The sequence below is a fragment of the Corylus avellana genome, chromosome ca10 (genome assembly GCF_901000735.1).
Source record: "Corylus avellana chromosome ca10, CavTom2PMs-1.0".
NCBI classification, from domain to species: Eukaryota; Viridiplantae; Streptophyta; class Magnoliopsida; order Fagales; family Betulaceae; genus Corylus; species Corylus avellana.
Window position 1 is genome coordinate 14,839,818 of NC_081550.1, and position 72,089 is coordinate 14,911,906.

The following is a 72,089-nucleotide window of genomic DNA, read 5'->3' on the forward strand; positions in this document are numbered from 1 at the left end:
TCATAAAACATATGAATCATTAGATGTAAATCGCAGAATTATTGACCCCACTCATATGTACAATATGCATTTCGGAACAATACATGAGAAACTGACCACCAAACAAGAAAGAGAGAAAAGAAAAAAAAATATCACAAAAATAACACACACAAAAAATGCCTTAGAATACCAAAGATAAATGAAATATACATAAATTCCAGGCATGTCATATGCCCACCTAATCTAGGTGAGTCCATTACCACTCCCCCTCAATGGGTGAATGGTATTAATCTTCTTGACCCAAACTTTCTTCACATCAGGGACAACTGTATGACTCTTATCCAAGACATCTAACCGTGTTACTACGTCTCTCATCATGTTGAATAATTTCTCATAACTATTTCTAGAATGGAAATATTCTCTTTTAGGATCATGGCTGTTAAGTTGAAAACACTTAGGACGAATATGTCCAATCTTACCACAGTTATGACACGTAGGAATAAACCTTTGAGAAGGTTGGTTTCTTAACATATGCACACTTCTCGACTTAGAACTAGACATATAGGAATCAGTTAGAATTCCCTTTCCTTTTCCACCTTTGGAAATATGAGGAGAAATTACCTTCTTTTCAGGCAAGCTATCTTCTTTGTTCACTGGTTTCACAAAAATCTTCTTTGAAGAAGAAGCAGCATTAGCAGACAAAATAGCAGATTTATCAAAACCCAATCCAGTTCTATCAAACGAATGTTTCTGATTATATAGCATTTGACTTAGCTTTTCACTAGAGAATTTTGTTAAATGATTCTTTGATTCATTCAGTTCATTCTCTAAGGATTTCACTTTGGCAATTAGCATTTGATTTTCAGACATCAAAGTATTATGAGTAACAAGAGAATCAGTTAAGGTGACAGAAAGTTGATCATTTTCAAGATTAACCTCTCTGAGTTTCTTCAATTGCTGCTTATTTAGCTTTTTCAGTTTAGTGCATTCCACAAAGAGATTATTATAAGCATCTTGCAGATCATCTTCTTCTTTTGAATCATTATCTGACACACCTTATTTGTCTTGAGAATTAAACTCACTATTCTCATGCTCACTCGCATAACTAACTCCAAATGCTAAGTAATTAACTCCCTATTCAGCATCGTCCTTGTCTGACTCATCACTTTGAGTCACATTAAATGCCTTGCCATTTGACTTTCTCAAGTTAGCACAGTCAACACGAATGTGCCCATGTCCTCCACATTTGTGACACTTGATACCTCTAGGTGACTTTCCTTTCTCAACATTCTCAATTCTAGATTTCTCAGAAAATTGTGAATTGCTTTTTCTAAAATTTCCTTTCTTGGATCTCAAGAATTTCCTAAACTTCTTAGCAAACATAGCAATTTCTTCCTTATTTCCAGAATCCTCATCAGATGAACTACAAGAGTCAACCTTAACATTTTTTGCCTTAAGAGTAATATTCTTGGTGTTCTTGTGTTTAGGAAGAATTAGCTCAAAAGTCTGAAGTGAACCTACAAGTTCTTCTACTCTCATTGTGTCTAGGTCTTTGCTCTGTTGTATGACAGCAATTTGAGGTATAAACCGCTCAGGTAAAGACCTTAAGATTTTCTTCACAACTTTAGCATCATCCATTTTTTTTCCTAAATTGATAGTAGAGTTTCTAATGACACTAAGTTTTGAGTAGAATTCATCAAATGTTTCATCTTCTTGCATTCTAATCTCCTCAAACTGAGAAACCAACATTTGAATTTTTGAAGTTCTAACTACCTTAGTTCCTTCATGTGTGATTTCTAAAGTTTCTCAAGCTTCCTTAGCTATCTCACATCTAGAAATTCTTGAAAATTTCTCATTTGAAACAGATATGTAAATAGCATTTATAGCTTTTTCACTAGCAGTAGCACTATTCTTTCCTCCGTTGTCCATTCAGCTATTGCTTTGTCTGGACTAGTCCATCCAGATTCAACAATATGCCAAACGCTAATGGATTTAAAGTATGCTCTCATACGTATTTTCCAAAGCGTATAATTAGTTCCGTCAAAGACGGGAAGGGAATTAGGAGCAACAGTATGAGACATTTGATATAGAGTCTCGGACCACACTCAGGAAATAATTCCTTCACAGAGTGAACCCGCTCTGATACCAATTGAAAATTCTAAAACGACTTCAAACGACACTTATTCAAAAGTCTAGGTGATTCACAAATATTAAGCGGAATAAGATCTGACCTAACAATTAATAATCAACCAAATACAGATATGTAATGAAAAACAAGAACACAGATATTTGGTTACGAAAAAGAAACCATTTAGAGAACTCTCTAAATGTAAAGCATCTCCGGGGCAACCAAACCTAGGAAATCAATCCACTATAAGAAGAATAAGGAATACAAGAAGAATTACAAAACCTTTGCAATTGACTTTTCCTTGTACACGACAAGCGACCCACTTGACTTCTACCGCAGTAGCCCTTTCCAGAACATCTGGCATAATTCTTCTATAAGATTTCCTTTTATCGGAACTCCGATTGGCTTCACGTATTTAATCTTTTCTCAAATAAAACTAGAACAATATCTCTCTCTAAGCTCTCTGATTTTGCTCTCAAAATATGTACCTATCATAGGCACAATCGTTTGTTTAAGCAAAGAATAAACTAACAAATCAGCAGCCTTGTCCGGACATGGATAAGTTGGTGTCCAGACATGGCTAGTGTTACATATGCGTAACCTAGTGGTATCCGGACATTCAACTCTTGTGTCCGGACAGCCCATATAAAGAGGGCTTGCTGGAAATTGGGTCCGGACCCAGCTTCTGGCGGTCCAGACCTCCTTTTCAAAATGCGGTTTCTGGAAATCAAGTCCGGACCCAGCTTTTGGCGATCTGGACAAGGCCTTCTAGAATCAACTTTCTGGACATACTAGGATGCTTCATTTTCAACAAATTACATGTAAACCGAATGTGTCAAAACATAACCTAACAATATATACTTTTTAGTTATAATCTAGGATACGGTGTCCTTGTGTATTCAGGTATTCATATACTAAAATAAATAAATATATTTATTATTCTTATTTTATTTTATTTTTTTGTCAAGAGTCGTCACTTTCCATGGTGTCTTGGCCATCAGCTGGAGCAAAGTCCCGAATATTCCGTTTAAAAAAAAAAAAAAAAAAAAAAAAAACTAATATATAGATGCGTGAAGAGCATGGGAAAGAAAGGTAGTTGGGAAAGGAGCTTGCCATCTTCCCCTCATCTAACTTCCATAAACAAAGCGCGCAATAGAGTGAACCCTCTACCACTACATATAACGATAGCCATGTTTCGTTATAGTAGGGATTTGAAATGTCAGACGACTTAAGCAAGCATGCGAGATAAGTAAATACTTACGACTGCTTTCCTTAATAACGTGCGATATGTTAGCTGACTTATGATATGAGCATACCTACTTTTTTATAACTTGGTAATTGCCTTAATAATTAATTGATAAGATGTATCGTATCACATGGTACACCAGTGCGTGCAGTATAATGGTCATGGGCTTATTATATATACATGATTCTATGGCCAAATGTATGTGAATATGTTATATGAGTCTTAGATCCAATGGTTGTTTCGTGAACGTCGCAACCATAATTGACGAGTCACTATAAGACGTACATTATTAGTAGCGTGGGCCACCCAAGATTGGACATGATCGGGCTACTAGTATGTGAACGGCACCGGAATTGAATGTTGAATGTTGAATGTTGATGGTAACTCACATTTTTTTGGTATCAGATTCAGAGCTGTAAAACACTAGAGACCTAGGAAGAAGTTGGCCACATACGTACGTAGTCAAATCATGTGACTCTTCTCTACCCTTATGCATTTCTTTAAATATTTAATTTGGCCATTAAAGTTTCAGCCATATGGATCGAATGATATATTGAAGTGTGTGGCCATGACTTCTCCTTTGCCTTCATCAACTCAACTCTGGTCCAAGCAATCCATCCTTCCCAAGACGTCCTCTTATCCCACGGACTCCCCCACTCCAGAATAAGGGTCAACCCTCTCTCAGCCTCCTCAAATCTCCCTTTCCTCAACACCACATGTGCGTCCCCAACAAAAGGCTCGATCAGCTGTGAAGATTGAAGAAGATATATGACGATATTCTCCAAGTGCGTTGTTGGGTTTATAATTAACTACTATGGATATTCCATAGAGGGGTCAAATGAAATTATAAAAAGTCAATAAAACTCTTTTATAATTAATTCAATGAAAAAGTTGTAATTGATGGTAACCTAGAACAAGTCATGAGATGATACATATCCTAAGCCCGTTGGAGTTACTTTTTTTTTTTTTCTTAAGTCCCTCATCAATCTATTATTTCCCTTTTGGGATAGGCCGAATTGCACTATGTCTCTTGTAATATGCGGCTAACACATAGATTGTACCACTTAGCCTCTAAGTTTTGGACTCTAGGTATTAAGCACATCTATTTATGATGTGAGCACTTGGTCAATATGATGTGAGCCCACAATACTCACAATATTCATGGAGGAAAAGACTTGTGTTGTACCAAGAGCAACAAAATCAAAATTTTAGAATTTGCTAACAATAGGGTACTTTTGATTATTTTTGAGAATTGTAATTCATGTTTATCTAGTAATTGTGTTGTTGATTTCTTCCTGATGTGCATGAGTTGCATTATGGGTTTCGAGTTTCCACCACATAAAACACGTAGGCACAGTTTGTTAAACCCCTTCTTCTCCTCTCAATACTATTTACTTTCATCTTTCAAAAAAAAAATCAACATATATAAAAATATTTTCATGACCGAAGTATGCATTTGTGCATGAAGAGATGTTCATCCCATGGGATCACGTAATAAAGAATTACCATTTTCATGTTCACACTTCCATACACGAAAGCTTGCTATTTTCAGCACGTTGGGCCGGCCACTCGATCTACTCACAGGAATGCTTCAAACTTTTCACTAGTTTTGTGATTTGCCTTTGTATTTTCAAGGGCGGCTTTTATTTTTTCTTAAAGTTGTTGAGTTCTTTTTTTTTCTACTTATCAAAAAGTTAAATCCCAACTGCCCATGAATATCAGAATATTTAAAAAATATTTTTCACTTTAAAATTAATAAAAATATAATATTCCTTCAAGTCTAACTAAAAGACTCACTTTCACACTTCCATAACTCTTAAAATCAGCATCTAATCAAATTCTAATTGTCATTTATCCCAAATCTAATATTGTTTTTAAAAAGCGTAAAAGTAAAAGATTGAGAATGAGAGTATGTAGCACTACTTCTTTTATATATATATATATATATATATATATATATAGAGAGAGAGAGAGAGAGAGAGAGAGAGAGGCCATTGTAATACATATTATATACTTCAATATACAAAAATGTAGCCCAATAACATTTTTTTTTTTTTAAGCAAAAAAAAAAGTTTAAATATTAAATATATAATTATACCAACAATTTCTTATCAGTTTAAATTTTTGCTGTAAATAATGATATCAGATCGAAAAGTTCCATCATTCAATATCTTTCATTAGAATTGATCAATATCTTCAATATTAGAATTGATTATTCAGCTTCTGAGATTGATGGTTTAACAAATGTTACCTTTTCATAGTCAAATGATAAGATTCTTACACAAGATAAATCATATATAACGTGTAATACAAAGTCATACATATATTGGTAAATATTGGAGCAAGATGGGGGCCAATTTTGAGGGTGTGTGGTCTGCCTAAGATTTTGGTGAGTCTTGCGAGTTTTCTGCATATATAATGATAATCATAAGATGATAAAGATGGCAAGTGATGTATGACATGATCTGCCATATCAAACACCTGAAAGAAAACTAAGCCATATTATTATTATTTTCAAACTTTTGCTCAAAAGTTACATAGAAATATTGTAGATCAACCCTTCTGGGGTCGGTGGAGTCTGGAGATCGTGGAGTCAAATCATTTCAACACAATAATGTTTTTTTAATGTCTCTTTTCAAATAAAAAAATGTAAACACGCGTTTTTGAACTGGCGTGTATTAATTAATCATGCTAAATCTTTTAGTGAGGTTACAATCTTCTACTTTTGCGACTCAAAATGATAAATTAAGGCGTGTCTATCGAAGAGATGTCTATAATGTCGTGTTCCTTCACTGTTACTTACGGGGTTTTTGTTTTTGTTTTTTTTTTTTTTTTCAATTTTGTTTGTCATGGCTTTTAGGTTGAGGATAAATTTGTTGTCCTGGCCTTCCTGTTAATGATAGAGTAGATCGGTTTGGGAGCTTAACTTTCACGGCAGGATTTTTAGTTTATAGTTGTTTTTTATTTTTGTTTTGTATTTGGACTATCCATGTCCTAGATCTAGTCTGCACAAAGCATATTTGTTTCTTAAATGTGTACATGAGTTAGCTGAAGCTTGAAATTATTTTTATGACTTTGTAACCTTCATACGTTTTGGCCATGATTTTTCAAAGTTGTATGCTCTGTGATGTAAGAGCTTTATGCTTATGAAATTTCATCAATGGAAGTTCCATATTTTTCAAAATAATAATAATAATAATAATAATAATAATGTATTTTATAAAATAAAAAATTTAAAATTAGATGAGTCATTTTTTTTAATCTTATATATATATATATATATATATATATATATATTATTTTAAAAATTCTTGTCTAGGATATGTTTCGTTTGTTTAGGGAAATTCACATTAAATAATAACTTCAATTAGGTCACGGTGAAAATTTGGTTTTTTGCACCATCGAATAGGAAGCAGACACTTAAGTTCGAAACACCAAAAATAATATAATCATTCACATCAAATAATTTCATTTCTCTTATAACAAATTACATAATAGATAAAATACCCTTTGACAAAACCACTGGAGCCACTGTCTTAGTTGGTTTTGGAGGCTTTGATGTTGGGGGCTCAGAGGTGGGTGTAGGGGTGGTGGACGTTAGGTTAGAATGAATGGAAAAATTCATGGTATTAATTTGAAATAAAAATACGGTGTTTTCATCTATATTGTATTTAATATTTTTATCTCATGTGTCAAATTTTTATCGAATGCTGTAAAATGAGGTTTCAGACTACATCTTGATAGAATGGGCTCTGATCAATCCAATAAGGTATACTTAATAAAACAAAGGATATCAATTTTTTGCAAATTAAGTTAGTATGGATTTTTTTGATCCAGTTTTTAAAAGTGTCATGTATTTATTGAACATGTAAGAAGTACATTTTTTTTTTATTAATGCAATTAAAAATAGGTGTGAAAATGACATACTATTAAGAAAAATATGTACTTTTTCACGTGTTAACGAGATAAAAAAGTTTTTCACAACTCAATATATTGAAAATTTATGTCCATAAATCAAATTCTCCGTTTTTAGGCTTTGGGTCAAGTATTACATCATCATCATCACAAGATTTTAAAGCGTTTCACAAGGTCTATGTTCTGAAGAAACGAGAGATAAAGACACTGAAATACGTAAGAAGAAGGGAAACGACACTTGTGTATATAAAAGCAGAATCGTTGGAGAAAATAATTTAAAATTGTGACAAGTGGTGGTCTAAAATACTAATAAGTGTCACTTTAAATATAATATAGAAGCATAAATCTAAACATATTAAAAATCTAAATCAAATAAGATTTCTTTAATATTTCTTATTGAGAAATTTAGAACAAATAAATAAAATTTAGTATCTACAATATCATATATCATCATATATTATATATGATATTTTATTTCACCCTGCTTAATTTACTTTTATAATAGTCTAATTTTAAAGAAATTTAAATCGAAAAAGGTTGGTTATGAAGTAAATTACTTCTGATTTTTAAGAATAATGGAATTGGTTTCTGATCAATTTTTTGTTTTCTTATGATTTATTTTTTGCGAGTAAACCATATATCAATGACGGATGCGTTATTTATAAGCATCAAGAAGAATTTTCACTATAGTAAAGGTATCGAATGGGATTGCGATTAATAAAGCATTATAAGTAGTAGAGATAAAAAAAATAGTAATTCTAGGAGGTCTACTTGTTTTCTACTTATTTCCTACTAAGAATGATGTGACTATTAAAATCAATATTGAGTTTATGATTGATCATTATTGAATTTTGATCAAAGTGTGATTTTAATAGCCATATTATTCTTAGTAGGACAAAAGTAGGCCTTCTATAATTACTTATAAAAAAAGCCAGGGAATCAAGAACCTGGTAGCGGATAGAAACATGATTTGTCAAAATTTGCTGAAGTCTGTAGATCTGAAATTGATTAAGACGGTGACTTTTCATAAATATAAGACATTGTGTATGCCATAAATAATGTTTAAGTTGTGAAGATTCCAAATTATATAAATGAAAAGATAATTTGTTAAAAACAAATTAAATTACTTTTGTCTTTTTTCCAAATTAAAATATGAAAAAAAAAAAAAAAAAAGAAACCAAAAAAAACCAAAAAAAAATCCGTACATTTTTACGTATTACAAGCCAAGTTACATTCAAGGCAAATTTGTACATGAATTGAATTGAATTGAATTAGTCAGGTAGGTGGCTTGGTCGGTTGGGCTAGCGAGCTGTACGTGTTTGGTGATGTCTGAGATCGACTCTGTTGTTTGTTTCTGAATTGGCGTTACCTTAATTAAAATGTTCTTATCTCCTCATTCTCCACAAACAATTAATAGATATGGAGGTTGATTCTCACTCTGACCTTTTGGCTGTTCTACGATCATAAATATTGTCTTGCCGCTTTGTTGGAGTAAAATTGTTGTGTTCTTCGTTTTAGTCAATTTATTGTCAAAAAGTAGTTCATGAATTTCACATTACGTGGGTTCCTTTTGAAATATACCAAAAACTTGGCTTTGAGTGATTTACAAGCTTTTTGTGTTGGATGATGTAAAGAAAAGAAAACCCAAACCCTTCAATTCAATCTGCTTTGTTCAACAAAGAGACGCGTCACCATGGACGTTGTCCAAATGGAACCTGCCCCTTCAAGGGTGTAGAATGATGTAAAGGGAAAGAACAATAAAAGGCCAGCCGGGTCGTCTTCTGAACACTTGTTAAACATTGGTAAAAAGAACATCATGGAAGACTACTTCGTCTTCTTCTCTCTCTATCTCACTATGTAATTCAAACATGTTAGCTGAAATCAAATGGACTCTACGTCAATTGAGCAACAAAGTAAGTAAAATAACATATTGAAAGACTTGAAAGTCAAACCACATTTTCTATATTCATACTAAAGAGAGAGAATCAGAGATGGAGTAAAATAACATATTGAAAGACTTGAAAGTCAAACCACATTTTCTATATTCATACTAAAGAGAGAGAATCAGAGATGGTACTGCTATATAAGAAGCCAAGCGCTCAACCCTCTACCCTCACAACACTTCAAACTTTCGAAATCCCAAAAACAAAATGATGAAGCTGGGAATTACCCATTTCTTGTTATGCAGTTTCTTTCTTCTTCTTGTTCTCAATTCAACATCTCACGAAGTTGGTAAGTAATAAAGGCTAATGCCATGTTTTGCATATAAGCTTTCTATTTATGTGTATTAATTTCTTTTTTCCCATTTTTTTCATCCTTAATTAAAATCTTATTAATGGTGCAGATGATGAGAGAGAATTTGATTATGATGAAAAAAGTGGAAAGGGACCAGCTCAATGGGGAGAGCTTCACCCAGAATGGAGCATGTGTAAAAATGGATCAATGCAATCTCCAATTGATTTGTTGGATGAGAGAGTTGAAGTAGTTTCCCATTTAGGGAGACTTAAGAGGAGTTACAATCCCTCCAATGCAACTATTACCAACAGGGGCCATGACATGATGGTAAGCAAAACGAGAGGGAGATCAAGCTATAAATTAATAAATCTTTCAAAAAAAAAAAAAAAAAGCTAACCTTTCTTTTTTGAATGATTTGTGCAGCTGAAATGGGAAGGTGATGCAGGATATATTGAAATAAATGGAACCCAATATGAACTGAAACAGTGCCACTGGCACTCCCCTTCTGAACACACAATCGATGGCCAGAGGTTTGATATGGAGGCTCACATGCTTCATGAGAGCTCAGATGGAAAGATTGCTGTTGTTGGAATCATTTACAAGCTTGGCCGCCCTGATTCTTTCTTATCATCGGTAAGTATTTTCCGAAACCCGATGTACCAGAGAATTACATCAAACATGTCTCTCTTTTTTTAATTCGCCTTTCTTTGTGTCTCTAATGGGTGTTGTGTTTTTGAATATATAGTTGACGGATCATTTAGCAGCTATTACTAATACTAGCGAAGCAGTGAGTGCAGCAGGCATTGTGAACCCAAAGAATATAAAGATAGGGAGTAGAAAGTATTACAGATATATTGGCTCCCTCACAGTTCCCCCATGTACTCAAAATGTTGTGTGGACTATAGTCAAAAAGGTAATTTAATTTGCTTCCAATCCCTTCAATATTTCAACTAATTAACAATTTTTTTTTTTTTTTTAAAAAAAAGAAACTCAAATTGTAATTAATTTGTATTAATTAACTCATGATGCATCAGGTGAGGACTGTTTCACTTGAACAAATCAGGTTGCTTCGTGTGGCCGTTCATGATGTGAGTATATACTAAACATTCCCATATATATGAAACATGCATGCAGCTTTTTTATTTTTTATTTTTTTTAATTTTTTATTTTTTTTATACACAAAAATACAGCATATATATAATATAGTGTAAAATACTGTATTATATATATTACATGCATGCAATTTATGCTGGCTGATTTTTATTTTTTATTTTTCAGGATTCAAATACTAATGCACGACCACTACAACCAATAAACAGGCGCTCAGTGCATCTTTATAGACCAAGTGAAGGCAAAGAAGATTAAAATCTTATGATTTTACAGCAATCACTCAACAAATATTACATGGTTTTAGAAGTGGGAGAAATATGTTGTGGGTTGAACAATTTAGGCCCTAATTATTACCTATTGTATGTACTTTTCTGTCATAATCTATAATTCCTTTATAGCTAATTAACTTGTAGGGACATGGTGATGGTTTGATAGAGGATACTGTGTCCTTGTGTATTCAGGTATTCATATACTAAAATAAATAAATAAATTTATTTATTATTAAGTTTTTTTGTTATTGTCAAGAGACGTTGCTTTTCACGGTGTCTCGGGCATCTAGTTGGTGCAAAGTTCTGAATATCCCGGTTAAAAAAAAAAAAAAAAAACTAATGTGTAGATGGGGGAAGAGCATGGGAAAGAAAGGTAGTTGGGAAAGGAGCTTGCCATCTACACCTCATCTAACTTCCATGAACAAGGCAATATTAGATTGAATATTAGGGAAAAGTTGGAACAAATTTCCTCTACATGATTAAGAACGGATGAATTGAGCTAGCCATAACAAGCAACAAAAAAATCATATGGTAATTACCTTTTAATTAATGGATAATTCGCCTTAATTACTTCTCTTCAGCTAGCAAGAAAGCAATAAATCTTTGAACTTGAAAAGCTTCTCCTGGGACAACAAAATATGGAATATTAATTATATCTATTTAAAAGGCAAATGAACTGGAACCAACAAAAAGATAAGGCACTTTTACACTACTTTCTTTTTGACATGTCTACCCAAGGGAAAGGGTAGGGGGGATTCAAACTAGTGACCTCCGTTTCATGAAGCGTGGTCCGCAACTGATTGAGTTACCCCTTAGGACACTTTTACACTACTAGGCCAGAGTACAAGTGAACAACGACTACATGCAAAGGGTAATTATGACATTCCACAAAAAATTCAGAGCAACTAATAATAACAATATCAAGCAATACATGAATGTCCTTCGAACAACCTCTCGATATCCATAAAGTCATCACAAAGTGTCTGATATCAGTACTCCAAGAAATTTATTTTATTTTATTTTTTGGATGAATGAATTTGTATTAACATATATAGCAACAAATTTTTTCAAAAATAAAAAATAAAAAATAAAACATATATAGCAACAAAGAATTACAATACCCATTAATAAAATATAGGGTTAATTATCTTTTTTAGTATTTAGATTTTTATTTTTTTTCATCTAGGTTTCAAATCATATTACAGATGGTACTTGATTTATGGGTAAAGACCAATTTAGTACATCTGTCACATTCGCTAGCCCAAACTAATAGGCTGCTACGTGTCATCACATAAACATGCCACATGTCTTAAAAAAATAAAAATAATTTAAAAAAATTAACCTAAAAAAAATTAAAATTAAAAAATTATGAGGTGGCCAGCCACCTCCATTGGCCAAAATGGGGGTGGTCAAACCACCGTATGCAGTCGGTCTGGGGTGGTTCGACCACCTCCATGGCCTCTTTGGGATGGTTTCGGCCACCCCCTTTTAGGCCATTGGGGGTGGTTTGGCCACCCTCAAAGCCCTTAACCACCCCCCATGGCTTTTAGGGGTGGCCCATTGGCCAAAATGAGCTAGCGAGGGCACCTTATAATTTTATTTTAGGTTTAGTTTTTTAATTATTATTTCTTTAGGACATGTAGCATGTTTATATGATGACACATGGCAATTTGTTAGTTTGGGCTGACAAAATGTGACGGAGATACGAAATTGGTCTTAATTTATCCTTAAGTTAGGTATTATTTGTTGAAAAAAAAAATTAGGTACTAAAAAGGTAATTAACCCTAAAAATATATTATGAACTATACACAAATTACTACAAATTTCTACATTCACATCATTCTTTTTAAATTTCCACTCCCCCCTAAGTCTATTTCTCACTCCCCATAAAACTTCTTGAAGCACTTTCTCCTCAACTTTAGGTTGATTCTCATATCTTAGATCATTAATTCAAGCACTTTCTCCTCAACTTTAGGTTGATTCTCATATCTTAGATCATTAATTCATCCGCCTCCTCAAGTGGTACACTATTGCACTCCAAGCCAACTTACAAACATAAGCTTTTAAGCTTTCGAATTTGTTCCTCCATTCTTTTAACCCTCGGCACATAATTTCCTCCCAACCTATAAGAGGATTGATGCAGTGTGATGTAATGAGATTGCAAAGAGAACAAACACAACTCTTCTCAAAACTAAGAATTTAACCAAGAAATTGAGAAAAATAGAAGAAAACTCAACCAACAAGTGATTCTTATTACTAAGCTGATAAAATATCTCAAAGCTACGTTTTAGGTTGTCTACAACAAGTATTTATAAGCAACAAGCTCCTAAACCTGCTAGAAATTTAAAATAACTCGGTTAATATATTTGCTGCAGCTTGTTCAAACGAATTTGCAATAAACTAAATAAAACACAAATTTTGTAACTCATTTGTACGATTCTTTGGACAAGGTGGCGAACGAGCACTTATGTGAATCCCAACACCTCCTTCACAATTTTGTTTGAACAAGATAGCGAGCGATCGCTTGTGCAAGTTCGTGAATCATATATTGAGGGTAAAATGACCAAGAGGCCATTCTCAGCAAAGATATATAGAGCCAATGATTTGCTAGAATTAGTGTATACTGATGTATGTGGTCTCATGAGTATTCTAACATGAGGAAGTTATGAGTAGTTCATCACATTTACTGAAGATTGCTCAAGGAAAGGTTATGTTTACCTAATACATCAAAAATTTGAAGCCTTTGAAAGATTCGAAGAGTTTCGAGCTGGAGTCAAGAAACAATTCGGTAATCATATAAAAGCCCTTTTGGTCTAATCGAGGTGGCGAATACTCCCTTAGGGACTTCAAAGACCATTTATCAAAATCCAATATTATATCTCAGTTGACTGCACCGAGGACTTCCTAGTAGAATGGTGTAGTAGAAAGAAGTAATAAAACACTCTTAGAAATGGTAAGAACTATGATGAGTTATGCTACTCTTCCTTTGTCATTTTAGGGATATATATACTCTAAAAACAACAATGTATTTGCTTAATTTAGTTTCATCTAAGTCTGTTCCGACGATACCCACTAAGTTGTGGTTAGGGCGAAAGCCCAGTATGAGGTACATCCACATTTAGGGTTGCCCTGTACATGTACTAAAGGAAAAGACTGATAAGTTGGAATCCAAAATAGAAGTCTATTTAATTGTTGGATATCCAAAAGGGGCAAGGGGTTATTTGTTTTATAGTACTAAAGATAAGAAAGTGTTTGTTCCCACAAATGCTAAGTTTCTTGAGGAGAACTAATTAAAAAATTTTAAATCAAAGAGTGAGGTGGTTCTAGACGAGATGTTAGAAGAAAGAACATCTTCAAAGGTTGTTGAAGATGAGGTGGATGTATTACCTATGATGAAGCGGTCAATGATGTGGATGCAGACCATTGGGTCAAAGCTATGGAAAGTGAGTTAAAATCCATGTATTCCAACAAATGTTTGGATTCTTGTAAAGGCGCCTAACATCATCAAACTTATTAGTTGTAGATGGGTTTTACAAAAAAAAAAAAAAAAAGGCCTCAATCGCCTGAGAGAACTGAAAGTTGATGTTAAGAAGACACTCAAGCAACTGGATGTATGGAATCTTGGGATTTCAGTGTTAGAAACGATCAACAAATTGGGCTCAAATTCACTTGTGGTCTTTCTTATTTGGGGTTAAGTTGAAGAAGCAAAAGCCGTCAATCTTCTCTTTTGTGACTCCAGCATAGTAGAAACAAGTAGATGGACTCCCTATGTAGATTAGCATTTCTCTACTTGTTTTGCATTGTGTTATTTACTTTTTTGTGTTTCCAAACTTATTAGGAACGTGGTGAAATTAAAGACTGTTGGGTCATGGATCAGCTGAGTTGGGCCTAGTAAACAATCTGCTGGCCCATCCCTAAAGCTCGGTATCAATTTTACTGTTCATTAAAATTATGCTCGGTTAATTTACGCATGCTTAAGCCCAATACACACAATACTCGGTTCTAAGGCTTGGTTTACCGAGCTTTACATCAACTCCCAAGGAGTACTCTCGGAATATTAGATATAACTGCATGACATATCCAGCATCGTCCGACACGTGGATCCTCGGTAAGTCCACAGTACCAGGTGAACAGGTACAACCCGATACCTATAAAAGGGGGGTCCCCTCTCTGATTTTGGTAACTTCTTTTTCCCTCTCCTTAACTGAATATCCCTGATTATTATTATTATTCGAACTTATATTTTTCTTAAACACAGTGACTAATTTAGGCATCAGAGTTACCCCCCGCCGGACAACGCCGGCAGCTTTGATCCTTTTCCTTGTTATTTTGTAGCCCAGTGATTCTAGCAGATACCAAGGTATTTACGGGATCCATCCCACGTCATCATTTAGAAAATTGTCCAAACAGTTTGGCGCTGTCTGTGGGAACTCAATTTTTATCGGTTCTTACTAATCTCAATATTCCGATATGTTGAATACACCCCCGCACCCTGATACACCTCCACACCCCGCCCCAAATGTCCAAACCGATATTCCTGGAACATCACACAATCCAAATCCTCAAACAGCTTTATTGGAAGGTTTTATGAGGTGAATAGCCGAATCTATTAAAGCTATGAAGAAACAAAATGAAGAGATCGTCTCTAGATTACCTCCTAGAGAAGATCTAGTATGAGAAGGAAGGCAAGAAGTGGTGCTCAGGGAGCCACCACCGTTAACCCAACAACAATCAACTCGACAAGACGCTGAAAGTTCAATACATCGAAGTCATCGTACTGCCCGAACCAAGGAAAGCTCTCACCGAAGAAGGTCTGGCAATGATGTACATCTTGATGGCAAATCACACCATAGTGAATCTAGTCACGGCAAATCTCATCATAGTCATTCCCGGTGTAGCCATTCTCATCATGATTGGTCACATCATATAAAATCTATGGAGGTTGTGGTGAATAAAGATGTTGAAGATCTTAAGGAGAAGTACGAGAAGATGGCTTGTTTAATTGAAAATGGTGTAAATCGGTTTGCAACCGAGGATCTTATGCAGCATACTAATCTACCTTTTACTGATCGGGTAATGAGATTTTCTCTTCCTGATAAGTTTAAGAATCCTCGGGTAGACAAATATGATGGAAGTGGAGATCCGTCTGATCATATGGAAAGTTTCCGAGCTCATATCATTCTTCATGATACTCCAGGCGAAATAGCTTGCCGAGCTTTCCCTTTAACTCTGAAAAGGGTTGCTAAAGAATGGTTCGGAAGCTTGAATCCTAAATCTGTCAATAGTTTTGATTCCCTCGAACAACAGTTACTGGGACAATTTCTTGCTGTTCGGAAGAGGAAGAAAAATCCAGCATATTTATTGTCTTTCGTGCAAGGAAAAACTGAATCTTTAAAAGATTTTATGTTACGGTTTAATCAGGAGAAATTGACGGTGGAAAGTCCGAATGAACAAACTATTCTTTCAGCTTTGATGTATGGCATAAAGGCTGATAGGCCATTGATGGCTGAATTAGCTCGGAAACCGACTTTGGGAACTCTTCGGCAATTCACCAACAAAGCTGAAGAATCTATCAATCAAGAAGAAACCGTTTCAGCTCTAATGAAGTCCAAAGCCGAAGGGAGTAAGCCTGTTTCTAATTCAGTTAGAGCAACACCAGGGACTTTTATCGAAAAGAAGAAAAGAGATCATCAAAATTTGATAACTCCGGAAAAGAAGATCGACTTGCCACCCAGGCAAAGTCAGCATCAACAATATGTAGGATGAACACGTCTAAATACAACTGTTTATAAGGTATTCATGGAAGTCAAGAAGGATCCAAGCTTCAGATGGCCAAGAAGGATGAAAGCTCTTCCCCAAAATCGCAGCACTTAGAGGTTTTGTGAATATCATAATGACCATGGGCATTATACCGAGGATTGTATTAGTCTTCGGTTTGAGATTGAAAAATTCCTAAGAAATGGAAAGTTACTAAATTTCTTGGCTGAGGAGAAGGGCAAATGAAAAGATCCTCAGGACGGTCAGGGTCAACGGTCGGGGCAGAACAATGACCGATTGCGCAACCAAAGGCAAAGACATGATGAACCGAGGGTGTCTCAAAACAAACAAGAAAGTCCTTAGAACCAAACCATTGTTGGCAAGATTCGGACAACCTTAGGAGGCTTGGCTGGCTGAGGAGAATCAAGTTCGGCGAGAAAAGCCTACGTTAAGCAAGCGAGAATGGAAGAAATCTTTTTGCTTGAGAAGCCCTCCAAAGTGCAGAAATAGGAACCGAGTGTTTGATAAGCGCCGAATGTTGCACATTTAAGCCCCTTAATTTGCATATGTTAATTCCTTAGCATTGTCATTTGTTTGATTTTGTTTTGTTTTTGTGTTTTCAGGTGTATAATAAAGATACAAGAAAATCATTATTTTTAGGCTCAAAATGCAATTCAAGTACTGTAGTAGTTACTATAGCGGACACTATATCAATTACTGTAGCAATTTACTACAGTGGTTACTATAGCAAGTTACTGTAGCTACAGTGCGCTCGAGTGCACACAGGCGCCAAAGGCAAAACAAACTCCGAAATTGGGAAGGAAAGTTTTTCTAGGTCGCCCAATCCGACTAGGAGACTGAATTACGATTTTTTTAGGATTCTCAGGGCTTCTAGAGTTCTCCTAATCCCTATAAATAGGCCTCTAAGCATTGAGAAAAAAATACACCGCCTCTTAGAGCTAAAATTTCAGTAAATTGTCTGTGGAGCCTAGAAGATCATGAGCAGCTAAACCCAATTGTGGGGTATTGATGTAACCCTTTCCAAGCACGATGGTTTGATTGTATTTAATTTCTAGTTATTTTATTTATGCATATTGATTGTATAACTCTGAGGATTGCTACAATTGATTTATGTTCTTCATATTAAATGCAATTGTTCTTAAATTCCAATTCAATATTAGTAAAATTCTTATCTTGTCTTAAAAATTATGTTATTATTATTGAACTCAAATCATTCTTATTTTCTGTGATCATAAGAATGATGGTTATGCAATGGTTCTTAATCGACATGCAATCAATAGGGGTAAATAGATCATACCTAGGAAAGACGGATCGTACTACACCCTAATTTAGTGTAATTTAGGTAGACGATCCGTGCCAATCGAAGATGAGTTATGCTATTCTATTGATTGTATGAAATTATTTTTCAATCATATGTTTCTTGTCTGAATTATAATATGCATAGAATAAATAGCTAGAATTGAATACAGTTGACCATTGATGTGCGGATCGTGGTGAAGTCAATACCCTACTCTCTCTCTCTTATATTTACTTCCTTTATTTCCGTTTATTTTATGTACTTTAAATTCACACAAACAATTCACTCTCTTTTTATTAAGTTAACTTTGATCTTTTAATTTTGATAATTAAACCCCTGCAGTCCTTGAAGTTCGACACCCTCAATATAGCCCTATCCTACAGGATTTGTACTATTGCGAGTGGTAATTTTTTATTATTGATAGTTTTGGACACAAAAAAACCACATCAGTGTTCTAACATTTTCGAAGAAGGATGCGAAAGAAATTTCAATGCCACATGATGACGCATTGGTGATAACTTTAACAGTGGCTAATCACGCTGTTCACCGAGTTCTGGTGGACAATGGAAGTTCGGCTGATATTTTGTATTGGACAATTGTTCAACAGTTGGGCATTGGTCGAGAGAAGTTGAAGCCCTTCCTATCACTATTGATAAGGTTTGCAGGGGAGCGTGTTCAACCCATCGGAATGATTTCTCTTCCGGTAATAGCAAGAACTGCCCCTAAACAATCCATTATCATGGTGAATTTTTTGGTAATTGACTGACCATCGACGTACAATGTGATCGTCGGTCGTCTAGCTTTGAATCAACTGAAAGTTGAAACTTCTACCTATCATCTGAAGATGAAATTTCCGACAATTGAAGGGGTTGGCGAGGTTAAGGGTGATCAGGTTGTCGCCAGAAGGTGTTATAATACATCTTTGAAAAAATGCCCAGAGTCAGCACTTTTGACTATCGGCAATTTGGGTAATGATAGGAAAATTCAGTTGAAGAAAGAACCAGCCAAGCCATTGGTTGAAATACCGATAGCCGAAGGAAAGGTTGTGAAGATTGGATCTCAGCTCACTTCGGAAGTTAGCGAAGTTCTTGTTCGGTTTCTTCAGGAAAATCTAGAAGTCTTTGCATGGTCTCTTGAGGACATGTCGGGGATTGATCCTAAGGACATTGTTCATCATCTGAACGTCAATCCAGGAGTAAAACCAGTGAAACAAAAGCGAAGAAAGTTTGCTCCTTAGAGAAACATGACAATTGCCGACGAGGTAGACAAATTACTCAAAGCTCAGTTTATCGAAGAAGTACATTATCCCGATTGGTTAGCCAATGTGGTGATGGTTAAGAAGTCTTCTGGGAAATGGAGGATGTGTGTGGACTTCACCGATCTTAACAAGGCTTGCCCGAAGGATAGTTTTTCACTGCCTTATATTAGTTCATTGGTTGACTCAATAGCCGGGTATGAGTTGCTGAGTTTCATGGATGCATTTTCTGGCCACAATCAAATCTTCATGCACCCATCTGATCAGGATAAAGAGGCTCATATTGCTATAAAGTTATGCCTTTCGGTTTAAAAAATGCCGGTGCTACCTATCAAAGGTTGGTAAATAAGATGTTTCAGGAACAAATCAGGAAGAATATAGAGGTTTATGTCGATGATATGCTAGTCAAGAGCAAGCAGCAGGCAAATCATGTGACAGATTTACAAGAGGCGTTCATGAAATTGAAACGATTCAAAATGAAGCTGAATGCTACGAAATGTGCATTTGGAGTTTCATCTGGGAATTTCCTCGGTTATATGGTTTCAAGCCGAGGGATTGAAGCCAATCCAGAATAGATTTAAGCAGTGTTAGACATGCAATCTCCAAAGAATACAAAGCAAGTTCAACAATTGACTGGTAGAATCGCTGCATTGATCAGATTCATCTCTCGGTCCACAGAAAAATGCCTTCCTTTCTTTAAAATTTTGCATAAAGCTTTTGAATGGTCTGAGGAATGTGAACAAGCATTTGGGTAGCTCAAGAAGTATCTGGCCAGTTCACCTCTGCTTAGCCGAACTATCCTTGAAGAATTATTATATTTGTATTTAGCTGTATCTCTAACCGCGGTCAGTGCGGCTTTGATTCGGGAAGAGGAGGGAGTTTAGAAACCAATTTATTTCATTAGCCGAGTGTCACATGGTGCTGAGGAGAGGTATGTACAAATAGAAAAACTTGCTTTTGCATTGGTAATCGCATTTAGAAAGCTTCGACCGTACTTTCAAGCCCGTACCATTAATGTGCTAACCAAGTATCCATTGAAAAAAGTACTTCAGAAAATGGATCTGTCTGGTCGGTTAGTAAATTAGACAATTGAGATTAGTGAATTTGATATTCACTTTATTTCACGTAACGCTATCAAAGGTCAAGCCCTTGCAGACTTCTTAGTAGAATTCACCAACATACAAGAGCTGGAGACGTGGCCAAGAGAAAAAATATGGGTGATTTATGTTGATGGCTCTTCTACAAAAAAGAATGGTGGAGCTGGGATAGTGATGGTCACACCGGATGGGAAGGAGTTGAAAAGTTCTTTGAGATTAGAATTTAAGACTACTAACAATGAGGCAGAGTATGAAGCAGTAATAGCCGGGCTCGGTTTAGCCCGAGAGATGGGGGCAGAATTCGTGGAAGTATGGAGTGATTTTTAGGTGATTGTCAGTCACATTTGTCGTGAATTTGAGGCTAAGGGCCATAAAATGAAGCTATATTTTTCTAAAGTCCAGAATATGCAAAAGGCTTTCAAAAAGTTCTGCATTGTTAAAATTCCGAGGGAAGAGAATGAGAAAGCGGACTTTTTAGCTCGGTTGGGTTCAGCAACAAACGGTGATGCAAGGGAAACTGATCAACCAATACAAATTCTGCAACAACTTACTATCACCAAGGAGGTTATGATTTTGACAGTTGAGGTCATGCCAGCCTGGGTTGAAGAAATCGTTGGTTATTTAGAAAATGGGAGTTCTTCCGAGAGATAAGAGGAAAGTTGTGCAATTAAAATGAAAGGCTGCTTGGTTCACCTTACTCAATGGCATCCTTTTTAAGCGAGCTTCATGTTACCCTTTCTTAAGTGTGCTTCGAAAGAAGAGGGTAATTATATCATTTGAGAGATCCATGAAGGGATCCGTGGTAGTCATTCAAGAGCTCGAATGTTAGCACACAAAGCTGTTAGAGCAGGATTTTTCTGGCCGAGTATGAATCAGGATTCCATGCAAATCATCAAAGCTTGTGACAACTATCAACGTTTTGCAAACATCATCAAGCAACCTCCTGACAAGCTTAGTTCAGTCTCCTCGCCATGGACATTTTCGTAATGGGCAGTGTATATAGTAGGGCCATTACCTTCGGGAAAAGGGGGTGTTCGGTTTATTGTAGTTGTTGTAGATTATTTCACAAAATGGGCAGAAGTGGAGGCTTTGGTAAACATTATAGCAAAAAATATTGAGAAGTTTCTTTGGAAAAATGTTATCTGTCGATATGGAATTCCTCATACCTTCGTTACAGACAATGGCAAACAGTTCGATTGTGATTCCTTTCGAGACTAGTGTGTTGGGCTTCATGTTCGGCAATATTTCTCATCTCTAGGGCATCCTCAAGCAAATGGACAAGTAGAAGCAACAAACAAAACCATATTCAAAATCCTAAAAAAAAAAAGCTCAGTTAGCACAAGGGAAACTGGGCAGAAGATCTTCCCGAGGTTTTATGGGCATACCACACCACTAGAAGAACTCCACTGAGGAAACCCCTTACGCTTTAGCCTACGAAACCGAGGCTGTCATTCCAGCCGAGATTGGGTCGAGAAGTTTTTGTGTAAACACCTTCAACCCCGAACTCAACAGTGAGGGTCTGAAACTACATCTAGATTTGTTACAAGAAAAATAGGATTAGGATCAAATTACTATGGCAGCATACCAGCAGAGGGTAGCTCAGTACTTCAATCAGCGGGTCAAACATTGTAGTTTTCAGGTTGGAGATTTGGTCTTTAAAAAAGTCACTCTTGTAACTAAGGACACAGCTGATGGCAAGCTAGCACCAAACTGGGAAGGACCATACAAAGTGATCAAATCCGGTAGGGCAGGAGCATATCATCTCACAAACCCCAAAGGAAAACAGTTCCAGCGACCATAGAATGCTGAGCATCTTAAGAAGTGTTTTGTGTAGAATTATAAGTCTTAGAGATTCACCTTTTGTTATATCCCTTGTTGTAAAATATAAGTGTTATGAATGAAGAATTCTCTGAGGTTATAATCATACAGAAATCTTAAAATATGCAATAGACCATACTACATTCGGAAATATAGCCGGAGAATTTCCCGAGCATGACTTGGTGAAATATCACTAAGGCGCTTTCCAAGTTAGTCTGTTGAAAGACTTATAAATTATTGTTTCAAGGTTATTTTGCAGGTTAAAGCCTAGTTTGTCAAGCAGAATTCAAAAAACAATCGGGTATATGACCCCCAGATATTTCAAAGAACAACCGGGTATATCACCCCCGGATATTTCAAAGAAGAATCGGGTATGTCACCCCCAGATATTTCAAAAAACAACTGGGTATATCACCCCCGGAGATTTCAAAGAGGTACCAGGAATATCACCCCAGGATATTTCAAAGAAGAATAGGGTATATCACCCCCAGATATGTCAAAGAAGAACCGGATATGTCATCATTGGAGACAAGGAGAAAACCTTGGATAAAAATAAGAATAGGGAGACAACCCTCTAAAACAAGGACAGGGAGAAAACCTTGGGCAAAAACAAGGACAAGGAGAAAACCTTGGGCAAAAACAAGGACAAGGAGAAAACCTTGGGCAAAAACAAGAATAGGGAGACAACCCTCTAAAACAAGGACAAGGAGACAACCTTGGGCAAAAACAATTAACGGGAGACAACTTGGTCAAAAAACAAGAAGAGTCATTCCCAGCAACAAGGAGAAAACCTTGGGTAAAAATAATTAAAGAGAGATAACCCGGTCAAAAAACAAGAAGACTTATTCCTAGCAATAAGGAGAAAACCTTGGGTAAAAACAATTAACGGAAGACAACCTAGTAAAAAACAAGAAATCACCTCAAGGTGAACGTGGAACAAAGGTTAGTCTATTGAAAGACTTATAAATTATTGCTTAAAGGTTATTGTGCAGGTTTGGATTATCTTTATGAATTGGAGAGGGACCCAGGCATGATCCCCGGGTATCTCAAAACTTGGATGCGTTTAACCCCCTGGGCAAAGGATAGAGCTGGGGGGGTGCTCTCGGGAACTCAGGCGATGCCAAAAATAGAGCTGAAGAGCTCTAACTGACGAGCTCAAAGCACACTCACTAGGGAGACACAAGTCTTGGATAAGGTCAAACAACAAGCCGCCAGAAGGCTTTTACAAAATTCCCATTACCGAAGTACCTTGGCTAAGGGAATTGGGGGGTAACTGTTGGGAATAAATTCACACTACATGCCTACCAAATTTTGGGCCCAATGGCCAAGGATAGGCCCATGAAGATATTAATTAAATGGCAAGGGCTATTTAATTAATTAATAGTCTTATATTCCAATCAGGATAATATTGGAATAAAGACGTCCTACTTATCTCTACAAGATGACTACTCAAGATTATCTCTACATGATATATGTTGAAGGTTTATCTCTACATGATGGCTGTTGAGTTCTATCTCAACTATGGACTCCCAATACAACCCAAATAAGAAGAGCTAGTTCAAGTCTACTTCTACAGCCCAAGCCTATAAATAGGCCCCTACACAATGTACTAAAACATCCTGAAATATCATCACACATTATTGAGCGTATTGAATTATTGTGCGCTGAAGCACAATATTTCTCTTAGAAACTTTCTGACTTTGGCATTGGAGTGTCCCCGGTTCCCCAGGGACCCCCTTGACAATATTACCTTTTTGTAGTGATTTGGAGTGCACGACGACATATTGAAGACCTCGAAGAAAGCACATCCACTGTGTTGAAAACAATTTTAACAGGCACATACCTGATATAATTAAAAACAAAAAAGAAAAAGAAGTTATAGTAAAGTTGTTTATGTTTAAAAAAAAAAAATGAATGAGAGTACTTAATAATATAAATTGTATTTGTATTATAAGGGTATTTTAGGAAATTTGATTACAATATGATTCCACTCACCAACATATTGCATTGTATCAAACAAAGGAATATGATTAGCTAGTCTATTCCAATGTTACAACCAAACAAAGGAATAGTAATAGCTAATCTATTCCACACTCTTCTATTCACAGTAGTAGCTAATCATTTTCCAATAGACTAGACATTTTGCGAACCAAACGAGACCTTAATTCACTTGAAAATGGGCCTTCATCTCCACAAAACCCATCGATCCAACAACAAATACCACTCAGCCCACAACCCATAATACCCACACCCATAACTGATGTGTCCAATGATTCTCCAGAAAACGTGTCACCAAATTCCTCACAAACCGTGTCTCCTACTTTCCCCTTGGCCGAAACACCATCTTCTTCCCCAGAGTCTGTGACATCTCTCTCTCTCTGCAACCTACCCACTCAAATAATTTCAACCCACATCATCCCATGGTCACTCTTACCAGAAATAATATATCAAGACCAAAATCCTTCACAGATGGCACTGTTAGGTACCCACTTCCTCATGCCCTTATTACTGAATCTTCTCCTATTGATCTGGAGCCAACATGTTTTTCATCAGCTGTTAAGAACGAAAATTGGAGACAGGCTATGAACACTGAGTTCAATGCTCTACTAAAGAACAAAACATGGACACTAGAGCCCCTAAATTTAGCTACCAACGTCATTGGGTGCAAATGGGTTTTTCGGGTAAAGAGGAAAGCTAATGGTTCGGTAGAACGCTATAAAGAACGGCTTGTAGTGAAAGGTTTTCATTAATTAGCTGGAATTGATTATGATGAGACCTACAGTCTTGTAATAAAGCCTACAACAGTTCGGATTGTACTCCCTCTCGCCATCCCAAGAGGCTGGCCTATTCATCAGATAGACATACAGAATGCATTTCTCCATGACAATCTGTCCGAGCATTTCTACATGTCCTAGTCTCCTGGCTTCGCACATCCTCAACACCCGCATCATATATGTAAGTTAAACAAAGCCCTATGGCCTCAAACAAGCACCCCGAGCTTGGTTTTCCAGACTCAGTTGCAAGCTCCTAGCTTTTGGATTTTCTAACTCAAAATCAAACACATCTCTCTTTTTATACAAATCCAAGGAATACACTATGTTTGTGTTGATTTATGTGGATGACATATTGATAACTAGCTCCAGCTCCCTTGCAATTCATGATCTCCTTGTTGCCCTTCACAATGAATTTGCAGTAAAAGACTTAGGCAAACTTCATTTTTTTCTGGGCATCGAAGTTGTCCCCTCTTCTAATGGATGTATTCTCTCAACAAAGATACATAGTTGATCTTCTAAAGCGCACCAAAATGTTAGACGCCAAACTAGCCACGTCCCCCATGGCCTCATCCACACATCTATCGGTTTATGAAGGTGATATTTTCCCTAATCCAACTCTATATCGCAGCACTATTGGAGCATTACAATACCTTTGCATCACTCGCCCAGACATCTCTTATTGTGTAAACAAGCTCTCTCAATTTATGCAAAACCCAACTAAGCTACATTGGCAAGCAACAAAATGCCTACTACTCTACCTCAAGCAAATAGTGCAGTATGGTCTCCAGTTTCATAAGTCCAACACCAATGCAATTCAAGCCTTCTCAGATGCCGACTGGGCTGCAAGCAGAGATGATCACTGTTCAACAGGGAGCTACTGCATCTTTCTTGGTGCCAATCTAATTTCTTGTAGTTGCCGAAAACAACAAATTGTTGCTCATTCAAGTACAGAGGCCGAATACAAAGCTCACTCCAACACTGCTGCAGAACTATCATGGATCTCATCCTTATGTTTTGAATTGGGATTACACCTCTCCACAGCTCCTACCCTATGGTGCGACAACATTGGAGCTACATACCTATCCTCCAATCCCCTTTTTCATGCAAGAACCAACATGTTGAAATAGATTTTCATTTTGTCCGTGACATGGTTGCCAAGAAGACACTCAACATCAGATTTATATCTAGCAAAGATCAGCTTGCAGATATTTTCACCAAACCATTGTCCTCATCTCGATTTGGATTTCTTAGAGACAAGCTTAGCGTTCATTCCAGACCATTGAGCTTGAGGGGGCGTCTTAGAGACATCTCTTCCAATAAGAACTCTACACACGATAATCTTAAGTTAAACAATATCTTTGGATAACGCTTGTAGCAGATTATTTAGATATCAATTTCTTGTTAAACTTATCTCCTTGTATATCTTATCACTTAGTGTTTAAATCTCATACTAAGTGTAATCTCATGCAAATATTATTCTATAAATACAAAAGCCTAAACCAACGTTTGGTAAGATAGCAAGCATATCCTATTATCAAATCATATAGAGAGAAACCAAGAGAGAAATTTTGATAAAAGACCATTCGAGAGAGAGAGGTTGAAATTAGTATTCTTCTTCTCCGGCTGCCTCTCTCTCTCTCTCTCTCCTCCCACAACCGTCTGTCGACTCTCTCTCTCTCGGTTTCTCGTTGCAAGCGGCAAGCCATGTGGTTTCTCTCTTGTCTCCCGTCGTGTCCGGTGGCTTAACTTCACCGTCGTCTCCCTCGCTTTCTTGTTGCAAGCGACAAGCCATCGTATTTCTCTCTCATCTCCCGTCGTCTCCTGTCTTTTATGGTATAGATTTTTCGAGTTACTTCATTATCTTTGATTTTTATTTTTTGAACTAATGGAGGGTTTAGATTTTGAACACTTGATTATTTGATTTTGCATTTATTTTCGAGTTTGTTTATACTATTAGGATTTAGGAATACTTAGGAATGAAAATGATAGAATTTTAGTTTTTTACACAACCTTGATCTGATTTACGCTACCTTGATTTTTCCTATAGATAAATTTTCTTCTTTTGGATAAGCATTTGCTAATTGCTGTAATTATTCTTGAAATTTGTATTGCTATTGGGCCCTTGTTTTTCTTCCCTGTTTGTGTTTTGGTTGTTTAGGACCTTTAGGTATGATGTATAGGCTGGGTGCATGGGGTGCATTCATTGGCTTTTTTTTCTTCAAAAGATTGATTCTTGTTTGATTAAGTTTTTTGCATCTTATATTCTTATTGCTTTCTTACTTGATATTACTTATTTGTGGTATTTTACTCTTTTATATTGATCATTATGTTTATGTTTTGATTTGTTTGATTATTGAAGGAAGAAAATTTAAAGAATTGAAAGTAACCCATGTTGGAGGTGGCTTAGTTGAGACTTTATTTATTGTTCTTTGAAGGGATTCCAAGTTTGCCAAGGTTTGGGATTGTTTGAATCTATCCATTTTTGTAACCAGTTTGTGAATTGCATACCAATTTAAAACTATGAGAACAAAAAGAACTTTACACTCCAAGATTGAACAGAAAAACCAATTTAAAACCTTTATTAAAGCTTATTTAGTCCAAGAAAACATGTTCCATAAGTTATTTTAGCCCAAAAAATAAATTTGGGCCTTTAAGATTGATCTTAGCCTAAAAAAACATGTTCAATAAGTTATTTTTGTCTATTTAGCCCAAAAAAATTTGGGCTCCCAAAACAACCAATTTTTGGTTTATTTAAAAATAACATTGGCACAGTTAAAAGGGCTTACGATTAACCAATTAGCCAACTACTAAAATTAACTGAAAATTTCAAAATAATTTGCTATCGCAATGCAATCAGTAACTAATTTAACCGACAATTTTAGTTAATAGACCGACAATGACTTTTTTCCCAACCGAACCGATACCCGCCCCTAGTTTTAGGAGTAAAAGAGAACGCACAACGCTGAAACAATGACTTTCTCGCGGTTCAGGTGACAGAAATTTTAAATTTTAAATTTTAGGGTTTGTGCAAAATTGTGGAAGATGATGTTCGCAGGTTTGGGTAGTTGCATTTGATACTACATAGAATTGGGGGTTTCTTTTAAGATTTTGATTTGCATATGTCTGGGGTTGTTAGGTTGAAAAGAAATGATAGAAAATCTCTATGGCGCAGTTGAAGTCATGTTGTGATTAGAGTTATTTCACTGATCTTCTGTTGTTCTGAATGTTAGATATGGCTTCGTTTTTGCATATGCAAGTCTCTCTGTTATTTAAGTTCTAGAAGGATCAGAAATTAGTGGTGATATGTAAACTATGTTAATTTGCGTTTCCGTTGATATTAATTTTCCTAAAATTGCTTATGTTGTGATGCAGTTTTTCTAAAATTGAACGCAAGCCCTAGCTTTCCATGCTCCGGAGTCCAGCACTTCTTCTTCTGCTTCTACTTCAACTATGCAGGAGAGGTATAGAAGCATCATTTTCCTCACAAATTGTGCATTGTATTACAATATTCTAGTTATGAATTTCATTCTTTCTTTGTTTCCTCCTCTTGTGATTTCAATGCAACAAGAGATTACTTAGGGAATTTAATCGTACAGTGAAAATGAATGCAAAAGCACTGTTAAGTCCTCAGCCCAAGTCTTATGCTCCCTCTAATATTTATGCTCTTAGTTCCTACTTCAAGCTCCTCTCTTCAATGCCAGCTCTCACTTCCCACAGTGACATAAACACCAAATAAGGTTCCTCTGTGAGAAACCCAATTCTCAATTCTCCGAGGCAGTTTCATTGTTTCACCGTGCCGTCGGTTCTTGCCTCTTACCCTCTTGGTCAACCTGCAATTTCCTTGTTGATGTGCTTGCAAGGTCGAAAAATCATGACTTGGCTCTTTCGGTTTATAAGCAAATGACCATTGTTGGTATTTTGCCGAGTTTTCTATCATTGAGTGGTTTGATTGATTGTTTTGTGAGCGCCCGGAAGCCCAAATTGGTGCTTGGGGTGATGGGGTTGATGGTGAAGTGTGGTTTTAGATTTCATTTATTTGGTATGAATCGTATATTAAAGGGTTTGTGCCAAAATGGTGAGGTTGGTAAGGCAATGGGTTTGCTCCGAGAAATGCAAAGGAATTGTGTATCACCAGATATTGTTACCTATAACATTCTTGTTAATGGACTTTGCAAGGCGAAGAAATTGAAAGAAGCGGGATGTTAGTTTGATGACATGGAGGCGGCAAATTGTCACCCGAATTTGGTAACATACACGACTTTGGTAGATGGTCTTTCTAAGGATAGTAGAGTTGATGAGGCAATGGACGTGTGGGAGGAGATGAAGAAGAAAGGTCTGGATGCGGATGTTATTGTGTACAGTGCCCTTATAAATGGCCTTTCTTATAAAGGAAATGTTGATAGAGCGAAAGATGTTTTTGATGAGATGTTGGGAAAGGGAATTCTCCCCAATGCAGTTACCTATAATCCTTTGATGCATAATCTTTGTACGATGGGGCGTTGGAAAGAGGTCATTGCGATGTTGAATAATATGGCAGAACATGGGATTCGCCCTGATGTTGTTAGTTATACGGGGTTAATTGAAGGTCTTTGCAAAGATGGGAGCACTAGAAAAGCCATGGACATTTTGGACTTGATGCTTGAGAAGGGAGTAGAGCCTAGCACGCAAACATATAATGTTATAATTAATGGACTATGCAAGGGAGGCATGGTCAGTGAATCTTTTAAAATATTGGAAATGATGACTAAAAAGGGGATAGAGCTTGATGTGGTTACTTACAATACATTGCTGGTGGGACTTTGTGATGATAGGAAGGTTGATGAGGCGATGAAACTCTTAAAATTTATTTTGAAGGGGGAGAGCTTTGTTGAACTGAATGTCATGACATTTAACTTGTTAATTCAGGGATTCTTCAAGGAAGGTTGTCTTGATGAGGCTGTGGAGATATATCACATGATGGTCGAAAAGGGGATCTCAGGTAGCATTGTAACTTACAATTTTTTGATTAGGGGGTATTTGAAGGCAGGAATGGTTGACAAAGCCATGGAACTATGGAAACATGCAATGAACTTGAGACTTTCTCCAAACTCAACTACATATAGTATTATAATTGATGGTTTCTGCAAAATGCCTTTGCTTAGTGTTGCTAAGGGCATTTTTAGTAAAATGAAGACTCATGGGCTTAGTCCTACAGTGTTTGATTACAATACATTGATGGCATCCTTGTGCAAGGAGGGTAGCTTGGAGCAAGCTAGGAGGCTGTTTCAAAAAATGAGAAATTCAACTCATACACCAGGTGTTGCATCATTTACTATAATAATCAATGCAACTTTCAAAGCTGGAGATTTTCAATGTGCCAAGGAATTGCTAATGGATATGCTTGAAATAGGTTTAGTGCCTAATCATTTGACATTTTCTGTATTAATAAATAGATTGTCAAAACTTGGTCTACTGGAAGAGGCTAAAAGTGTTTTTGAGAGAATGATAGATAGTGGTTTTACACCAGACACCTTCGTATATGATTCTTTACTTGAGGGCTTTGCTTCAAAGGGCGAAACCAAAGCAATCATTGATCTGCTTCATCAAATGGCAAATATGGATCTTTTTCTTGACTCATAAATAATTGCTACCATCTTGACATGCCTTTGTGTATGTCAGAAGACGTTGACGTTATGGAGATTCTGCCCAATTTTTCCCAAGAAGCATCCAAAGGAGCAAGAATTTCATGCGATGTGTTTTTATCAAAACTGAACAAGTCTCACGTGGAACTTAAATTATGTGATGTGTGATACTCTTTATCTCAAGAAAGGCTTGCTGATGTGAATACTAGATCTCCAACAGTACTCTCCTAAGTAAGTCTTTACCATAATCTTTCTTTTTTAAGTATTTCTTGGTAGCATGCTTTGTATGTTCTCTTCTTATATTAGCCAAAGGCTTTTTTTTTTTTTTTTTTTTATAAGTAATAACCAGTCTTATTAAGAGCGTAAAGCGTCCCAAAGTATACTGGGTGTATACAATATTAGCCAAAGGCTTCTTGTAAATGATGATTTATAGTAGGTCACGAATATATGATTTGTCTTTCTACATTTGTTTTGGTGTTTTCATTCCCTAGGAGTAAAATTTGGTTAAGTCAGATTTTTTGTTTGTCTGGTTCTTATGTTTTTTGTCCTTTCCAACATTGCCTCTTTCTATCTTGTTTATACCAAATACTACAAGAAAGGATCTTATTATGTTTATTCTATTGCTTAGTGCATTGGTTAGCAAATCTTAAACTTAACATAAATGGCGGAGGAAAAAAAGGGGTTAAATACTTTGACCCCATTGTGGTTTATCGACTTTATTTTTTCCCACCTCAGTTTTTTTTTGTATCGTAGGTGGTACATTGAAAGTGGCTAAAAGTGGAGATGGTAACTCCGTCCAACTTCTGTCCAAAAATTGATGGAAATCCACAACAACACCCTTAAAAATTGTCAAGTATTCATATACCTAATTAAAATAAAAAATTTTAAAATTTTAAAACTAAAACTATTAAAAACATTTTTTTAAAAAAAAATTAGAAAAAGGGCCACCCCTTTGGACAAAATGGGGATGGCCGAAACAAGGGGAAGTTTGGGCACGAGTTCCTGGAATTCGAGTTCTGCTCCAACGGCATGCTCCGCTATGCCAACAACTCCAACTACAAGAATGACACCATGATCCGCAAGCAGATCTTCGTCACCCCCACTGTCCTCAAGGAGTGTCACTACTCGCCGCATTATCCTTGAGAGCGAGGTTTTCTTCTCTCTTTTTTTTTCTTCCTCTTTTTAGGGTTTCAAAACCCTTGATGGTTTTCGTTGGATGTTTCTTTTCGGGGTTTTGATTTTGTGTGTTTTGTTTTTGTCAGTGCTTTAGGATTTAGTTTGTGTTAGTTTTGGTTCTGGAGTCTCCTGGCTGATTGCTGGGAAAATGGAGTGCTGAAAGGGAAAGTGAGAATATTTATTGTAAATTCTGTTATGAGCCTGAATTGAAGCCATGTTATTATGAGCCTAAATTGAAGCCACGTTATCCTTACTGTTTGTATTTCTTAGTTGAATCCCACTTTATCTTAATGTTCATCCTAATGAGTCCTGTGTATTTAGTGGGCTGCATAGCATCGGTAGTTAATGCATGTTAGTGGGCCATGTTAGTATCAGTTATTTCCACTTTGTTAGTAGCAGTTATTTGAGTAACTGGTGGGTCTAGCAGTAAGTCATTTAGCTTTTGTATTTATGTCCAATTACATCCATGTATAGATCATAAAAGAATTTGCATCAGAGAAGCCGTGAGCTTGAGAGGAGGGATTGACCCCTTGAAGTGCCAAAAATTTTCTTTTATTGCTTTTTATTGTTATTTCTTTACAAATCCCATCACCAAATATCCACGCCCATAACAAATTCACTTGCTTGATGGCTTAATTTTATGGATGTTTCTCCGTAGGGTTTGATTTCGTAATTTTTTGGATTTCCTGTTTGGTTGCTGAAAAATGGGAGGATTACTGACAGGAAAAGTGAATTAATTGATTGATTTATGTGCTGTTTTCTGGTGTTTTACCTTCTAGTTCTAGAAGAGTTAGCCATATCTTTGGCATTCTCTCTTTCTAGGGGTTTCTTTAAGCTTAATTTGTGTTTTGTTTGTAATTTTAATGGGCCTCTAGGGTTTGGTTTTGTTAGTTTCCTGCCCTACTCTGATTGAGTTGAGGGTTAGTGAGGCTTTCTGTCATTTTAATTTTTTTTAGGGTTTACCATCATCTGATCTTATAATCTGGTATATGGGTATTCTCGTTCAGATACTACTTTTTTTTTTTTTTTTTTTTTTTAATTTATAGCCGGGGTATCCAGGGCTTTGCCCCGTATTCTTGTTCAGATACTGAAGGAAGATGATAACCAATGGCCAGACCTGACCGTGTTGGGAGGTAGGGGCTTGAGATTGTGATGGGGAATGAGCATATCTCTTTTACTACTACAAAGATTGGATCCTCGTTGATATCCAGAGTAGTAATGACCCTGAAGAGCTTCGCATATTCTACTATCTTGTTCAGGTATGCTAACTTGCGCATTCAATTTATGCTTTACAGCTATTTCTCTTTTGTAGTTTGTATTGCATGTGTGTCAATCTTTGTGTTTAGCTCCTAGTTTCTTTCTAATTGTGGTTTTATGTCCTGAAAGAAGAAACTTGCACTTGATCCCGGTTTTGCATCTTCTATCATGTTTATGTTTTGTTTTCCAAACCTCAAAATGTTTTCTTTGTTTTCCACAGTTGTCTTGCCATGATTATTTAGATTGGTTCTGAGCAGTCATATCAAGGACTTGTTGATAATCAAGTTCACTTGTGGTGTCATGTTGGGAACTTATGTGGAGTGAAAAGAAATAGAGGGAGTTTATAACATGGGTACACATTGTGGAGGTCATGACAGATAGGAGTAGAGTAGCAAAAAAATACAAGTGGCCAACGTCGATTAGTTAAAAAGGATGCATAAAGCTGATCCTAATTTAATTGGGATGAAGACTCAGTTGAACCGAGTTGAATTTAGACTAGTTGAGCTTACCCTTAAGAATATCTCATCTATATATATTTCTTCTGTCTTTCTGTGTGTGTGCGTGCTTGTTTAGATTCATATATATGTTAAGAATCATAATAGTTGTATCTCATAGTGACCGCTGTGTTTGGCTACTTGAGAATTGTTGTTCCCCATAGACTTCCAGAGTAAATAATTAGGGTACCTTTCTTCCAACTCAAGATGTTTTGCTAGTCACTCAGGCCCATTAGTGGATGCTTACCACTGAATTGCTGCATCAAACATTTAATAATGTTTCTCGTTTATTTAACTCCTTCAGGCCTATTGTAATTGGTGTAGGAATTTTATCCATATTAAGGTTGTGGTATTGGTGTTTGCTTATGAGTACTGAGTACATATTTGTCATTATTGCTTATCCACATATTTGATGCCCCTGGCGCTGGTTCTTATTGGTGTTTGTGGTTGCAGGATCTGAAGTGCTTCGTATTCTCTCTCATTTCTCCCCATTTCAAGATCAAGCCAATATAAAGATAGATTAGGAGTCTGCTGTTTTCTCTGCAATCTACATTCGCTTTATGTAGTGGAATATTACAATGTTACCAAAGCTTCAGGTTTTTGCTATACTAATTGCTGCCCGTGTTAATACCCAAGCATTTATTACTATTTTCAAGTGAAAATTTTACTTGGGGAGAGATTAAATCTTCACACTTCTTTCCACGTTGGCTGAATGATAAAAATGATTAAACAAGACAGTTTATAGCTTTTTAAAAACAAAAATTAATATGAATTATGTTTATGTTAGAGCACTCCCAATAGGAGTCAAATTTTTATGCAAAATGATTCCTCAAAACTTACTTTATAGTTAATGAATTTTTAAATGCCTCTTACATTTGATTAGCTATATTTTTATCTATATTATTTAATTTTTTTATAAGGATTATATTTTTCCTAAATATCCTATTTTTCAACTTTTGGGAAAAAAAAAAGATATGGAGAGAGAAATAGTAGGAGAAAATTTTGGAAAAAGAGATGTGGAAGAGAAATAACATGAGAAAATTGTGGGAAAAGAGAAAATAGGTAACAAACAAAAAAAAAAAAAAATGACTCATGAGAAAAGTACTGCTACATGTAGCATTTTGTTTTGCTAATCTAATAAAATATCTATTTTGCATTTTTTTTTTTTTTTGGTGATTCAATGTGGGGGATTTTTTACAAATCTGATTAGTCATTTTAGATAAAAGTACAATTTGGCTCTTTCATTAGGAAACTATAATCTTAATCCTGGATTTTGGGCTAACCTAACTCTACCAATCCCATCCTACAAGAACTTGTCATTTTCTTCGGTTTACTGGATAATTACAAAGAATCAATATTGTTTCTATTTGAAGGTCCATTAGTCCTCCACCAATGATACTAACCTCTACGGGTGTAAACCGACTTTATGTTATTTTATTAGGGTTAGGGTTTTGGGAGTCTTTATTTCGTTATTTTATTAGGTTTAGGGTTTGGGATATTTATATCATATTTTATTAAGTTTAGGGTTTTGAGCGATAAATATATAATTATAGCCTCCAAAGAAGAAGAGTTGTTGTTTATTATTGATTTTGATTAATGAAAATATTCAGAATTGAGTTTATTCCTCTATTTTCCTTCAAAACTTAGATAGTATCTAGTTTTGTCAAGAAGATTTCTTAGATCATTGGTAGAATTAAGATCTAGAAGTATTTATCCGCTAATTATTGATGTTCTTCACTGTAGCCCACTAAGTCACGCTGCATCACCAGCCAAGCTTGAGCTTGACATGAGCCCCATTTTGTGTTCGAGCTCGGCTTGCTAGGATGGGTACCTTGTCCGAGCTCGAGCTTGTGTCAAATTATTTAAATTTTGTATTGAAGTATTAAAATAATAATAATAATAAAAGAATAAAAACATTCAAAGAAACAAAATAAACAAATTCTATTAATGATACGATCATCAAGGAAATAAGGTGGATGTGGATGTGAGAGGGGAAATATTATATCAATCAAGACTTATCTTCACTTTAATGAACCAATCACCATTCAATATAGCAATCCTCATAAGGAAACAATCACAACAGCTACATCTTCAACAAGGAAAGATCGTGAGCACCAAGAAACCCCTCCTTGCATGGAAACTCAAGCAACGACTATACACTCAATAAGGCTAAGATTAAGCAATGGCTAGTGATTACCAAGAAAGGAAAATCAAATCATTCTCATTAAAATTGTATTTATATTTTCCTTTGTAACTACATAAAATCTTGTATAAATTCACAATGCATCAATGAAAAACATCAAGCAGGAATTACATTGAATTACTTAAGTTTATATGGTATCAAAGCCTCAAACGAGTGACCCACGTCATCCACAACCACTCTCCTAGTTATATCCCATACAATGCAAATTTGATGTTTTTTCAATTTTTTCAAAGTTTCAGGCCGATGTCAAACGCTTATTTGACCACAAAATAAAATCTATTCAAACCGATGGTGGAGGCGAATATCAAAAATTACGCCATCATTTTGCTTCTCACGGTATTCACCACCGATTAACATGCCCCACACCCATGAACAAAATGGGTCCGTCAAACATAAACATCGGCATATCATTGAAATGGGCCTTACTCTCCTTGCTCATTCATCCGCTCCTCTTACCTATTGGGCTGAAGCATTTTAAACAGCCTCCTACCTTATTAACAGATTACCTACTCTAGTCCTCCACAACCACTCTCATTTTCAAAAGCTTTTTAACCTTCACCTAAACTACGCCTTCTTACGCGTCTTTGGATGTGCATGTTGGCCACACCTATGGCCTTACAATAAACACAAATTGGATTACCGATCCACCGAATGCATTTTCCTCGATTACAATCCCTCCTATCGTGGCTACAAATGTCTCCATCTTCCCTTCGGCTGCCTCTACATCACCCGGTATGTCATCTTTGATGAAACTACTTTTCCATTCTCTCGCCCCTCATCTTCCCCCTTGCATACACCCCCTCAACACACTATCCTCTATCCTCCTTCTCACTCTTCTCCTCACAATTCCCCAATTCCGCGCACACCCAATCCTCCCCCACTCCCTCACATGTTCAATCCCCCCTACCAACTTCGTGGAGACAACCCCCATTCATTAACACCTACTCCTACTAATGTTGTTTCTCCTTCTTTTCCACAAGTTGCACCCGCGAAGACTGCCACCTCACCTCCATCTCAACCACAACATGCCATGCAGACTCACTCCAAGAACAACATTTTCAAGCATAAAAGTATTCCAAAGGGTTTCATCCTCTATCCCCTCCCAAAAGCACTCCCTGCTGCCACTTGCTCTGATGAGATCGAACCAACCTTCTACTCATCCGCTGCTCAACATCCTGTTTGGCGTGCCAATATGAACACCGAATTTGAAGTTTTACTCTGCAATGGCACTTGGACACTTGTGCTTCCTACCACCAATGCCAACATCGTTGGATGCAAATGGGTTTTTTGACTCAAACGCAAAGCTGACAGAACAGTTGACTGCTACAAAGCAAGCTTTGTCGCAAAAGTTTTTCACTAACAGCCTACCATTGACTATGGCGAGACCTACATTCCAGTGGTAAAGCCCACCACGATTCATCTTGTCCTCTCCCTCGCCATCTCATCTGGATCGTCCATCCGTCAGATTGACGTCCAAAATGCTTTCCTCCATGGTTGGCTTTCTGAAGACGTCTATATGGCCTAGCCCCTAGCTTCCTTCATCCACAATACCTTCATGATGTTTGCAAGTTACACAAAAGCCTTGTATGGGTTGAAACAAGCTCCCCATGCTCGGTTTTCTCGTCTCAGTGATCATCTCCTTGACCTTGGATTTGTTGGCTCTCGTTGTGATTCCTCCTTATTCATTCACTATACTTCTCAACACACCACCTACGTCCTCATCTATGTTGACGATATACTCATCACTAGTTCCACTCCTCAAGGGACCACCTCTCTCCTGCACTCACTCCAAGCTAACTTTTCCGCCAAAGACCTTGGTTCTCTTCACTTCTTCCTCGGCATGGAAGCCATTCCCACACCCGATGGACTCATCCTCTCCCAACAACGCTACATTCTTGATCTCCTCCGCAAAAACAACATGTCTGACGCCAGACTTGTCAAGTCATCTATGTCCACAACACACACTCTCTCCCTATTCTCTGGTGATCCGCTCATTGACCCTTCTCCATACAGAAGCCTTGTTGGCACTCTGCAATATCTATCCCTCACTCGTCCTGATATCTCTTTCACAATCAACAAAGTATCCCAATTTATGCACCGGCCCACCTCTCTCCACCTTCAGGCCGTGAAACGCATACTCCGCTATTTCAAGTCCACCATTACCTATGGCCTACTCCTTCGTCGGTCACCATCCCGCACCCTTCAAGCCTTCTCCAACGTTGACTGGGCGGGATGCCCTGATGACAGAAAATCCACAGGAGGTTTCCGTGTCTTCCTTGGTCCCAATCTCATTTCATGGTCATTTCGCAAACACTGGACCGTTGCCCGCTCCAGCACTGAATCTGAATATCGCACCCTCGCCATCACCGCCACTGAACTCATTTGGCTCCAATCCCTGGTCCACGACCTTGGCATTTTTCTCCCCCACCCCCCAACCCTTTGGTGTGACAACATTGGGGCTACCTACCTTTCTGCCAATCCCGCTTTCCATGCTCGCACTAAACACATTGAAATCGACTTTCATTTTGTTTGTGACAAAGTCACTTCCAAAACCCTAGCTATGCGCTTCATCTCTAGCAAAGATAACCTTGCTAACATTTTTACAAAACCAACAGCCTTCTCACCTTTCTCTCTTGTGAGAACCAAGCTCAACGTTGTGTGCCACGTGTCTCGCTTGCGGGAGCGTAATGAACCAATCACCATTCAATATAGCAACCCTCACAAGGAAACAACCACAACGGCTACATCTTCAACAAGGAAAGATCGTGACCACCAAGAAACCACTCCTCACATGGAAACTCAAGCAACGGCTATACACTCAATAGGGCAAAGATCAAGCAACGGCTAGTGATTACCAAGAAAGGAAAATCAAATCATTCTCATTAAAATTGTATTTATATTTCCCTTTGTAACTACACAAACTCTTGTGTAAATTCACAGTGCATCAATGAAAAACATCAAGCAACAATTACATTGAATTACCTAAGTTTATACATGCCATGTAACTGCCTCTCTCTATGAACATTGTCATGACCACCGCCGTATAAAGCAGAGTTGGGTGGAGGCGTGGCGACCGCCGCATAAATTTTGCCCATCTCTTATACGGAAATAAACAAAAATTAACTCTGTGATATTCTTGGTTTTCATTTTCAACTGCTTAATAGAAATAAACTTGCCATCTAAGAACAAATTGCCAAATTTCTACGTTCATAATAATGCCTTTCTGGTTTATGGAGGAAAATGGCACGTAATAGATGATGGCAGGCATTGTGAACCCAAAGAACATAAAGATAGGGAGTTGAAAGTATTACAACTCCCCATGTACTCAAAATGTTGTCAAAAGGGTTTGCTTCCCTTCATTTTAACTAAACAAATTTTATTGTTCCCTTCATCTATATAGACCAAGTGACGGAAAAGAGGTTTAAACTCTTATGATTTTACAGCTCTCACTCAACAATATTACATGGTTTTTGAGTTATTTTTCTTGTTAAGAGATGTTTTGCATGGTGTCTTGAGCATCTAGTTGGGGCAAAGCCCGGGATATCCCGATTATAAAAACGGAAAAAGAAAGAGACTAATAGTACCCCTCATTGTATCAGATTAGACAAGTTTCTTGAATCTAACTTCCATGAATGAGGCGTTAGAGTGAATAGAGCTCCACAATTTCCATTCATATCAAGCTCTCTCAAATAATTCGATAGCGTCGCTTAGCCCATTAAGGGAAAATTTGGAACAAAGTTGAAACACCCCTCACAAAAAAAAAAAAAAAAGAAAAAAACTCCACTACATGATTAAGAACAGATGGATTGAGCCCAGAACAAGCAACTAAAAAATCATATGGTAATTACCTTTTAATTAATGTATAATTTGCCTTAATTTACTTCTCAATCTTCAGCCAGAAAGTAATTGACTAACCCAGAAAAGAATATAACTCTTCGAACTTGCAAAGCTTCTGCTCGGACAACAAAATATTGAATCATGCCTACTTGAAGAGAAATGATACAAATCGAGATCATGATTTCAAGTTGATGCATTTAATGATATATATATAAAGTCAATGCTAGCACATCTTTTAAAAGATTTAAATAATGTGAAATCAAGTATGCCATTAGACATACCAACTTCATATCCTAGCTTTAATGTAATTACAAAAGAATGTCTTGCAACTAAAAAAAAAAGAAAAAAACTGGGGGTAGTCATGCAATTCTGGCAAGGACTTTCATGATATCATCCATAGATGGCCTATGCAGAGGGTCATCTTCCACACAAGCCTTGGCCAAAACAGCTAAACATAAAACCTCTGCAAGGGAATAATCATTTTTCAAAGAAGGGTCAATGAAACTCCTCAATTGTTCAAAACAACCACCTCCACTGTCTTCTCCCAAAAATCTGATGGATTCTTTGAATGATTTTCCTTCAAAATCCTCTCTTGCTGAGATGAGCTCAAGCAAAACAACTCCAAATGCAAAGATGTCTGCCTTTTCAGCAGCCGAGCCATGCAGAAGGCACTCTGCAGGTACAACCCCTCCTCTGTCATTCTCTTTATCATCATTTCCTTTCAAAGGGGTTCCAATATTTGCAATTTTTGCTCTCCAATTTGCTGTCACAAATATATTTCTGCTGCTTAAGCTCATCCATGCATGGGTGAGAAAAGTGCAGTAATGTAGATAGTGAAGCCCTGTTGCAATATCAAAAGCAATTTGTGTCCTCCTATGCCACTGGAGAGTGTTTGATGGATTTGACAAACAATGCATCAAAGAGCCATTGCTAGGGAGCTCAAACACTAGATAAGAATCAGAGAAGGCATGATTTTCTCCATAACAAACACCTTTTAAATTCACAATATTGATGTGATTGATTTTTGAATGTAAATCAATAACCTGCCATGTGTCTTCAAACCTCATCTTCTTGATCATCACTTCAACATTGTTGATCAACCCCTTGTAGACTTCATCTGCTATCTTTCTTTCCTCGCTGAAATCTCTAGTTACTTTCCTGAGCTCCTCCACACTGCAAATGAACAATGAGTACTTTATCCCAGCAAGAAGATCTGGAGATAAACATGAATTTGTGGAGCTTCCCCCTGTTTGACTGGATCGAGGAGAGCTTCTCGCAGTAAATGACTGGAAATTCTGATCACCCTTCCATTTCTTTAGCACCATTATATACACCCCACATGCAACTAATGCTACAAGTAACAGAGAAAACCCTGCAACAGACCCTGCAATATACACCTTGCTTAATTTCTGTCTTTTTGGTGTTCTGCCTGTGGGATTTGTTGGAAGAAAGACATGAGTTGGAGGTGGAGAATCTGGGGTACTGAAATCTATCACTGGAGCTGCTTTCAGGGGAAGTAAAACAGTTGTTCCTGGAAAAACGGCTGGCTTAGGATGTAAATGATTAACTGCCAAAAAATCTTCAGAAGAGATGCCAAATTTCTCAATCAATTTTCGTGGTCCATCTCCTTCTATAATAGGATATGTAACAAGGTAATTCACACCATTTCTAAGACTGAAATTATCAGGGCAAGCACATCTCAAAGGCACATGAAGCTGAGAGCCAGCTTGAGGTGGCTTGTTCATCTCTTGAAGTGTAAGCGATTTCACAAGCCCTTCAAAATCTTCACAAGCAATCTGGGAAAATGTGGTGCTTTCCTGAACCTCGTAGCTGAAATTTGCCTGAAAATACTGGCCTGAGCAAGAACAGTTGATGGGAACAACAACTTCTCTTCCTGGCTTGAGTTTCTCAGAAGGAGATGTAAGATTGTTCAGGGCAAGAACATCAGTTGAGCTCAACTGGAACATGTCTGAGATGCGTTCAATGGTCTGAACATGCTGTTTAGCTCTGTAGATTAAGAATGTTTTGCATGAACTGATCTGGAAGGAATTGCAGGTGTATTTTGAACCTGGAAATTGCATATCTGAAGAACAATCTGATGAATCATAATACTGTTGAGCATAACTTGAACTTATGCAAACCCAAAAGACAACAAACGAGAGATAAATCATGGGCTTCATCGGATATTGCAAAATTCTGTTAAAGATCAGGCAAGAACTATTACTATCTAGGAGATACTAGGTGAATTCTCCAATGAGGTGGCCAATGTTGGAGACATCTTTGGCAGGACCAATAATATGACAGCGGGTGTTGGATTTGCCAGATTGTGTATGGGAGAAAGCAAAGATAGGTGACAATGGAGATGGCCACTTTGATTATATAAATGGTCAAAGTATAATTAACCAATTATTTGGGCAACATCAAGGCCGGCCTTTAACACTAATGGACAATTGGGATCAAAACATGATATATAAGCTGTTCTACTTCTTCCTGCTTGTTTTTTTATGCAATCAACACAACCTTCCTAAAAGATTATAGTTATACTCATTTATCATTTAGTACTGATGAAATTATGCCACAAATTCTCTTGTGCTTTAGCACCTTTTGACTTTAAAGCTTAATTTCTTTCGGTTGATAAATATTTTCTGTATTTTTCGGAGTTTGGTGCGACAAAAAATAATAATTAATGGCTTTTCGGTTTGACAAAAAAACTTCTTTAGTTTCTATAAAATGGTTTTCATTTTTAGATCGTAAATCATTTTTCAAGTTTGAACTTCTCATTCTTGAATCATCATACCACTATGAGAACACCGTTTAGCCTCCGTCAGGACCCCCACCGCCAAGACCCTACCATAACTCTATTGGGACCTGCTGGGCCTTTGTTGCGACACTGCTGGGACCTTGATGGGACTCAATCAAGACCTCATTGGGACACCATTGGACTCAAACTTTTAGGTTAATTTTCTTTAAAAAAAAAAAAAAAAAAATTATATTAATATTTTTATGTTGTATGATTAAATGAAAATAGGAAGAAAAAAACATTGTGAATTTCTAAAATATTTTCAGTGAAAAACATTTTATATCGAAACAAACGGAGCCTAAGATCCTAATTGTCAATTTGAAATATTTAAAACCTAAGTTTAGGATAATCTTAAATCATATGCCTCACATCTAGATTGTGCTGGCAGAGTGGCAGTGAATTCATTGTAACATTCAAAAACAAAAACAAAAAAAAAAAATACTCAAGGCGGAGAGGGGGGAAATAGGAAAAACTCCCACCCCTACTTGAGTCCACGTACTTAAAAAAAAGCATTTGGCCCTACCCATTAAAAACTATAAGGCTCGACCCTAAATCTACTTCGGGCAAAGCCATCCTCTTCTAACTTATTTATTATTATTATTATTTTTTTTCTAGAATTTACTTTTTATCACAAAAAGTACTAGATGTACTTTACATAAAAACGGAGATGGTACTTCCGTCTAAATTTTATCTAAAATTTAACTGAACGTCACGTTAGCACCAATAACAAATTGACACATGTCCATATAATTAATTTAAAAAATATTTTTAAAAAAATTAAAAATATTAAATGTAATTAAATTATTAAAAAAAAAAAATGGGTGTTGGCCATTTAGGGGTGGCCACCCCCTTTGGCCATGGGGGTGGCCTGGCCACTCTCATTTGGCCGGATTGGGGGTGGTTCGGCCACCCCCAAGGACCCAAAAAAAATTCCATGTGTTTTGCTCTTCTTCTGCTCTCATAAATCTTTCTAGGATTTTTGGGTATTCACTGCAGCTGTAAAAGATTCTGATCATCGTTTTGTGAACCTTTCCTTTTTAGTCTGGGTTCTCACAATTTCCCTCAAATTTGTGCACTTTCTTCTTACAGATTCCAAAAGCATAAGCTGTTTTTGGAATTTTCTCTAAAAGTGGTTGAGATTTTGAATCATTTCTTGTTGGTCTTTTCTATTTTTTCGATCGGGTAAAAGCCAGATTGATGTTTTTGTGGTCATTTAGGAGATGGTGGGAGGGTAGATTCAGATGAAGCGAATTGAGAATGCGACGAGTTGGCAAGTCACCTTCTCAAAGCGTCAAAATGGGCTGTTGAAGAAGGCCTACAAGCTCTCTGTCCTTTGCGAAGCAGAAGTCGCCGTGATCATCTTTTCATTGGCAGGCTCTATGAGTTCACAAGCTCCGAGCCACGCCCTTGGCCATATGGGGGTGGCCGAGGGGTTTGGGGGTGGTTTCGGCCTCCCCCATTTGGCCCGTTGGGGGTGACTAGCCAACCCTCAATTTTTTTAAAAATAATTAATTAATTATATATATATATATATATATATATATATATTTTTTAATTATTATTTTTAATTAATTTTATATGGACACGTGTCAATTTGTTATTAGTGTTGACGTGGCGTTTCGTCAAAATTTGAATGAAATTTAGACGGAAGTATCATCTCTGTCTTTAGGTAAACTAAAAGTACCTCCTGTAATAGAAAGTAAACCCTAAGGAGCAAAAAATAAAAAAGTTAAACCACAAGAGGAATAAGGTATTTAACCCAAAAAAAAAAAAAAAAAAAAAAAAAAAAAAAATTCCTTCTCAGATTTAGGAGTGTGAGAAGGATGGTTTTGCCTTAAGTAGATTACTATCCCTATGTTGTTTACTTTTAAGAGCTTGGAGCCAAATTTTGCTCAAGTTGTTTGCAATTTCCACCCTTGTTTACCAACAGGGAAAACTACACTTAGCTACCTTAATCTACTACCCTTGTTACAATGTCCCACAATCTTTTAATTTGTTTAATATATTCTCGTGATCTACCATCCGAATTTTGTTAGGATTTTCTATTAAATCTTAACAGATAAAAGGTATAATGGGCATTTTGCTTGCCAAATTGAAAAAACAATAAATAAATAAATAAATAATAAAATAAAATTTGTATACCAATTGCATTGTTTGATTTAATCCAACAGTTTTGAGTCAGGAATGAATTTGTAACATTCATATTTCTTTCTTCTTCTTTGTTTTTTCATCTCAAGAGAAAAATATCATTACATTTCTTAATTAATAAAACCTTCACGTTTCTTGAAAAGTAAATTAAAAATAGAAAATAGCAACAAAACCTAAGAATATATGAAGAATACACAAACCAACAAGAAACAACATTTCTCTTACAAGTTTACCTCTCCCTCTCTTACCAAGGACAGCCTACTGTACTGGTTTTTATTGGTCTGCACCATCTGATTAGGGGCTTATCTGCAATAAATAAGGTCCAGATCAATTATGAAGAAGGACAAATCCAGATATCAGAATTACAACAAAGCCACCAACCAAACATTATGGTAAAGGAACTCTTCATGGCAGTTCTTGAGGGCCTACTTGACTGGAAAAGAGAGGGAGAGAGACAGAGAAACAGCAGCTGTAGGCACCTTTCTTAGCTTCTAAGCAAAACAGAAAAATTCCATTTGTATGAGGAGCAAAGTGGTCAACACAATGCAAACATTGCATTGAGAGGAACCATGGCTGCTTATCTTATCACCTGTTTACAATCTACTATTGTCGAAGCTGGAGAGCAGCTTATAACTTCACGGCATCCTGTTCAGCAGCATCATGTTCGGCGGCGGCGGACTGTCCACAATCATCAGGTCCATTGTTGACCTTGATTTCCAGGAGCCTGCCTACTGGTTGCCTACAAATGGGGCATCTGTTTGACTGGAGGGCAAGGACTTTAGCACAGCCATTGCACATGCACTGCATCCAAAGACCAAAACAAAACAAAAGTTAACCACAACAAGAAGCAAGGAAAAGCTCCTTTATGTTCAGATTTTCAATCAAAGCTAAAATAGAGACCACATGCAGCACATGGGTGATTAATAGAGGATATTTCTAATTATCCAACATTAATTCCTGCTGCTCAGAGGAATTAATGTTGCATGTCCACAAGGAAAGCTTCTTTATGGGGATTTGGACTCCCAACTTGCTTTAGGAAATAATCACTTGATCCGGCCATTAGCATGTTTATCCATGTTCAATAATTTTAAGTCCAAGTAATTGATCTCACCTTGCATCCTACCCCACAAATAAAAAGTGAAATATTTTACTTTTTTATATATCCGCACAAACACATGAACTTTCGAAACGTATTTCCGCCCTGAGACTTTGGAAGCCTACTAAACTGTTGGCTCTACAATTTTCAGCCCAATAGACATAAGACACTAAAAGGGTAAGGATTCTGGTCTGCTTCTTCATATCTACAATGTAATCTCCAACAGCTCCTAACTCTCTTCATCCAGACTACAAGAAGGGGGAAAAGAAAAGCAAAAAGAGAGAAACAAAAACAAAAAGGAGCATACCATGTGTCGGCATGGGAGGACAGTCGTGTCTCGGGGTTCAGACAAGCAAATAACACATTCTTTACCAGAATCATTCTCATCCAAATCACCATCAACTGTATTCCCAATCCCATAAATTTCCTGCAGCTCGTACCTCATCCCGTTCACCCACAGGATCTGTTTAATCACCCGCACATGGTACTCACCTATCTCCTTCTTTTCAAACAAAGCCAGGGTGATCTGAGAATTCCTGACTGGATTTCCTTCTGGTTCAGTTTGGGTCAATGGGTATGCCTCAGCCTTCACCACAAGTGGGTAAACTTCTATATCACCATCTTTCATTAACTCTGTCCCCTCAAACTTCAACAAGTCAATTCCGGTTCCATTAGGTTGTCTGAACTGCTGACCAAGACCTTGCTGAAAAGAAACTGTGACAGGGTTAAGCAGGCCTTCCTTTGTTGCTGTAATGTTGCAGTCTTCATTTTCTTTAGCGAAAAACATAACCGTGATGCTGCCGCAGAGAAGAAAAAGTAACTATCAGAAAAGAAGAAAATTCACATAAATGCATTGGCAGAGAAAAAAAAAAAAAGAGTTTTAAATAACTGAGCAAATTAAAAATACAAGGAAATGTAAGAATACCGTAAAGCTGTACAAATACTGCTAAGCAAAATGGTTATATATCAAAACATAGATTTTGTGTGGAATGTAACAAAACAATATATACCCCCGTTTCACAGTTTCCAATGTCAGGTGGATGTCACCAAACAATTACTACACCCACACGTCAGAAAGGAGGCTCCAAATAGTAGAACATTATGTATCACATTACTAGAACAGACCTGGAGAGGATACAAAACATCATTATCAAGTAATGGCCACCGTTGATAGGATATAGCATATAGGGCCCAAGTCCTAACTGTTGAGGAAATACACCGCGGGTCAAATTCATCTTGCTCTCACACTAACCTTTATTATTTATAGGAGAAATACAATACAATATCAACATTAGATAACCATATCTATTAACAAGATAAAAATAACCACAACAAACCTGGATAATTTAACACTCTTCCTCAAGTTGGAGACTATCATATAATAGCAACCTAAATCAATTAAATGCATCTCGTCCATGACCAAGAGCTTTGGTGAACAAATCTGTCAATTGATTTTCATAATTTGTATAAGGATTAACAATCTCTTTATTGATAAACTTGCACAAATCTAAAGATAATCCACTTCTACTGAACCAGATTTAGACTCCAAATGAAACACCAAACTTGATCAGTGCTAAGAAGTAAAATCAAAAATCCAGCAATCAACTTTGATATTTGCTGAAATCAACTTTAAATTGGCCGAAATGTCCTTGAATTGAACTGAGCAGGCCAAAAGCACCTTAACTGGAGAGAACTAATCTTAAAAGGCCAAAAAATAGCTAAACTTGGCCAAAAAACCACCTAACTCTGTTGAAAAAACAAATTGAAGCAATGGAAAAACCACCAAATCGGCAGAAAAATTAGCTGAACTGACCTAAAAACCAATCAACCGGCCGAAAAACCAAAGAGTCGGCCAAAACACAAACTGAACCAGCCAAAAAACCAATAAATCAACTGAAATACAAACTGAACCAACCAGAACACCACTTGATTGGCCACAAATTCTCCAAAACCTGTCGAAACTGGAACTACCCCACTAGGAAACCACCAGTGCAAACCAAGACTGGACAAAACCAGCCAAAACAGAACGACTTCATCGGAAAACCAACGATCAGCCCTCTAGACATTGGCCAACCACCACTACAAAACATAAACAACTAATCAGAAACAACCAAAGACCAACATAACACCAACCACAGCAGCCACAACAATCAATGACAACAACCCCACCCATGCCCCATCAACCTCTAACCACAAAAATTGAGCCCAAGCCAACAAATAAACTGTAGGTCATATTCATCTTGCTCCCACACTGATCAACATTAACTAACCATATATAGCAACAAAATAAAGATAACCACAACAAACATAGATAAGATAAACTACCACCAAACACCTCGATAAAGATTTTTTTTTTTTTTATAACTAATCAAGATATCATTAAAAGTGTAACGCCCCATCAGGTACATAAGGAGTATACAAGAAAAGTCACCTAAAAAACAAAGAAAATCATTATAACTAATCACTAAAGGAGAAACAAAAGCAGTTGTTCACAAATATAGAGCATTGAAAAATAAAACTTAATCTCCTCCAAAGTCAACTCACGGTGCTCAAAATTTATGTCATTCATTTCCCTCTATAGACACTACAACAAGTATGAAAGCACTATCGCAGTCCACTAACAAACATACAAGCTGACTACTCGTCTAGGCATAACCTAAAATAGCCCAAACCAACTAAAGAAAAAAACATTCCAAATGGCATAAACAACCTCACAATGAAGAAAAAGATGGTCTAGGGACTCCCCATTCCTTTTATACATACAATACCTACCAACCAAAATAACGCACGGCTTCTGAAGATTGTTCATGGTAAGGATCTTTTCTAGGGCCGCCGACCAAGCAAGAAAAGGCCACCCTCAATAGACCCTTAGTACGCCAAACACTCTTCCAATTAAAACAAAATCAATCATTACAACTCATGACACGGTAAAAAGATTTAACATCAAACAACCCTCATTTGAGGACCACCCACCACAGCTTGTCCTCACCTTCTCGTCTCACTTTTACTAAATACAACACTTTGAAGAGTGAGACAAAGACATCTACCTCTCAATCATGAGCCTCTCTAGCAAAGCTCGCGTTCCACTAAATGGAACCTCCAAAAAGTTCCACTTGATTCGTAACAAAAGCATCCTTTGCGCAAGCAATATCAAATAAACCCGGAAAGGCTTCTTTAAGGGGCCATATCCCCACACTATAGATCATACCAGAATCTAACCTACAAGCCATCTCCCACCTTAAATATAGTATAACTTGAAAACTTCCCCCAACCCCTCCTAATATTCTTCCATAACCCCAATCCATACGCCCCAACTAGCTCACTAAAGCATCACTCTCCTCATGAACTTCCATATTTAGCGTCCACCATCACTCCCCACCAAGCCTTTTCCTCAAGTCCATAGCATCAAAGCCATTTACCTAAGAAAGCATAATTGAACCTTAGCAATTTCCTAATCTCCAAACCTCCCTCAAAGATCGGCGTACAAACCTTGGATCAATTCACCAGATGATATTTGAACTCTTCACCCACCCCATAAAAAATCACATTGAAGCTTATCAATACGGTTTGCGCAACACCCATAAGGAGAGGAAAAAGGGACATGAAGTACGGAGGTCAAATTGGATAGGAAGCTCTTGATAAGGGTAACACTACCACCCTTAGACAAATACAACTTTTTTTAACTGGCCAACCAACGTTCTATCTTCTCAATAACAACGTCCCATATATACTTGCTCTTAGCCCCCAACAAAAGACCAAAATACTTTAAAAGCACAGACGCAACCCCACAGCCCAGAATCCCAGCCAACTCAACCACATTATCAACATTTCCCACAAGAACAATTTCGACTTGGCTAAGTTCGTCTTCAAAACTGACACAGCTTCAAAACATAAGAATAAGTACCATAGATTACATAGATGATTTAGGTCAGACCCATAAAAAATTAAAGTATCATCAGCAATCAGAACGTGAAAGATGTCAATCTCTATCCCCACAGAGAAGCCAGACAAAAAACCTCCACTCGCTATAGCAGAAATCATCCTACTCAACGCCTCCATCACAATGGCAAAAAACAAACAAGACAGAGGTGCCCTTGCCTCAAAGCCACGAGAACTACTAAAAAATCCTTTGGGAGAGTCGTTCACCAAAACCGAGAAATGCAATGAGGAAATACAGTGAGCTATCCAAGAGCACCGCTTCCCCCCAAATTTGCACCTTCTCAGCATATACAAAAGAAAATTCCAATTTTTTTTTTTTAATAAGTAATAATCAAGTTTTATTAAAAGCGTAAGGCGCCCATACGTACACCAGATGTATACAAGCGAAAACACCTAACTAGAAAAAGAAAAAAGACCCACCCAAAATCCAACACAAGAAACCCCACAAACCCACCCAAAAACCCTCAAAAACAAACACCCAGAGAAGCCAAGCTAACCCTCAAAAAGCCCCACTGAATCACCCACCAGCCCATAAAATCCACACGTGGCGCTACAACACAATGGTCTTGCCCTTCCTTCTTTGAGAAGGCCCGCTAGCAATATCATAGTTAATGGAGCTTTCAAAATTTAACAACTCTCTCTTGCCCTTAGTCCTAGGCTACACAACCATTCCAATTAACATGATCATATGCTTTTTCTAAATCCATTTTACAAATAACCCCTAAATCTCTAGATCTTATTCTACTATCAAAGCATTCATTGGAAATAAGAATGGGATTTCGGATCTGCCTACCTCGTATGAACGCATACTATGACTTAGAAATAATTTTCTCCAACACTATCTTAGAGCATTCACATTGATTTATGCATAGTTTTATGCAAAATGGCTAATCAAAATGGCTAATCAAAAGCCACTTTATCTAGTTTAGTTAATGAGTTTTAAAAGACAGCATACATTTAATTATCTATTTTTTTATCTATATCACTCAAATATTATTTCTTTATTTTTTTTTTATAAGGATTGTATTTTTCCTAAAGATCCTATTTTTCAAATTTTGGGAAAAGGTAGATGTGGAGAGAGAAATAGTATATTAATAAGATGAATGTGTGAATAGTGCACGCTACATGTAGCGGTGCATTGTTCACAAATGCAACAAGAATGTATTTTGCATTTGAGATGCATAATCCGATGCAGAGGGTTTTTTAGTGTTTTGCTTATCTATTTTAGATAAAAGTAAGAAATGGGTAAGCCAATGTGAGTGCTCTTAAGCATGCTTGCTAGAATCTTAGCAATAATCTTGTAAATGGTACCCACTAGACTAATAGGGCGAAATTCCTTGGGGCCGAGAACCACTAGGATCTTCGAAGAGGGCAGCGAGACACGTAGTATTTAGGCTCCTCTCGAACTTACCACTAGCGCGGAACTGCGGAAGTCACGAAAGACCTTCATGATGTCCTCTTTCAAAACAGGAAGAGGATCCTCTCCAGTCTAAAATGGACTGGAGAATATCCAATTAATGGTTAGGATCTCTTTAAAGAGATCCTGCGAGCATAAATAGGACATTTGTCCCATTAATAAAAAATAATAATAAAATATTATATATCTTTAAAAAACAATTATTTAAATAAAATTATAAAAAATTAAGGAGTGACTAGCCATCCGAAGCCACCCTAGACCGGCGAAGCCAACCCATGGCCCTTGGGGGTGGTCTGATCTTTAAAAAAAAAAAAAAAATTTTGGCCCCCAGCCACCCCCAAGGGCCAAACGATATATATATATATTTTAGTTTGGGTTTAGGGGGTGGCCGGACCACCCCCAAGTGCCATGGGGTGGTCTGGCCACCCCTGGCCGACGCTAAAATGGGGTGGTCCGGCCACCCCCTATGGCCAAGATGGGGTGGCCAGTCACCCCTTATTTTTTTTATTAATTTGTTTATTATTTTTTTTAATCTGAAATTTTTTTTTTTTTTTGTAGTGGAACATGTGTCTTATTTGTAACCGAAATCCTTGCAATGAACTGAATATTCTCCAGTCCATTATGGACCGGAGAGGATCCTATTCATTCAAAACAACCCAGCAAGCTTGAAAGAATGCCATAGAAAAACTGTTAGGGCCTAACGCCTTGTCACCATTCATCACTTTCACTATCACACCTAGATAAAAATATTAACTATCACAGCAACTGGATAAAAGATAAAAATACCTTTAACATTAACCAATAGAGGAGTTGCATATTAGAAGCCAAGTAATAGTCAACAAAAATAAGTTCACCAACCATAACCCATATAAGAAGTCAAGCCTTAACTCGCAATATATTCATCACTCATATATTCAACCTGGAAAACATATTGTTGGACTTAAATATCACGGCTACGATTGATCCATATTTTGAAATTACCTTCGCAATGTTCACATCTAAGTAGTCTGAATACATATTAGAAGGGTCCAACATAGAACTCAGATTCTCGTATTTAGTTTCTTTTTCCAAAAACAAAAACGTCATTTCTTTCCCAAGTGAGGAATATAAGATTTTGTTGAACACCGCAGGACTGGGGCGAGTATTTTAGCTACAAAGAGTTTACTTTTGCTTCTCTCTTCTACAAGCTGATATGTTGTATAGTTGACTGGCACTAATTCCTCCCTTATTTAAACACTTCAAATTTCCAAATCATCAATTGAATAAAACATTCAAACAACACACTACCAATCCAACATCACATGGTCAAAATCCACATAACCTCTAGTATACCCAGTTGCCGAGGGCCTTCCCGGCCTCATCACCAACCAATTATCGAAGGCCCGTTAGGCCTCACCACCCTCAAGGAAGACTTCCTTCACCTGAAGACCATTTTACATCTTTCCTTCCATTGCTTCCTCACATTTTCCTACTAATTTAAGCATCGGAGGTGGCTCCATCGGCATACCCCGATGAAGCCTCCCTTCTCACTATTGTCTTCCTTGCAATCACAACTTTATTTAACCAAAACTACACTCCACATGAACAATTTAAAATCAAATTGAAGCATTAGAAGTTATACCTTCCGGGCGCAGTGGCATCAAAAGTGAACGCCACAAGGAAGTGCCCAGGATTCTCCTCATCAGGCTCAACCCTCAGACTCTTCTTCTTAATGTTCACATCGTTCCTGATCGTGACAGCCTTCTGGTGCTCCACATAGGGGATAACCGGGTGCGGGGTAGGCCCATACGGATACGGCCCATTAACCCAATTGGCGGGTGCCGGAGCCGGATAGACCCCGCGGTAAGGCTGCGGATACGGACCCCCCACGGGCGGTGGCGGGTAGAACCTGGGATACTGGTAGTATTGGGGTAGGTTAGGATTCGGGTAAGGTGTGGCCGCAGCGAAAACATATCTGTTCCCGGTGGTTCCCGTCTGCGGATCCTGCGGCGTTGTCGGAGGAGGAGGCGGTTGGCTCCGATGCCTCCGGCGGCTTCCTCCATTGCTATTGCTTCCAATATTTCCCATTTCGTTTCTTCTCTTTTAACCTGAAGAAACTTCAAGTCGACCCAAAAAAAAACAAAAAAGAAAACTTTAGCCCACACATACTCAATTTTCTGTTTGGTAAATAAGAAAAGAAAAATGTTTAATTGGGTGAGAAACAAAGAAAAAGAAACGGTTAAATACAATTCATATAAACCAATCAAAATTTTTACAGAAGTTTCAGGAATTCTTAACCCCCAACAGAGCAGAAAAATTTGTACCTGACAAGCGTGGCTCCTGTGTTGTTTTGTTCTTGTTCGCCTAACAGTTTAAGCGCAGAGAGAGAGAGAGAGAGATTGAATGGGGGAATGATGGCGTTGGAAAATAGAGGATGTATCATGTATGTTCTGCCACCAACCGAGCATCCACCACCACCAAGACAACCCACGTACACAGAAACACACAACACATTGCCGTTTTATGCTAACGTAAGCGGCAAGCACTTTACATTCTTTTGTCGTTCTTCTCATTATGGAGTACGACACGTAATACGACCGCCACGTCATGCGAAAGAAGGAGACGCGGCGGACTTGTGGAAGGTCAGGTGAAAGAGTTAGCGTGCGTGCGGCATCAGCTCTTGAGATATGTGGCCCCACTTAGTGCGTGCCACCGCAGAATGGTTGTCGGCCTTGTTTGTTTGCACAAAGGAGTTGTCTGGGCTTGGTTTTCTGGACCCAGAGGGGTTGGGGACCCCATGTCCCTTTCTTGAATTTTGGGTCACAAGCCCATGATGGAACTTTCCATTTTAGGGAAAAAAGGTGTGCTAAATTTGAGAATAATTCTAAAAATTTCTCTTATATTCCTCTAAGAATAATGTGGTTATTAAAATCAACATTTGATCAAAATTCAATAATGATCAATTACAAGTTCAATGGTAATTTTAATAACATCATTCTTGGAGAAAATAGTATATTAATGAGATGGATGTGTAAATAATGCATGCTACATGTAGCGGTGCATTATTCACAAATGCAACAAGAATGTATTTTGTATTTAAGATGCATAATCGGATGCAAAGTATTTTTCAGTATTTTGCTTATCTATTTAAGATAAAAGTAACAAATGGTTAAACCAATGTGAGTGCTTTAAAAAGATCACTTTGTTGATTTAGCTAATCACTTTTTAAAGGCACCACACAACAAACTCTCTAAATCTTTATATATTCTATTTAAATATGATTTTCTTTTTCTTTTACTTTTTCACAATTGTTGGAAGGTTTATCTTCTTCTCTCCATCTCCTTTCTCTCTATCCATTTGATCTATCTCACAGCCATTTATGTTTCAAAGTTGGAAAACACAGAATAGTCTTAAAGCATGTTTGAAATTGCAATGGGAAATAGAGTTTTTTCTCAAAAGTGCGCTTTGATCATTTTTAGAGTAAAAATGTTAAATAAGTACTTTTGAAATTTTTTTTGTCAAACATGCAAGCTTTTTATTTGGCACAACTTTTTATGTATTAAAAGTACCTTTTATCATTCCTAACGCAATCAAAAACATGCTCTTAGCGCATGTTTGTGATTGCATTTGAGAAAAATAGTTTTTAATTTAAAAAGCGTTTTTTTGGCAAAAACTTCATTTTTAAGCTTTTGCCAAAAGTGCGCAATAAGTTTTAAAACCCTTTCATTTGAGCAAACACCCCAAAAACCCAACTTCAGCTTCTAGTCACACATTTGATGGGAGACCACCGAGCGTTCGACCTTAACCCCTAGCCCGAACATTCAAAACAGGATCACACCGAATATTCGACTTGCAACTGTAGAACCACTAAGTAATAGTACATTGAATGTTCGAGTATAGTACCGAACGTTCGATGACAATCTGAAAAACCATTTTAACCCATTATCCACCTTTTCCGTTTTATACATGTCATCCCCCTATAAATACCCCCCTCATCCGCCTTCAACCTTTATCCCTCACCCCCGCATTCCCACAGCCCTAAACCTAGAAGGAGAAAGAAATCCTAGAGAGAGAATAAGGTTTCTAAGTCTGCCTTCCCCTCTTTAAGGTAAACTCAACTGTGCTAAGTTGGTTTTCATATTGTTTTTTCGAATTTTATGCTTCATACAAGTTTTAAGAGTGTCATGGCGAATTTGAGTATTATTCTCTTTAAAAAGCAAAAAGGTTTTCAAATGATTTAAAACGCATCTTGTTTTCTTAGGCTTGCATATTGTTATGCCTTACTATGTTTTTATGAATCTATCAAAAGCCTAAGATGAAATTTTTTACGTGATGATTTGAATATAGGAGCCTTGCATGCATCTTGGCACTCTAACCGAGCATTCTACCTCGAGTCCAAACGTTCGACCATAAGACAAAACGTTCGAGCAGGGTCTATAATGGATAAATTTGGGTTTGCTTCATGCGTAGGACTTTATGCGTTTTCAATAGGTCCTCTACTACTACGTGTAACCCTAAACTATATTTCATTATAGGAAACTCAAGATGTCTAAAGACTTGAGTGAGCATATGGGGTAAGTAAATACTTACGATTGCTTTTCATAAAAACATGCAATATGTTAGCTGACTGAACACGAGTATATTATGAGCATAATTACTTTTCATGTAATGACCATGGGCTTACTCTATGGACTTGATTTTATGGTCAACATGGGCTTACTATCTTATAGTCAATGTGTGTGTGTGTGTGTGTGTGTGTGTGTGTGGGGGGGGGGGGACGGCGGCGGGCTTACAATATGGACTTGATTTTATGGTCTGTGTGTGTGTGTGAGCCTTGGATCCAATTGTGGTTGTTCGTGACCGGCGCAGCCGTATTTGATTGGCGGGTCACTACAGAACATACACCATTAGTAGTGTGGGCCATTCGAGGTCGGACTGCTAGTGTTATAGATGGTAGCCTACAATATCCGAAACACTAGTATTCTATTACAATTCCCTCGGGACAATGCCAACCCTCCTAAGAATGGGTAATATCGTGGATAGACCATGCATGATAGCTATGACAAAATTATAACATTAGTTTGATTGCACTAAAACTTACAAACGATTGTCGCTAGGATTCAACCACATTGCTTAAGAACCAAAACTATACTTTTATGGTGTAATGGTGATGCAATACCTAATATGTTTGCAAAAACACATGTTTACTTCCACATTATAATATAACCTCATTTCATACTCAATTGTAAGATTTACTTACTAAGTCTTAGACTTACGCAGTATTTGCAGCTTGTCAGGTTATATGTATTAATAGGACTTTCTAAAATGAAAAAGCCTGGAGTTTGTTTTGCAGTACTAGGTTTGATTAAAATGACTATTTTGGTTAGAAACTTCAAGTCTATGATTGATATTGACTCTTGCATATTTTAAAATTTTTAGATATCTCATATCTCACATTTTCACATTCCGTTTATATTTACTATGAGCCTTTATAATGGGTGATCCCTCACTCAGTTACCAGTTAACTGAACTGGATGAATAACCAGTAACCCTACCAAAATAGTTCAGCCCAGTTTTGTTTGTTGAAAATTGTATATAGCTTTTTTCTTTTTGGGTTAAATGTCTTTTAGTACCTATGTTTTACGCCAGAATCAAATACCCACTACGGTTTTCAAAAATGTCACAAATGATACCTAAAGTAAACAAATAAACCCACCTAATACTTGCATCACGATTCTGTTAAATTTTTTTACGGAGCTCTATGTACCCCTTACACATGGACTGGTATCTGTGTTTTCAATGCGGCACGTGGACTGGTACCTATGTTTTCAATGCTACTTCAGATTAAAAAAAATTAATAAAATAATATGTAACCAAAAACCAGAAATCAAACCAATTTGAAACAACCCATCAGTTAATAAAAATAACACCAATTAACAAACTTAAAAAAATTAAAAATTAAAAATTAAAAAATAAAAATAAAAATATAATAATTTTGGGCTGGCTAGCCACTCCCGTTTGGCCTGGGGGTGGCCGAACCACCCCATTCGGCCACCCCCAAAGGCGAAATGAAAAAAATAATAATAAATAAATAAATAAAATTAACTGGTTTGCCTTTGGGGGTGGCCGAAGTGGACTAGTCTGGGGTGGTCCAAGCCACCCCTGGCCAAACAGAGGTGGCCAAACCACCTCCATGGCCTTTGGGGGTGGTTCAGCCACCCCAAAACCGGCTGGTCTGGGGTGGCCGAAGCCACACCCTGGCTGGCCATTGGGGGTGGCTCCCTAGCTAAAATGGGGGTGGCTGGCAATCCTCTATGACCAAAATGGGGTGGCCAACCACCCCAAAACTCTTTAGATTTTTTTTTTAATTAAAGTTTATTAATTGTTGTTATTTTTATTAACTAATGGGTTGTTTCATATTGGTTTGATTTTAGGTTTTTGGTTTTTGGTTTTTGGTTTTTTTTTCTTTCTTTCTTTTTTTGGGTTACATATTCTTTTATTAATTTTTTAATCTGACATGGCACTAAAAACACGAGTAACCAGTACACATGTAAGGGGTACATGGAGTTCCGTCAGAAAATCTAATAGAATTGTGATGAAAGTAACTGGTGGATTTATTTGTTTGCTTTAAGTACCATTTGTGACATTTTTGAAAATTGATGTGGTTATATGATTTTGGCGTAAAGCACAGGTTCTAAAAAGGCATTTAACCTTCTCTTTTTTTTTAGTTGGTTTTGCTCTGTTGATAAGTGGAGTTGTTATTGTTTTGTGTAATTGGTTAGTAGTTGCAACGATGTATAGCTACTGATGATTATGTTTGTAGGTTGATTGTTAGTTGATGGTTTATTTGGTGTTTTTGTTAAGTCAGTGACTCCCAAACCAGGTGGTTTTAGGGCATTAGATGTAAAGACACCTCTAAGGACTTACTAACTCGAGTCCAAAAGGCTACGAAACCAAATTAACCATGACATTAACCAAACCAAAAAATTTTGCCTTTTGATGTGAACACTCAATGCTGAATGAGGCAAGAAGTCCAGTTTCTTAATAAAAAGCTTATCAATGATCTTTTTTTTTATTTCTTTTTATCACACACACACATATATATATATATATATATATGCCAAAGTATCCATCTAATAAATCATCCAGTTTCACCCATGACATAGAAACACACACATCAGACTTTAATGTCATACCCCACAAATTATGTGCTAATGTGCTTGTGTAAGATCAGATCAAACATGTGAATTCTCAATTGCTTAAAGCAAACAACCAATCTAAAAAAGTATATCAACAGATCATGTGTTCAAAATTTTAAGCTCACTAATGAAATTAAATCATAATTTTTCCAAATCAACCAAAATTTTAAGATAAACATGAACACGCATATTTTTCAAAAATGGGACAAAGTGTGTGTAAAGTGTCTCTCATACCCCCAAACTTAAATTGCATATTGTCTCCAATGTGTGTATAATATTGAAAGATCTTACCTGGGAGATGGATGAACTGTCTAGCATAGCGTGGCTCATAGCACACCCCCAAACTTGAACTAAAGCACACTTGTCCCTGCAAAACAAAACACTATAGTAACAAAGAAAAACAAAAACAAAATAACAGTAAAAATAAAATAAAAATGAAATAAAAACAAACAAAGAAATAAAAAGGATATGCTATGAGGTGCCTCGCATGAGCGCTAATTTTAACGTCTTCAGCCAGACTTTGTCCTCCTCTTAAACTTAAAACACCAATCTTTTCTTCTCTTGCACCACAGAGAATGAATTTTTCCTATAGTAAGGGGATTCTAATTGTTTGTAGATCGGGGTGGACCACTCTGAGTCTTCTCAAACAGTTTATCATCCGGTGGGGAATCATGAACTGGAATAAAATAAGAAGAAAACTCATGGAGCTTTTCTATCTTGATGTCCTCAATTTGCTCATTTGGTAGCTCTAACAGACTTCTCTCCTGGACTCTTGGCACTTCGGGAATAAGAGTTGATGTTGAAGAATTCTCATTGCTCTCTTCTTTTCCCCGATGTTGTTCTTGTGGAACCTCAATTTGCTCCTCCTTCCTCTCATCCACTTGATTTTCAATCACTTCTTCACTCCTCAATGTGACAGCTTGCTCATGATAGTAGGTGTACTCTTTCTCCATGTAGTGCTCATTAGGATTGGCCACCAACTGACCTTGGTACTCCTCTTCTTCTTCTTTAAGCATGTTTGATATTTGTTTGAGGTGAGCCTCCATCCTTTCAAATGATTGTGCACAAGAGTTCTCCATCCTTTCAAATGATCGCTTGCTTTCCTCCATTTGGCTAAGATCGAGATGAGCTGACATCTCTTCTTTATAGGCAGCATGCTCTTTTTCTAAGGCAGCATACGCTTCTTCTAAGACAGAACTCTTTAGAGGAGGTGGTTCTTCTTGGTATTGTTGATGTGGAAAGGAATATGAATGATCATATATGGGAGATGGCACCTCTTCTTCAGCTTCTATCTTAAAAATGGATTGCCTCAAACTGGGGCTAAGACAAGAATATGATTGACCATAGAACTGTGGAGATGGCTCATCTTCTTGGTAGTGTGGAGGCCAATAGGTGTAGGGCTGGCAATTTTGACACGACCCGCAAACCCGACACAAACACGACACGAAAAAACAGCTATTGGGTTTGGGCTTATCGGGTTTAGGTTGTAATCAGGTCTACCCGATTAAGACCCGGTAATTTCGTGTCTGGCGGGTCGACCCGCCAGACACAGTTACTGTGCGGGTCTGGCGGGTTGACCCATCAGACTCAGATACTGTGCTGGTCTGGCGGGTCAACCCACCAGACCCGGATACTGTGCGGGTCTGGCGGGTCGACCCGCTAGACCCCTTTTTTCTTTTTCTTTTTTCTTGCCCCTACGCCCTACCTCTTCCTCCTCCTTTCTTCTTCTTCTTCTCTCGCTCAGCTTCTCTCTTCCATCTCTCTCCTCCAGTCCTCATGCTTCCCCTCTTTTTCTCCTTCTTTCTCACAGTTTATTTTTCCTCTTTGGATCTTTCTCTCTCCAAAGTCTCATAATTTTTTCTCTCTCTGGATCTTTCTCTCTCAAAAGTCTCATAATTTTTTTCATAATTTTTTCTCTCTCTGGAATGGAACATGAGATGAGAGTCATGAGACAATGAGAGACCCACTTATTCTTTTTTCAGCCTACCACGTGGACAATAAATTTTTGGCATTTCAGATTTTTTTTTTTTTTTTTTGGGGTTAATTTCATCCACTTTATTCGGTTCAAAATCTGCCCACTCTCAAAAAAGAAAGAAAGAAAAGAAAAAAAAAAATCTCCTCTGCCCTATGCACTTATACAGCCACTCTTAAAATTACAAATAAGAAAAATACAATTTGATAAAGAGTGGACTTATATCAATTAACGTGAATATATTTTCTAAATGCCAAATAAAATAACTCAAAAATAATTAAATACCATTAATAGATAATTAAATATTAAAAGTAATTAATTGGACATGCAATATTTTTTTCAAAGTGTTTGAAACTTTGAAATCACAAAATAATTTATATTGGTTTTTGGTAGATATAGTATAATATAATATTATTTTATATTAATTAAATATTAGTCTTACATCCCGTCCCTACAATAAGGAAATTCAGGCTCCGCCACTGCTCTCAAATATATAGATATCATATTTTGTGCTAAAATATACATAATTCTTTTTTAGTAGAATATAATTTGAGCAAAATTAAATTTCTTTATATTAAAAATTATTTTAATAAATGAACTTAATCAATATGCTTGCTTCAGTTGCTTGTTTTAAGTTTAGGTGAAATCATGAGTTTAGTAATTTCTTTTGGAGTACAATTACGGTCACTTTCCTTCTTTTTTTGTTTTTTTTTGTTTTTTTTGTTTTTTTGTTTCTTATCCTTTATTAAAGCCTTTAATATCTTAGAACTCAATTTTTTGCATTGACTGTATTGATGTATTATTATTACAATTTAAAAAATAAAAAAATAAAAAATAATTATAGTTTAGGGTTTTAACGGGTCGTGTAGGGTCGTGTCTACCCAATTAGACCCGGTTATTTTAAACGGGTAAAACGGGTCGTGTCGGGTTACCCGGCTATTTTCGTGTCATAATCTTGTCAGACCCGATTACCCGTTTAGCTAAACGGGTCCTGTCTAGGTATAGGCTAATCGTGTAACGGGTATCCGCGGGTCATAATCGGGTTATGCCAGGTACCCATTTTGCCACCCCTAAATAGGTGGAAGATGGCTCCTCTTGGTAGACTTCTTCTTCTTCTTCTTCTTCTTCTTTGAGAATATCGCCTTTCTGTTTGCGGTGGGCCTTCATCTCCTCAATGTCTTCTCGTGTTCTCTTATTCATTTGTTCTGTACTTTCAATCAACACTATGATGTTCTCTAGAAACTCTTCAGAGACCCCAAGAGGAGGTGGTTCAGCTTGATATTGCTATTATGAAGCTGATTGAGAGGAATATGAATGATCATAGAACTGCGGATATGATTGATGTTGCAGTCCATGAAATTGAGGAGCATGAATTCCAAGACCTGGAGCTTGCCATGAGAGATTGGACTGTTGGCTCCATGACGGGTTACAATAATCAAAATAGCGGTTGCTCCACGGTCTAGAGAACGATGTGTTCATATGCCCATAAGAAATGTTAGAAAATTCTCTTGTTGAGGGACAATTTCTAACATGGTGATAAGGGTCATGGCAAAGTGAACATGGTCCATGGGGCGTCGAAATGCTTCCCCACAAGAGAACAAAAATAAAATAACAAAGTTTAAATTAAAAGGAAAATAAAAACAAAATTAAAATAAAGACTTATGAAAATGCAGACTCGAACGACCTTGCATGAAACAAAAGAAAAAAAAAAAAAAATCGGATCTATAATTAAAACAATTTATTTGCTGCTGTCTGGATGTGCGATCGATCACACTTGTTAGTGCACTCGAGCGCACCTTTGGAGGTAGAACAGGAACTGCAGAAACCAGAAAATAGAAAACTAAATTAAAACAAGTATAACTAAGGGAAAAAAATTCTAAACAAAATCAAACAATCCCCGGCAGCGAGGCCAAAAACTTGTTGTGCCAAATACTACCTAAATTAATATATAATAATTGTTATGTTTTAACTTGCAAGTGCATAAGATCAAAACAGTAGTATAGTGCAGTAAGTACAAGATCGTTCCCACGAAGATTGTTGATTTCGCTTAGAATTGATGAAAATATCAACTTTGTCATGAAATTGATATTTATATATTGAAAATAAATAAAGATAAATAAAAGGTAGGGTTTTGATATCCACTACTAATCATACTCAAACAATATGCCAATATTCTAATCATATTTTGAATACCTAATATTTGCTAACCTAAGGGTATGGGTGTCTACTCCTTAAGCTATTGATTTTCTTAAGTAACGAATTAGGCATGGTTGTCTACTCTAATTCTTTTCTTTCTTAAAGAATTTAGCATGTGTATCTACTAAGTTGTTCTTTAAGAAAGCATAAATTTGTGGAAATCGACAAACACATGAGGCCTAGGGCATGGGTGTCTACTCCTGGTTCCCCATGTTGATTAACCCAAGAACCCGTGAGAAATTATTTTGTTACTCTATTAAGCCCAAGACTCGATCATCCAAATTGACTTAATTAACTAATACATACCACATACATATGTTGGCCACACACATTCATATGAGGAATTCAATAAAACAAGAATTAATCAAGTTAAGCATCACAATATGATTATCACAAAGGCCCCAATATTGAAATATTAAATAAACATAATTAGAGCTTCAATTTATCCCTACTAAAGTATTAGTTACACATAATTAAAATAAAACTAAAATGAAAAAGGGAAAGAATGAACCAAAAACGACTCCTTGAAGTACTCCAATTCCTCTCGGTTACAGAAATCTATGAAATTACGCAATTACCCTCATGCTTTTTTTTTAAAAAAAAATTTCATCCAATTTAACGGAAGGTTTAAATTTAAATTTTTTGAAACATTAGGGGGGTATATTGCCGATTTTTAAACTTTGGGGTTTAAATTGAAAAACTCCTGAAACTTCAGGAGGGTAAAGTGGATTTTCCCCTTGGATTTTTATTTCTTTAGGCCCAAAAAGCCAAAAACAATGATTTTTTTTTGGGATTTTTTAGGTTTTTTTTTTTTTTTTGGAACTATCACAACAAAGGCCAACTTATTGGGACAAAAATGCTAATTGTGTTTTTTAAAAAATGGGCAAAAAAATTTTAAATTAAACACAAAAATTAGACACAATACCTCAAATAAGCTCAAAAATTAGGCCTAATACATAAAATAAGCCCAAAATGAATTTTTTTTTTTTTTTTTTTTATAAAAAAAAGGGATAACCAAGTACCAACCGGAACCGGCCAATTATTGTATAACCGTATACTCGGTTCTGATTTTTAAAAATTAAAAAATTGGGTACCCCGGTTCCGGTTCCCGGCTTTGGCCAATAACCAGGAACCGAGACTTGGTTGACACCCCTACCGAAGATCCCTTGAACGTGTAGTCACCATTTCGGATTTTTTGTATGAGAAACAAACAACGATTCCCACAGATGACGCCAAACTATTGAAGACAGTTTTCTGATGATAGTGACTCAACAATCCGAGGGATGAAGTATCTGCAAAAATAAACACGTAGGATAAGATAAGAGCTTGCCGAAGTGTGCCGACGAGAGATAGCTCCAATGCCTAAGTCAGTCGATGATTTGAGAGAGAGAGCAAATGAGCAACAATAGCTTGCGTGTGATTAACTAAATACTTGGTTAGAGCTTCTCTTTTATAGGTATCAAGTGGCAATTAACGTTTCTCCCATTCTCGGCCTCACGTTCCCGAAGATCCACCATGCGCACTACTGGAAAAGTGGATCATGAGATCGTGGGCTGTTGTGCAAAATACTATCTAAATTAATAGATAATATTTAGTACAATTTAACTCGCAAGTACACAATATCAAACAATAGTATAGTGCAACAAGTACAAGGTCGATCCCACGGAGATTGTTGATTTTATCTATAATTAATTAAAAATATCAACTTGTCACTGAATTGATATTGTAAAAATAAAAATAAAAATAAAAATAAATTAAAAAAAAAAAAGATAAAGGCGAGGTTTTGATATCCACTACTAATCATACTTAAATAATATAACAATATGCCAATACTTTGATCATGTTATGTCTATCTAATGTTTGTCAACTTAAGGGCATGAGTGTATACTCCTTAAGTTATAGATTTCCTTAAGCAACGAGTTAGGCATGGGTGTATACTCTAACTCTTTTCTTTCCTAAATGATTTAGTATGGTGTATACTAAGTTGTTCTTTAGAAAAGCATATATTCTGTGAAAATCGACAAACACATGAGGCCTAGGGCATGGGTGTATACTCCCAGTTTCCCGTGTTAATTAACCCAAGAACCCGGTGTGGATTCCTTTTGTTACTTATATTAAACCCAGGACTCGGTTATCCAAATTGATTTAATTAACTTGTCCATACCACATGCATATAATGGCCAGTCACATACAAATGAGGAATTCATGAAAATAGAAATTAATCAAGTTAAATATCATAACAAGATCATCACAAAGACGTCAATATTGAAATATTAAATAAGCATAATTATGGCTTCAATCTAGCCCGCCTAAAGAGTTAGTTACACATAATGAAAATAAAACTAAAATGAAAAGGGAAAGAAAGAACCGAAAGGTAGCATCCAATTCCTCTCCCTAAAGTTGTGCCTTTTCCCAGGATGATGATTCTTAAGGTTTAGAGGTCTATTTATAGGCTTTACAAGTCCTTGACAAACTAGTAAACCTAGAAATTTTGTAGGGTTTTAATCCTATTACAATTTGGAGTTGGAAAACCCTAATATGGAAATAGTAGCATTCTGGCCGCAGCTTTGATGTGGCACCAGCACATAGGTGCGCTCGATCTTAACCCGTGTGCGCTCAATCGCAGGTCTACGATCGATCCTGTGTGTGTGGCACTCGATCGCAGATGGCTGCTTCATGCTTTATCTTCTCGGGTAGTGCACTCGATCGCAAGGAACCTACGATCGATCGCAATGGCAGGATCTCCAATTTTTCCCATTTTCTCTCTTTGAGCTCAAATCTTCCAGATTTACTTCATTTTCTTCCAAAAGCCTGAAAAAGCATGGAAAACACAAAAAGGAACTAAAATGGCATGAATTAACTAAAACTAAAGGATTAAAACATGAAAGTTAAGGGCTAAAAATATGAATATTTTAGCACTTAACACATCCCCAAACTTACATATTGCTAGTCCCTTAGCAATACAAAACAAAACAAAACAAAACAAAAAAAAAAAAAAAAATCAAAAACGAAAAACAGAGAACAAAATGATAAATCCATCTTTCGTAGGATGTATGATTGCATTTAGCATATGCAGCAAGCCTTTTAAACCCCTAGGAATTCCCTAGTAGACGAGTGAAGTCTCGTGAAGGTTTTCCAAGAATGTTACCCACAAACATCATGCACAGTTCATGTTATCCCAAAAATTAAAGTATCACTTCAAGGTCATGATTCTTATTAATTAGCAAACTTAAAAAGATGAACTCCATCTTCACAATGAATTAGAATCTTAAAGGCATCACAAGTTCGAAATAGTGTAAAGTGAACTAGTACATAAATATGAAGCTTCCAATTATTTCAAATGTGCAATGTCTCAATATCTCAAAGTTCACTAAAATCCCTATTAGAATGAACAACAATGACATATTTTTCTTTTTCTTCTCTTTTTTTTTTTTCGTCAGATTGTGCAATGTTTGGTTCCCTTAAGCTTTCTAATTGACCCATGTAACTAGTGTCAAGTCAATGACTCTCAAACCAGATGGTTTTATGGCATTAGGTATAGAGACACCCCTAGGACTTACTAACTCGAGTCAAAAAAGTTACGAAACCAAACTAACCATGACATTAACCAAATCAAAAAATTTCACCTTTTGACGTGAACACTCAATGCTTTGAGGCAAAAGGTTCAGTTACTCAGTAAAAAGCTTATCAGTGATTTTTTTTTTCACACACACACACACACACACACATATATATATATATATATATGCCAAAGTAGTCATCTAATAAATCATTCAGTTTCACCCAAAATATAGAAACACACACATCAGATTTCATGTCATACCCCACAAATTATGTGCTAATGTGTTTGTGTAAGATCAGATCAAACATGTGAATTCCCAACTGTCCTAAGCAAGTAACCAAACTGAAAAACTCAATTATCAGATCATGTGTTCAAAATTTTAAGGTCACCAATGAAATCAAATCACAATTTTTAAGATCAACCAAAATTTTAAGGCAAACATGAACATGCATATAAATTTTTTTTTTGGGAAAAGTCCACTTCACCCCCCCCCCCCCCTGAAGTTTCAGAAAATTTTCAATTTGAACCTCAAAGTTTAAAAATTAGCAATGTACCCCCCTAATGTTTCAAAAATTTTCAATTTAAACCTTCTGTTACTAATTTCCGTCAAATTGGACAGAAATCTCTAAAATTACATAATTACCCTCAGGCTTTTTTTAAAAAAAAAATCGTCCAATTTAACGGAAATTAGTAACAGAAGGTTTAAATTGAAAATTTTTGAAACATTGGGGGCGGGGGTACATTGCCAATTTTTAAACTTTGGGGTTCAAATTGAAAAACCCTTGAAACGTCAGGGGGGTAAAGTGGATTTTTCCTTCTTTTTTTTTTCTTTTTTTTTTAACAAACAACAAAAATAAAATAAAACTGGGAATTTTTTTTTTTCATAAACAATAAAAATAAAAATAAAATAGAACTAGGACAAAGTGTGTGTAAAGTGTCTCCCATACCCTCAAACTTAAATTACACATTGTCCCAAATGTGTGTATAACATGAAAAGATCTTACCCGGGAGTAGGACGAAACTGTCTGGAATAGCATGGCTCATAGCATACCCCCAAACTTGAACTGAAGCACACTTGTCTCTTCAAAACAAAATACTAAAATAACAACAGAAAACAAAAAGAACTAAAAATAAAAATAAAATAAAAAGGATATGTTGTGGGGTGCCTCTCATGAGCGCTAAGTTTAACGTCTTCAGCCAGACTTTGGTACTTTAAACTTGAAACACCAATCTTTCCTTCTCTTGCACTAAAGGGAATGAATCTTTTCTACTGCAAGGTGCTTCCGTATGTCTATAGATCGGGGAGGACCACTTTGAGTTTTCTCCAACAGTTTCTCATCCAGGAAGGAATCATGAACTGAATAATACTTAGGGAATTCATCTATCTTGATGTCCTCAATTTGTTCTTCACATAGCCCCAATAGACTTCTCTTTTGGATTCTTAGTAATTCGGGAATAGGAGTTCATGTTGAAGAAGTCTTAGTGCTCTCTTTCTTTCCCCGATGTAGCTCCTCTAGAACCTCAGTTTGCTCATCTTCTTCTTCCACCTTGTTGTTCTTAGAAGTGGAATCCAATAAGGCCTCAGCTTGCTCATGTATCATGTCAAGGTCCAGATCAAATTCATATTGAGCAAAGTGCTCTTCCAACGGATCCTCCAGACTTGGCTCACTAAACATCTCAGCTTGCTTAAGGAACTTGTCAAGATCCAAGTTAAACTCAAATTGATCAAAACGCTCATTCAATGGATCCTCAAGACTTGGCTCATTAGAAGCCTCAGCATACTCAAGTAGCTTGTCCAGGTCTAGGTCACCTCCAAATTCATCAAAGCACTCTCCCAAAGGATCCTTAAGACTTGGCTCATTAGAAGTTTCAGCATGCTCAAGTAGCTTGTCCAGGTCTAGGTCACCTCCAATTTGATCAAAACGCTCTCCCATTGGATCCTCAAGACTTGGCTCACAAAAACTCTCCTCAACAGTTTCTTCTAAACTAGCATGCGCTTCTTCTAACGCATAATTCTTCAGAGGAAGTGTCTCTTCTTGGTATTGTTGAGGTGGAGAGGAATATGAATAGTCATATATGGGAGATGGTTCCTTTTCATGAGCTATTATCTTGAAAATGGATTGCCTCAGACTGGGACTAAGACATGAATATGATTGACCATAGAACTGTGGAGATGGCTCCTCTCCATGAAGTTGTGGTGCTTGAATTTCAGGAGCTTGAGCTTGCCACGAAAGATTAGACTGTTGGCTCCATGACGGGTTATAGGAATCAAAATAGTGGTCGGTCCCTGGTCTGAGAACGATGTGTTCTTATACCCAAAAATTTTGTTAGAAATTTGTCTTATTATAAAACATTCTCTAACATGATGATAAGGGTCATGGCATAAAGAACATGGTCCATGGGGTGTCGGAATGACTCCCCACATGTGTGAAATTAAAAATAAAACCAAAAAGTTAAAATTAAAAAGGGAAAATAAAAAACGAAATTTAAAAATAAAACTTACTAATATGCAGACTTGAATGACCCTGCATGAAACAAAAGAAAAAAAAAATAATCAGATTTATAATTAGTGCAGTTACTATGCTGCTCTCAGGATGTGCAATCGATCACACCATGAGGTGCGCTCGATCGCACTGGTGCGCTCAATCGCCCTAGTTGGGCGCTCGAGCGCACCTCCAGAGGCAAAATAGGAACTGCGAAAAAAACTAGAGAAAACAGAAAAATTTAAAACCAAAAAAAATTAAAGGAAAAAAAAATTCCAAACAAAATCAAACAATCCCCGGCAACGGCGCCAAAAACATGTTGTGCCAAATACTACCTAAATTAATAGATAATATTTAATACATTTTAACTTGCAAGTGCACAAGATCAAACAATAGTATAGAGCAGCAAGTATGAGGTCGATCCCACGGAGATTGTTGATTTTATCTAGAATTAATTAAAAATATCAACTTGTCACTGAATTGATATTGTAAAAAAATAAAAATAAAAAAATAAAAAGATAAATGAAAAAGGTAAAGGCAAGGCTTTGATATCCACCACTAATCATACTTAAATAATATAACAATATATCAATGATTTGATCATGCTATATCTATCTAATGTTTATCAACCTAAGGGCATGGGTGTATACTCCTTAAGTTATAGATTTTCCTAAGCAAACAAGTTAGGCATGGGTGTATACTTTAACTCTTTTCTTTCCTAAAGGATTTAGCATGGTGTATACTAAATTGTTCTTTAGGAAAGCATATATTCTGTGGAAATCGACAAATACATGAGGCATAGGGCATAAACGTATACTCCCGGTTCCCCATGTTGATTAACCCAAGAACCCGGTGTGGATTTCTTTTGTTACTTATGTTAAACCCAGGACTCGGTCATCCAAATTGATTTAATTAACTAGTCCATACTATATGCATATAATGGCCAGTCACATACATATGAGGAATTCATGAAAATAATAATTAATCAAGTTAAATATCATAACATGATCATCACAAAGGCGTCAATATTAAAATATTGAATAAGCATAATTAGGGCTTCAATCTAGCCCTCCTAAAGAATTAGTTACACATAATGAAAATAAAACTAAAAAGAAAAGGGAAAGAAAGAACCGAAAGGTAGCCTCCAATTCCTTTCCCCAAAGTTGTGCCTTTTCCCAGGATGATGATTCTTAAGGTTTAGAGGTCTATTTATAAGCTTTACAAGTCCTTGACAAACTAGTAAACCTAGGAATTTCGTAGGGTTTTAATCCTATTACAATTTGGAGTTGGAAAACCCTAATATGGAAATAGTAGCATTCTGGCTGCAACTTTGATGTGGCACCAGCGCACGGGTGCGCTTGATCACAACCCATGTGCTCTCGATCGCAAGTCTGCGATCGATCCTCTGTGTGTGGCGCTCGACCGCAGATGGCCGCTTCATGCTTTATCTTCTCAGGTAGTGCGCTCGATCGCAGGGAACCTGCGATCGATCGCAATGGCAGGATCTCCAATTTTTTCCATTTTCTCTCTTTGAGCCCAAATCTTCCAGATTTACTTCATTTTCTTCCAAAAGCCTAAAAAAACATGGAAAACACAAAAATGAACTAAAATGGCATGCATTAACAAAAACTAAAGGATTAAAACATGTAAGTTAATGGCTAAAAATATGAATATTTTAACACTTAACATAGGCCATCTCTTGATCATGGAATTGTGGAGCTCATTGACGGTTTGGCCACGTTTGTGGAGAACATGGCTGCTGCTTTGTTCTCGGGCACGTCTACACGTGGCTTGGTTCAATGCTGCAAGCTTGACCATGTTCTTTTAGTGAATGTGGCTTTCCTCATTGTACCTTCCTTTCCAGTTTTACCCTCGATGGGCCGGTTCAATCTTGGCCTGGGCCTTTTACTAGTGGGCTGGGCCCATTGGATTTTTATTGGCCGATCCATTACCCAACAGGATCCTTTCCAAGGCTGTGGTGTAAATTACTGCAATGGATTGCGTTGTCTTTTTGCCTGTTTTGCTTATCTATAATTTTGATATGATTTTACTTTTTTATATATATTATCTTCAAACGTATTACATTGCCTGTAATTTGTTATAAATAAAAATAAAAATAAATAAAGATTTTAGAGGGATTATTTGAAATGTAAATGCTTTAGACCCCACAAACAGAATGGTAGCCCATGTAGGGGTGTCAAAAAATACCGGGAAACTGGGGAACCAGTTCCGGTTCTGATTTTTCGCACCCGGTTATAACCGAGGTACCTGTTAAATATATAATTATATATTAATAACCCTAGGGTGTTTATATTTGTTTGGTTGATTTGAAAGTGTAGGAAATTTGATGAAAAAATTTAGGGTTTAAGTTTTGGGTGATGGGGTAAATGATGGGTTTCGTTAATTTGATATTTTGGGGATTTTGAGTTGTGGGTTCCTCACTTCCTTTGCTTGATTTTGTCTATCCTCTGTTTCTCATTGAAAATCCGATTGTCGACACATCTAGAATAGGATCTGACAGCTAATTGTAGATTTAGGATCCGATTTCCTCATGTTGTAAACATGCATTCTGATGATAAAAAAAAGATGTTAACCTACGAAACTCAGTTAAATCAAAAGACACAGTTTCTACAATTCAGCTCATATCACCAAAAGCCAAAACTTTGTGAAACAAAACCATCATAAACTAAAAGCAATAGAAAGAGAAAAACATATAGAGGCAGTGCCTGCACAAGTAGTATCTGTAGGTATAACACAATTTAACACATTACATGAGAATGTATCTATAAGACTTATACATAACTGTATGAGCGACATTACTTGTCTTCAAATTCATACAAGGATTTCACAGGAAAAAAAATCCAAACCATGAAAAAAAAAAAAAAAAAAAAAATTTAAAAACCTGGTTATCCGGACCTACAAACCAGAACCAGTCGGTTAACCGGGACCCGGTTCCGATTTCTTAAAACCAATAACCGAAATACCTCGGTCTGGGTTTTCAGTTTTGGCCAATAACCATGATCTGGGACCGGGTGGACACCCCTTGCCCATGGCAAAGCAATTTCCTAACCGATGTATTCACACGTTGATTGTGGAAATGGTTGGCTCTCGAAACCGTGTATATGATTTTACATCTCTTTTAATCATATTTTTTGCCCATAAAGAAAGCTTCGCATAAGACAAAAGGCAAGGGTTTGATTGCATTGCTGTCTGCTGAAATAGTAGCGTTTTTGTTGTTTTCTATGTATTATTCCATGAGAGTCCAATGAAAATCACAGTGACCACAACAATTTAATGTGACTCATCCCATCCCAAACTTTCCGACTTTCAAACCACAAAACAGAATCAGTCATCAATTTCATTCATTTTTCCTGTAATTTGGACCGTTGTAAGTCATTTCACAGAAGAAATCAGCAATGGGAATAAATAGCAAAAAAGAAAAAAGGCAAACCGATGGTATTGATTATAGTTTACTCATGTCCTCTGCGCAATTATCTCACACGTTTGAACCCACAAAAACAGTCTGTAGCCACAAATCATTTGGGACACAGTTTCACCACACATCATCACCCCAAGCCCTCAATCATAATATGGTTGGTAATGTTTGTTGCATATTATTTGCAGGTCCACCACATTATTGAAATGAATACATGTTAAAAAGAGCCCAACCAACAACAGTTTTTGCATGGACGATATTTGAGAGAGAATGGGAAACTAGATAAGCAGGAGAACAGAAACATTGAACCTCAACAAAAGGGCCACTTTAAGAGTGGAATGAGATGCGTGTAATTCACATCTTACCACCTCAT

General features: G+C 36.8%; 3 protein-coding genes and 1 pseudogene across 5 annotated transcripts; 2 read left to right on the plus strand and 2 right to left on the minus strand.

The window, feature by feature from the left end:
* Positions 1–9,396: 9,396 nt before the first annotated feature.
* On the plus strand, positions 9,397–11,094 carry LOC132164418 (alpha carbonic anhydrase 7-like). The gene is made up of 6 exons (XM_059574928.1): positions 9,397–9,500; positions 9,613–9,830; positions 9,927–10,136; positions 10,249–10,416; positions 10,538–10,591; positions 10,782–11,094. Exons 1-6 carry the CDS (start codon positions 9,419–9,421, stop codon positions 10,866–10,868), a joined length of 819 nt encoding a protein of 272 aa, XP_059430911.1. The 5' UTR covers positions 9,397–9,418; the 3' UTR covers positions 10,869–11,094.
* Positions 11,095–28,368: 17,274 nt separating this feature from the next.
* Positions 28,369–34,149, plus strand: LOC132164403 (pentatricopeptide repeat-containing protein At4g28010-like; annotated as a pseudogene).
* Positions 34,150–39,848: 5,699 nt separating this feature from the next.
* LOC132163002 (lysM domain receptor-like kinase 4) lies at positions 39,849–41,660 on the minus strand. Its single transcript, XM_059573203.1, has one exon. The coding sequence runs from the start codon at positions 41,658–41,660 to the stop codon at positions 39,849–39,851; it is 1,812 nt and encodes a 603-aa protein (XP_059429186.1).
* Positions 41,661–44,528: 2,868 nt separating this feature from the next.
* LOC132164318 (probable E3 ubiquitin-protein ligase LUL2) lies at positions 44,529–53,361 on the minus strand. 3 transcript variants are annotated; one of them, XR_009438368.1, is made up of 5 exons: positions 53,193–53,361; positions 52,511–52,985; positions 45,841–46,330; positions 44,819–45,238; positions 44,529–44,743 (listed from the first exon to the last, which is right to left on the minus strand). XR_009438368.1 is itself a non-coding variant. In XM_059574810.1 (5 exons), the coding sequence occupies exons 2-4, from the start codon at positions 52,954–52,956 to the stop codon at positions 45,065–45,067; spliced, it is 1,110 nt and encodes a 369-aa protein (XP_059430793.1). In that variant the 5' UTR covers positions 52,957–52,985; positions 53,193–53,361; the 3' UTR covers positions 44,529–44,743; positions 45,027–45,064. The 3 variants fall into 3 exon arrangements, 2 of the variants coding, with proteins under 2 accessions (XP_059430793.1, XP_059430792.1); XM_059574810.1 differs by having other exon boundaries at positions 45,027–45,238; XM_059574809.1 differs by having other exon boundaries at positions 44,529–45,238.
* Between the last annotated feature and the right edge of the window lie 18,728 nt (positions 53,362–72,089).

Bases quoted from the DNA above. Each gene is read 5' to 3' on its own strand.
- LOC132164318 (XM_059574810.1), bottom strand. From the start codon at position 52,956: ATGGGAAATATTGGAAGCAATAGCAATGGAGGAAGCCGCCGGAGGCAT. The intron at 46,331-52,510 runs GTATAACTTCTA...TCTCTGCGGCAG, and splicing joins GATGCCACTGCGCCCGGAAG to CATCACGGTTATGTTTTTCG. The intron at 45,239-45,840 runs GTATGCTCCTTT...CTTTGGATGCAG, and splicing joins TCCTCCCATGCCGACACATG to TGCATGTGCAATGGCTGTGC.
- LOC132164418 (XM_059574928.1), top strand. From the start codon at position 9,419: ATGATGAAGCTGGGAATTACCCATTTCTTGTTATGCAGTTTCTTTCTT. The intron at 9,501-9,612 runs GTAAGTAATAAA...TTAATGGTGCAG, and splicing joins TTCAACATCTCACGAAGTTG to ATGATGAGAGAGAATTTGAT. The intron at 10,592-10,781 runs GTGAGTATATAC...TTTATTTTTCAG, and splicing joins TTCGTGTGGCCGTTCATGAT to GATTCAAATACTAATGCACG.
- LOC132163002 (XM_059573203.1), bottom strand. From the start codon at position 41,660: ATGATTTATCTCTCGTTTGTTGTCTTTTGGGTTTGCATAAGTTCAAGT.